Source organism: Equus caballus, chromosome 12, assembly GCF_041296265.1.
Source record: "Equus caballus isolate H_3958 breed thoroughbred chromosome 12, TB-T2T, whole genome shotgun sequence".
Lineage (NCBI taxonomy): Eukaryota > Metazoa > Chordata > Mammalia > Perissodactyla > Equidae > Equus > Equus caballus.
This window is the reverse complement of record NC_091695.1, coordinates 26,490,703-26,562,791: the sequence shown is the minus strand read 5'-3', so window position 1 is coordinate 26,562,791 and position 72,089 is coordinate 26,490,703. Positions and strand designations below refer to the sequence as shown.

Here is a 72,089-nt window from a genome sequence, read left to right as displayed (position 1 = left end):
AGATTTCAGCAAATGTTAGTTGAGTGCCGTTTTTTTAATAAATGGTGCTGGGAAAACTGAATATCCACATGCAAAATAAAGAAGTTAGACCTTACCTTATACCATATGCAAAAATTAACTCAACATGGACCAAAAAACTAAACATAAGAACTAAGACTACAAAACTCTTAAAAGGAAATTTAGGGAGAGAGTTTCATGACATTGGATTTGGAAATGATTTCTTGGATATGACACCAAGAGCAGACGCACAAAAGAAGAAAATAGATAACCTGGACTTCATCAAAATTAAAAAATTTTGTGCATCAAAGAACACTATCAACAGAATGAAAAGGCAACCCACAGAATGGGCAAAAATATTTGCAAATCATATATCTGATAAGGAATTAGTATCCAGAATATATAAAGAACTCACACAACACAACAACAACAACAAATTTTTAAATGAGCAAAAGACTTGAACAGGCATTTCTCCAAAGAAGATATACAAATGACCAATATGCACATGAAAAGATGTTCAACGTCACTAATCATTAGAGTAATACAAATCAAAACCACAATGAGAGACCACTTCACACCCATTAGGTTGGTGAGGACGTGGACAAATTGGAACCCTTGTGCATTACTGGTGGGAATGTAAAACAGTGTGGCCATTGTGCAAAACAGTAAGTGGTTCCTCAAAACGTTAAACATAGATTTACCATATGATTCAGCAATTCCATTTCTAAGTATATACCCAAAAGAATTGAAAACAGAGACTGGAACAGGTATTGGTATACCAATATTCATAACAGCATTATTCACACTAGCCAAGATATGGAAACAACATAAATGTCCATCAACAGATGAATGGATAAAGAAAATGTGGTCTATTCATACAATAGAATAATATTCAGCCTTAAAAAAAAAAAAAAGAAGGAAATCCTACCCTGCATGACAATATGCATGAACCTGAGGGACATTATGCTAAGTGAAATAAGCCAGTCACAGAAGGACAAATTCTGCACGATTCCACTTACCTGAGGTATCTAAAATAGCCAAACTCATGGCAGCAGAGAAGACAATAGTGGTTTCTGAAGGCTAGGGGGGTAGAGGAAATGCAAAGTTGTTGTTCAGTGGGTATGTTTGACATTATATTCACATTGAAAAGGAAATAATTACCTCCCAACTCTTCATTCAGTATCTCTGACATAGGGAATTATTCACTTATGTTATAAAATTCATGTCTCCAGTTTTTTCCATAACACTGAACACATTTTAACATACTATATTACTTACCAATTATTTACTTACTCATTATATTCAATATCTTTTGTCTATCTCCTCCTTTTGGATATAAGTTCCACAAAGGCAGAGATTTTTTGCCTATTTTCTTTACTTATAGAGCTCCCAAACTGCGAGAATAGTGCCCAGCATATAGTAGCACCTTAATAAATAATCTATTGGATTAATGAATAAAATATTTCAAACTATGTCTAGAGTGAAAATACAAAGCAACATGTGTAGACAAGCTATTTTTTACAATACGTTTTTTGGGCCTTTTAAAACCCAAAGAAGCAAATTTACTAAGTGTAGGATTAGAGAGGGTTCAAATATTCATTCCATCACAAGAGAAACAGCACTTTTGCTATTGCTGTTGCTGTCATTTTTGTATGTGTGTGTGTGTTGGCACTATTATGCTTTAAATAAGAATAAAGATATATTGAGAAAAAGAAAATGACACAATGTTCTTTTCAACAATTTTCAGAACAGTTCATGGTTTTTAAAGAAGAGATAAGTGGAAATAGCTGAGAACTTCTTTCCCAATAGGATTAAAAGGATGAATTGTATAATGTCCATGAAGCATCTCGGTCCACGAACAACCTGGCAGATGCACCACAGGGAAGCAGGCAACCTACTTTCCTTTCAACTTCTGTCAGCTTTCCCCAATTTCTCGGATGATTTATCCTCCCTACACTCTTTATCTAAGTAAGATTCAGAAGAAAATATTGTTTGAGGTTTGAATTCAGCATCAGGCAAAATGAGATTCAGAACCTAGAGCTATCTTGCCTTCTTTGAACTCCATCACCAATAAAAATCTTTTAACCAAAATGCTTCAGTCTCTTTTTGCCTTCTACCCCTGTTGCTGCCAGAAAGATATGGGGGACTGATGTGGGGTAGGAATGTTGGGGCCTGCAGCCCTGATCTTGTGGTCATTTGCACATGGCTATGATGGCCTTTTCCCTTCCCTGTAGGTTACGTAAATAGGATGTGAGCAAGGGGGCAGAAAAAGAAATCTGAGTATTTCTACCTGTCCTGTATTGATCTTCATGACAAAGAGAAAAAAAGGAATTTTTTTGTGGTGATTGTTGATCTTATCTGAAGTGTTACGACTCTCCCTGATGATATCCATACCCATACACAAAAGTAAATATATAAATATACACTAAACCAAAGGCTCACGATTATGTGTTTTGTGGGTTCCACTCCATCATTCTTCCCTATACCCATATCCTTATGTGATAATCTAGTTAATTTGGCTTTGCATCTACATTCATTCATTCAAATTAATATATGTGAAAAATGGAAGTCACAATTAAAGTATTGTGGTGTTCTTTTATTCCCCAGCTTTTTGAGGCATAAGTGACACGTAACATTGTATAAGTTTAAGGTGTACAATGTGATGATCTGATACATGTATGTATTGCAAAATGTCTACCACAAAGAATTTAGTAAACACATCCTTCACCTTACATAATTACCATTTTGTTGTTGTCGTTATGGTGAGAACGTTTACCATTTACTCTCATAGCAACTTTAAAGTATACAATACAGTATTGTTACCTATAGTCACCATGCTGTACATTAGATCCAGAAGTTATTCATCTTATAATGGAAAGTTTGTACCCTTTGACCAACATCTCCCCATTTCCCTAACTTCCAGCCTCTGGTAACCATCAACCTACTCTCTGTTTCAATGAAATTGACTTTTTAGAGTCCACATAAAAGTGAGATCACACAGTATTTGTCTTTCTCTATCTGACTTATTTCACACAGCATAATGCTGTCAAAGCTCATCCATTTTGTTGCAAAAGGCAGGATTTCCTTCTTTTTGTGACTGAATAATATTCCTCTGCGTGTGTGTGTGTGTGTGTGTGTATCACATTTTCTTTATCCATTCATCTGTCAATGGAAACAGGTTGTTTCCATGTCTTGGCTATTATGAATAATGAACATAGGAGTGCAGACATACCTTTGAGATACTAATTTCATTTCCTTTGAATTTATATATTTGTATACATAAGTGGGATTGCTGGGTTAATTCTACTTTTAATTTTTAGAGGAAACTCCATACTGTTTTCTGTGGCTGAACTAATTTACATTCCCACCAACAACACACAAGGATTCCCTTTTCTCCAATTCCTTGCCAGCATCTGTCTCTTGTCTTTTCAACGGTAGCCATTCTAACAGGTATGAGGCAATATCTCACGGTGGCTTTAATTTACATTTCCCTGTTGTTAGTGATGTTGAGCATCTTTTCACGTACCTGTTGTTCATTTGTATATTTTCTTTGAGAAAATGTCTATTCAGAGCCTCTTTCCATTTTTAATTGAATTGTTTTCCTGTTGCTATTAAGTTGTATGAGTTCCTTATATATTTTGGATAATAACCACTTATCAGATACATGGTTTGCAACTATTTTCTTTTGTTCCGTAGGTTGCCCTTTCATTTTGTGGACTATTTCTTTTGCTGAGCGAAGCTTTTTGGTTTGATATATCCCATTTGTTGATTTTTGCTTTTGTTGCCTTTGCTTTTGGTGTCAAAAGACCTTGGCTGTTGGCGTACACTCTTGTAGCTGCAGGATCTCACCTTGGGTATGTGCACAGCAATGGAGGCTGGTGATAGGAGTCAGGCTGGAGGCATGAATATGTACAGCTGGAGGGGCTAGCTACAGGTGAGCCCAGTGGTACAGGCCAGTGACAGGAGTCAGGGATAGATCCAATCCCATAAGCAGCTATGGGGCCCCTAGCTCTTGTTGGGTACTCTTGAGGCTGTAGGGTCTCGCCACACACACACATACAGCAGGGGAAGCCAGTGACAGGAGTCAGGCTGGAAGCGTGAAAGTGCACAACTAGAAGGGCCAGCCTTGAGTGCACACATGGCAGTGGGAATCAGCTGCAGAGGTCTAATCCAGAATTTTATTCTGACTCAGCTACAGAGCCCTGGGCCGGCTACTCTGCAGATTCTGGGCTCTGGCTGGAACAGGGGGTAGGGTAAGGAGGTGGGAGGGACTTAGGCGTCTGGCCTCTGCAAATATGAAAACCTGTGAGGTGACAAAACAGTGAATCTGCATGGAGTCCACAGCCACCGTACTGGATGTTGGTTTCTGCAGTGACAAAAGCTGCCGAGTCTTCCTCAGAGCAGAAAATCACTCCCAGGAAACCATGGGCACTCCCACTGTGTGGCTGACACTGGTAGCCCCTGCCCTTCTTTCTTGTTCCTAGCGATCCCTACATATCTCAGCTTTGCCAATCTCTGGGTGGGTTAAACCAAAGTGTGTCCTTTGTGCACTGCCCTGAAAGGCTGGGGACACTAGTCAATCACTCCACTCTTCCTTTCTTGGTGAGGGGAACTCTTTCTAGCTGGGGCATTCCCTCTTGCCACTGAGCAGTGCCAGCCTGTGTGAGCGGGATGATGCCGGCCACGAAGCTGTTCTTTCTTCTCCTTTTGTGTGGTTATTTTCAGGTTTATTGTTCCACTGTGTTGCTGCAGTTTCTAAAGTGGACTCCTGAGCTCTCCCAGAGCTGTTTTTGGTCATGGATAGCTATCTAATTGTTGATCTTTCTTGGGATATGCTGGGGTCTCCGACACTGCCATTTTGATGATGTCATTTTTTGGTCTTGCTCTAAATGATGAGAAGAACAAAGCACTTTGGCCTCTGGATGTGTTGAATTAAATGGGTCAACGGAAAGTCTGAAGGTCTGCTCGCTTCATCTTTCCTACATCATTTTTGGTAGAGTGAGGCCAAAGTATTACAGCTGAAAACTTATAATTCCAAAACCCAGTTCTTAAAAGGGCTACACTTAGAAGTTGAAGAGGATAAAAAGAAAACAACTCCAATATTACTCACTGGATTTTATTACCCAGGGTTCTCCAAAGATACAGAACCAATAGGATATATATATATGGAGATTTTGCTTAAACCACTTTATTGAAGTATGACTGACATACAAAAATTGTACATATTTAATGTATACAATTTGATGAGTTTGTGGATAAGTATACACTCATGAAACCATCACAACAATCTATATTGTATACTTAAAAGTTTGCTAAGAGGATGGTCTTATGTTGTGTTCTTATCACAAAATAATAATAACAAAGAATAAAGAGGGTGATGGGAAACTTTTGGAGGTGATGGATCTGTTTATGGTATAGGAGGTTTATTGTAAGGAATTGGCTCACACAATTCCTGACATGGTGGCTGAGAAGTCCCACAATCTGGGAGACCCAGGAAGCAGTTGTGTAGTTTAGACTGAAGGTTCAAGAACCAGGGATGCTCATGGTGTAAATCCCAGTCCAAGTGCAAAGGAAGACAGATGTTCTGGCTCCTTCAGTCAGGCAGAGAAGAAGGAACGAATTCTCCCTTCCTCCGCCTTTCGTTCTATTCAAGCCCTTGACGGATTGGATGATGTCCACCTACGTTGAGGAGGGCAACCTGCTTTACTGAGTCCACCAATTCAAATGCTAATCTCTTCTGGAAATGTCTTCATAGACACACTCAGAAATAATGTTTAGCCAAATATCTGGGTACCCTATAACCCAGTCAAATTTTCACATAAAATCAACCATCACAGGATTCTATTTTCTAGAAAGGTGTGTGTTGAGTCTATTTTAAGAATGAGACGTGACAATGAGATGAGTAAAAACTTTTGGCACAGAGCCTGACCCATTTGGTAATTTATGAATGTTTTCGTTCGTTTGTTAATACATATAATTCGAAATTCAACATAAATGCCATTCTAGTGCCTTCTCACGTTAATCAGAATGTAGTCCCCTAAAACATGCTAAAATTTCATTTTATTTTTATCCACTTTGTGCATCCCTGAAGCAATTACATATACATCAAATACTGTACATTTATCAAAGGTCATTCACTTATAAGCAGAGTTGGTTGCCACTTACCAGGTAGAAGGTGGGAGGAGTGAGATGCAGCTCCCACCACTACTAAAATAGCACACTTGCTGTCTAGCATTTTACCCACCTATTTGTTGTTTAAGTTGAAATGTTTTCCTTCCTTTAAGCATGCAAGAAGCCCTGCAAGTGGTGATTTCTTCAGCCTATTAACACAGCCTGACATAGAGTAGAAGTTAATGAAAATGTGTTGGCCTCTTAACAGAGAGTAGCTGATGACCGTTTTGATGAAGGACACATGGTGTATACCTGAGGAAGGTTACAATTAAGGAAAGAAAGAGTGTACCAATGAAAAAGGGGATGCCTCCAAAAGTATATTTCCCCAATTTTACCATCTGGCCAAGAATCAGTCCTAGACCAATATCATGGTCATGCACCTGCTAGTTTCCTCTGGCCTAACATGTATTCTAGAATGAAACACACTGTATGGTGTGCAAACCAAGCACCATGCCCTGAAATATACCATTTGTTGTTGCTTAGATGAAATGGGTGTGTTTCCCTCCATCTCCACCACCACATGCACCTGCTTCTACCTATGACGCTGCAGCCAAAGTGCTGTTTTTAGGATTCAGATAGGATCATTTCATGCCTTGCTTTTGAGTAAAGCCCACACATCCCTGAGTGAGACTGCAAGGCTCTCTGTGACCTAGTTTCTTCTGAATTCACGAGCTGCATCTCACACTAAGCCCCCTCATTTGTTCTGCTGCAGCCACTCTGCTTCTCTCAGCTCCTCAAGGCATCCTGTTTCACAGGCCCTTGCATTTGCAGCTCTTTCTATCTGGAGTAGTCTCCCCAGTCCATGACAATGATATGCTTATTCTTTAAGCCTCAGTTGAAATGCTAGCTCCTCAGGAGCCCTTTTCTGACCACACCAAACTAGGTTAGAACCCAATGTAACATCTTGTTCTTCTTCTGTTCCACTTTCCAAAATGGTATAAAAAAATTAACTGTGTAATGGTTTAATATCTGTCTATGTCCCAGGTTCTAATCTCCATGAAGGAGGAATCATGTCTATCTTATTTATTACTATATTCCAGAACCCTAGTATGTATATGCAATACATAGTAGATAGTCAGTAAATATTTGTTGAGTTGATGAATAAGATTGTGGAATCTCCATAGAGATGTTTCCCAAGTAATACTTCTAGCAGATGTAGAGACCATTAAAAGATAGCAGTCAGATTTGTAGTTATCTGTCTTCTGAGAATAAAGCAAATGTCCTACAGGAAATGGAAGTAGAGAGCGGTTTTCATTACTGGAGAATAGAGAATAGCTTGAGTTAATTGAGGCTGATGGTCCATGAACAATGCTTCAGAAATAAAACAGAGCTTCTGATCTTTGGTGGTCAAGAAATATTTCAAAAATTATATATGGGACTCAGTTCAGCTCAATGTCAAGATCAAATTGTTACCAATAATTAATGCAAACCATTATATCTTTCATTCTACGGTGTCTTGATCCTCTACGTTACCTTAGGAAGTAGGCTAACTAGTTGAACATTTACCATTTCAAATCTCCTTTCCCCTCTATTTTTCCATGACAAATGCATAAACTAGATATGATTGAATGTTGAGAAGTTTTCTTTGGCCAAGGCTGATTTCCACCCCACTACTCACAACCAAAGAATGTGACTGCCCTTAGTATGTAAATAATATGCTATTGTTTTGTAATTATTCAAGGTGCGAAAATTAGCTTAGTAGAAAAAAAAATTCAAGTGAGACAACACCCAACAATATTCAGGACAGGTAAGAAAAATAAATTTACATCTTACAGCATGTTACCATTGATAAAGCCCTTTGGCCTTCCATCTCTCTTAATCTTAGCAAGACAGAAATTTTTACTAATGTGAAAACTGAGGAAGAGAATTTCTGGCTCATGGTGATAGGGTTAATAAAGAAATTGCTGGAACCCCAATATAAATTTTTTTGCCTCAATATGTTTTTGTAATTATGAGATCTGGTCTTGTGTTAAGGGAACAAGCCAAAAACCCAAAGGATGATTTGCAGGAACTTCTGAATTGATGGAACTCCAGTCTTACTCTACTTGGGAAACCCTCATCCTGTTGAGAACTTTCTTCAGAGCCTCTTTCACTTCCTTGTTTCTCAGGCTGTAGATCATTGGGTTCAGCATAGGGATGACCACAGTGTAAAATACTGACACAATCTTGTCCTCCATGAGTGATTTGCCCATATTACCTTTCAAGTATATGAATATAAGTGTTCCAAAGAAAAGAGCCACTGCAGTCATGTGGGAAGCACAGGTGGAGAAAGTCTTGGCTTTGCTACCTGCCGAATGAATCTTCAGAATTGCCTGGATGATGAACAGGTAGGATATTAGAATCACTGAAATGCTGGTTGTAATGACCAAGAAAGCTAAGAGGTAGATTACTCGTTCCCATGGCCTGGTCTCACTACAGGCAAGCTTCAGCAGAGGTGGGAGGTCACAAAAGAAGAAGTCCAAGTGATTGGACTTACAGAAGGAAATCGAGAAGGTACACCCAGTGCGGATCACAGAATTGACCATGGCACCAACATATGCCCCAGACACTAAGCCCAGGCGAGTCTGTGGTGTCATGGTAGTGGCATACAGGAGAGGGTTACACACGGCCACATAGCGGTCATAGGCCATCACAGCCAAAAGGAAACACTCGGTACTAGCACAGAATGTGAAAAAGAAAAACTGGGTGGCACAGCGCTCATAGGAGATGACCATCTTATCAGTACCCAAACTCTCAAGCAACTGAGGGACAATAACAGAGGAGTAACAAATGTCCAGGAGGGAAAGGTGGCTGAGGAAGAAATACATGGGGGTCTGGAGGTGAAGGTCACACTGAATCAGCACTATCATGCCCAGGTTGCCCACCATGGTGATGAGATAAACGATCAGAAACACAAAGAAGAGACCCATCTGCAGCTCTGCTCGCAGCTGGAACCCCATCAGAATGAAATCTGTCGTCACAGTGCCATTCTCTGCCATGAATCCTAGGCTGCCCACTGAAATAAAAAAAAATAAAGTCTCATTGAAGATGAATGAAGGTGAGCATGGTTTCATTTGCCATTTTCAGTAATGATAATAGTCTTTTAGATTTGTAAAGCACTTTACATTTTTTTTATAAACTTTATTTCATTTGATCTTTCAGACATCCTTGGAAGGGCATATTGTTCATCCCATTTTTGAGAGAAGAATATGAGGGTCAAAGAAGTGAAGCGATTAGCTCAAGATTTCATAAGGTGATCAAAAAAATTTCTAGTTATACGGTAAATAAGTTCTAGGGATGTAATGCACAACATGATGACTATAGTTAACACTGCTGTGTGGTATATATGAAAGTTGTTAAGAGAACAGATCCCAAGAGTTCTCATCACAAAGAAAAAAGTATTTTTTCCTTTTCTTTTTTTGTTTCTATATGAGATGATGGATGTTAACTAAACTTATTGTGGTAGTCATTTTATAATATATGTAAGTCAAATCATTATGCTGTACCCTAAACCTATAGAGTGCTGTATGGCAGTTACATCTCAATAAAACTGGGGAAAAAAAGATTTCATAGTTAGTAAAAAGGCAAAGCCAGAGCTAGAACTCAGTTCCTTAGGCATTTCCAAACTTCTGCAGGTTGGTTCCAATTTGGAAACTTTCGTCAGCTTCCCCACAGAACCAGAAAAATACCACTTTGTTTGGAGAAAGCCTAGTGGTATAGTGTTAATGACATGGGCTTTGAAATCAGAGCTGGGTTCAAATCCCTTGAGACCTTGGGCAAGTTAATTCCTCTTTCTGAACATCAGACTCCTTGCTGGTTTAATGGGGATTGCAATATCAAAGTCACAATATTATTGTGAAGGACATAACTTACATGCTGTGCCTAGCACATGGTCTGACTCACACACTTAGAATCTCTACAACCTGTTGCCTACCAAGCTGCTGCTTCTTCTCTGTTCCTGCCAAGCAGCATAGCCTGGTTTCCAAGTTTTCATCTTATTCCAAAGGACCTGTCTCATTTTTTTTAAATGTCAGATCATTATCAATCAGTGAGATACATGAATCAAGCCATTCCAGAATCAGACTGCAAAGCTCATTAAGGGACAAAGACATCACATTGAGTTTAGAATTCTAATATGGATGGAGTTCTTGCCAGGTATTGGAACCATCTTGTCTCTGTATGTTTGGATGCTGATAATTGGGGGCAATGCAAACACTGAATGTGCACTTCAAAGGTGATTCTTCTCAACCTCCTTCCATCCTTGAAATAAAATCTGAATTTGAGAAAGATCTCATAGGATATCAGATAAATAAGAAAATGAAACCTTGATCAACATTTGGCAAAAGCTGATCTACTGGTGAAATAAAGATCAGCATCTGGTGCCCCCCCCCCCCCCACATTGAATTCCTGATAAGTATTTAGGAGGTTTTTTCTTCCCTTAGAGCCCACTCCAATACTGACCTTTGACCAAAATAATGACTTGCTGTGTTCTAAAAAGAATTTACACAAATCATTCTGAGCAAAGAGGAAAAAGAGAGAAAAATAGACTATATTCATTTCTCTATTGAATAAGAATTTACAAAGTGCCAGGTGCTCTTCTGGCTCAGAACAAAACAGACAAAGATCTCTGCCCTTGTGGAGCAGTCATTCTAGCAGAAGAGCCAGGCATATTCAATGTATGGGATTTTTAAGTATATTTTCTATCGTGATAGAAAATGGTAAGTGCTATTAAAAAAATTTTTTTAAACCCACAGCAGGGTGTGGGGAATTGGGAAAGCCAAAGCAAGAAGAGGGATATTAACAAGGAAGTGAGATTTTAGCAGAAATGCTAGGGATCAGGTGACTATTCACGTTTATTTGCACGCATCATTTATCCACAAATAATAGAAAATGAAGAGAAAAATCACCACCAATAGACCACCCTGCTCCCATTATAAAATATATGGAGTTCTTCAAGTCCCTGTGAGACACTTTCAAGGCTGTTTTGTTCAGACGTGTCAACCTCCTAACACAGAGAGAAGCCCTGAGGGATTAAAGCCTTGATGATCAGCCTACAATCGCTCAGTGTAAACGTAAGGATGGAGTCCAAAGAATATAGCATAGTGGCCCTAAAGGCAAACAGAGCTTGGTCCAAACTTGGACTCAGTCATTTCTATTTGTGTGACCTTGGGCAAGTTACTTGACCTCTAGAGTCTCAGTCTCAAAATCTATGCAGTAAAATATCAGCACTGCTGTGCTGTGAGAGGTAAAATAAATAATTTATGGAAACACACACCTTATTGCCTAGCACAGAGTAAACACCCAATATCTATAATGGTTACAAAAATGGTTTTTCAATCACTAGGTTGCTCTGCCATTCAGAAATTTAACTTATCGCCATTTTATTGCTAAGTAAAATAAGCTCAAAGTGGTTAAATCAACTTTCCCAAGAACACGTAGTTAGTAAATGGCACCAGGACTTCTGGCTCCAAATTCATTGTGCTTTACACTAATCTACACCATGGTCATCACTCTGGCCCAGGAAGTGGGATGCTTTAGCCCAGCCTTGGGCAACCCCAGCTGGGGAGGCACAAGCGAGGAGACCCACTTTATTCCACCACCCCCTGAAAGACACTTTTAGATCTTCCCCAGGGGAAGAGAACTAGTTTCCTTTGGGTGGGGGAGGAGCAGTTGATTATGATGAGTCAGAGAGAGAGTATGTTGTAGGAAGACTGGAAAAGGCACTCAGAGGCCTAATTCAAGTCCACTTTCTGCCACAGAGGTACTGTGTAACTGAAGCAACTATCTTCCTCTCTCTGGGACTATGCCCTCGCACGAGAAGGCTGCACTAAAGGACTTCAAATGCTGCATCCTGTTCTACAACATGGTGGTCTCTCTTGTCCTCTTAAAAGTCCAATGAGAAAGTCAAAGAGCCTTTCTATTAATAATATTAGTAATTATATTAATATTGATAACAATATAGTATAGTATTAATAATAACAACAAAGAACGGTATTTAGATAGTACTCACTCTGTGTTAGATACTGTTCTGGATGTTTTACATAAAGTGGCTCATTTACGTCTCACAGCACCCCAACACAGGACGTATTGCTATTATCCTTGTTTATAGACTGGGAAACGGGCTTGCAGAAATTAAGTAACTTGGTTTAGGTAAACCACTAAGCTGAGATCTGATCTCCGGTCTGTTCGACTCCAGGGCCACCCTCTTAAGTGCTATCCCATTGCTCATGAGTATAGTAATGATAAGTTACCATGTAGAGAGCACATTTTTTATGCCCAGAAACTTCTAGTAGCTTTGTATAATTATCCTCTACATTTGGGCAAGGAGGAGAATAACATAAGCTAAATAAAGATTTTGGAAACTGACTTCAATTCTGAGTTGGAAACACTACACATGTTTTCCATTTTGTAATATCATCTTTATTTGTCATGTCTTGTCTACAAGGATGGGAGACTAGAAGAGATGCTCAGGGTTACCATCAGAATCCAACTCTAAAGAGGAGTGTACAGCCCTCAAGGAACCGTCACACCCAGCACAGATTGAAGTGGCAAGCCAAAAGTCATGTGAACCAACCTTGCTCCTGGCTCCACATTATCATCTGCCTACCCATACTTTCCCTTTGCCCAAATCTCAGTCCTCATTTTTAATTTATTTTATCTTGCTGCATGTCATGCATTTTCATAAGCCACTATAAATCTCTTTTGGAAATAGGCAATGATGAATAAATAAGTACAAAATAAAATTGCCTGTTTGTCAGATGCCAGGATAATCAGAATGATCAGCCCCATCAGCATCGGACCAGTAAGAGTGCCGCCAGAAGACTTTGCCAAATGGGTTCTGGAAAGACAGTGCACAAACAGTGGTTCAATGTAAATCAAACTCATCTATGGATGACAAAGAAAGGCAGATGCTCAAGGGAGAAAATGCAAAAGCTTGGGGAAGTCTCCAGGTCTGTGCTACTGCAGTCATCTCCTGAAATGTTCATGAGTCCAAACCCCAAGGTGGTGGCCCGGGCCTCCATTCTGAGACAGTGAGCAGCATGGAGGATCTCCTAACTCATAACGCACCTTATTGTGATCCTTCTGAGCATTAAGTCGTCCATTTTGCAAGGGGCAGAGGAAATTTTAAAGAAAATCCAGGTTGCCCATTGTTTGCTGATCTTCAGAGGAGCTGGGATGTTTGGTTCTCTCTAAAAACAGTTCCACTTTGTCTTGTGGTGCTTTGTCTAAATTCCTGAACTCATCCAAAATGATTGATAATTCTAGATAGAGAATCCAATCAGCTTCCTAATGATTAAGATTAGAGAAAACAACCAGCAGCTCCAAAAATTCTCCAGGCAGGGAGAAGAACTACGGATCAGTGTGGCCTCAGAGAAAATATTTGGTCTCAGGCAATTTAGATAAACTAAGTTGCTAAGATTTATAAATAGAACACTGAAACAGCAGTTTCCTGTTTTTGAAGCCCACAAAATAGTTGAAATTGCTGGCTTTTAAGGATGTGTAAAAGAAAAGGAATCTTTAATGCCATTATGAACCCACTATGCTCCATGGTATTGAGCAACATCACCATTTAACATTCTCAGTGAACTATTACCTAATTGTTGATCAGGCACAGAAATATTTTGCTTCCTGACAGATCTCTTCTAGATTATCTGTCCCCCACATTATTCATGTCTGCTCAAGACACACAGTGTCATTTTTATGTCAGCCAATGGTAAACACACCTAGGACATGTAATTCTCCCACATTCCAAAGCTAAAGGAAAAAGACCTTGAGGTCATCTGCTCTTTGAGGCAATCAAGGCACCCCAAAACCTCCACTTAACCTCAGAAAACTAACAGCGGCTTCAAAAGAGAGAAAGCCCAGTAGGCTTCAGTGTTTAATAGACTCCACTTGTCATCTTACAGTAGAGACAACACTGGACTAGGAGCCAAGAGGCCACTATGGATCAAATAAGAAAATGTATGGGAAGACGATTCCAAAAGTAAAAAGTTTGCATTTGGAAGGAATGGTTATAAGTGCCCAGGCACCAGCTTTATAATAGTTTTATAAGACTTCTGGAAAATATGTAGCCACGGATCTGAAGACTATTTATACAGCTCAGCAAAACTAATCTGCTTAGATCCTCCAAGTCAGGTTTAAAGGTATTTTAAAATGGTGAGGTATAAAGGTTGTATGATGTGCCTGAAGTTATATGCCATTCCTCTCAGCCAGCAGTATGCAAAAAAGATTTATAAAGGATCTGCCTTTACACCCTGTGCCAGGCACTATTGGACGCTGGGGATGTAATGATGACTATATAGAACTAAACAGACATAGATGATAGTGATTCTCCCTCTGCCACTATGATGAAACTGACATCATCTGCTGGTGATGACTTGAAGAGAAAAAGGGATAAAGGAATGAGGTACAAGATGCTTTGACTGCCACTCAAAGTGTCAGGGTGGACTTGGGACCTCAGAATGTTTAAATAGTGAGAAAACAGCCGCTCCTTCCACCCACACTCCGTGTTCAGGAAAAGAAGCAGCTCAACCTAGAAATGAAAATAGAGTCTCTATTTAAAAGCTCCCTTTTTCCTCAGAAACTTGTTTGGGAAAAACTGTAGTTGGTCATTTTCTAGTTGAATTTAAACTCATAAAGACAGGAAAATATTCTCCAGCAAAACTCATGAAAACAGCAGAAAGGCAGAACTAGTATGGTGTCATAGAACCAGAATGTTGTGAAGTTCTGTCGCAGTGGGGTCAAATCCCAGCCAGTTGCTTAAATTCTGACTTCAGCTCTTTCTGTCTAACATGGGCATGAATACTACCTAACTCACAGGAGTGTTGTGAGGATGAAATGAGATGACATATTGTGTGTTCAACAAAGTTTGGTTCTGTTGCATACAATGGAAGGTGTGAATTCCCCTCCCCAAAATTACAAATTACTTTCAGGATCCCTCATTTAGCACATAGTACATCCATAATCTCATGTGATCTCCACACAACCCATTTTCAGATGAGGAAAGTGGGACTCAGAGAGATCAACTGACCTGTCCAAAGGTCACATAGCTAGGAAGAAAAGCAGCCAGAACAGGGACCCAAAACCTTTTCCTCCACAGCACCCAATCCCTCAGCATGGTGGTCATAGTGATACAGATTCCCTGCCTGAAGAAGAGAGGTGTGGAGGAAAAGACCTGAAAAGTTGAACTCCTGAGGGTCTCCTTCACTTTGTGATCCTACAATAAACTTCCAGAATGGCATTTAAATTCTGTCCAAATGCTGACCTCAAATCCCTTACACGTCTCCTTCACCAATGCCTGATCGCTCTGACCCACCTGTTCCCTGGCCTCAGTGTGCAGTAGCATCTTAGAACTTAAAGGGGTCTCTAAAGGTCATGGTTCTGCCCTTATGTCTTCAAACAGATGAAGTATAGATGAGGAAAGAGAGGCCCCGAGATGAGGTGGGTCTTACCCAGAAGCAAACAGACAGCGGAAAAGGTTGAGAGTGTCTAGAGCCCAGATCTGCAGCCTGAAAAGACATTCTTCCTACTTCCTGGGCTGTTCCTCCTTTTCAGAATCTTAGCACTGCTTTTCTGATGCCCAGAACTACTTAAGCTCTCTGCTTCTCAGAGAGTGTGAGAACAGATGAACTGCCTTCCTTTAAAGAGAGATTGAAAAGGGAAAGGAATCATGGCGACGGGGATACCTAGACAGAGCCAGCCTTACAGAGCATGAGCATCAGGTCTCTTTAGCTCTGGATGGGGCTCTTTCACCCCCCAACCTCCTAAGAACTTCTCCCAAAGTCAGTGCCTAGCTGACCAGTTCTAAATGAGAGACCTCAATTCTCTACACCTTAGCAGTGGCTCAGACAAGCACCCAAAGAAAGTAGCTTCACAGACTCTGAACTGCAGGGGTCTAGATTTACCTCCCACCCACAGCAAAAATCCCCTCTAAGGCATCACTGATGGCTGGTCTTTGAGCTAATGATGACCCTTCTTGACCAATGACATTTGTGAAGCCTGAACAATTTCAATGATGGGGAAATTACTCCCCCATGAAGGAGCTCATTCTGTTTTAGAGCATTCCTATAACTTCCAGCTCTCTCTCTAATTTCAGTACCATCACATTCCAAATACCCGCCACAGTTTTACAAGTTTCCTAGAGATTCAACAAGAGTTGCTGCTTGCTTTTTTCATTTTCTCAATAGAAACTCTCACATTTAAACAGCTTCCCTAGTTTTCCACGTGGTCTCACCTACCTTGTCTCTTTTGATTCTGAAAACAATCACCTGAAGCAGGTAGGAGAGGCATTATCAGTCCCACGCTATAAATGAGGAAACGAAGACGCTAAATGTCTTAAATCACTGCAAGGGGGAAGCAAAACTAACAACTCCCAGCACATTGTGCTCCCCAGCAAACCACACTAGCTTTGACCCTATTCTCTAAAGAAAAAAACCTCTCAAACCCATTTTAGATGAGAAGAAACAAGATTCAAGTACATTTTGAATCTGGACTGTGGTTCATTTTCTCTCTGATCTACTATAGCTATTCTTACTTTCACCGGGACCAAGAGGTCCTTCCACAATCTAGAAGACTGGGCTGAGTGGGAGCAGAATATAGTGTCTAATTGGGACTTTTGGGGACCAGAGAAATAAACATCTTCAGCACCTGCAGCTCACCAGCCCCAGCATCCAGAGGAACACCCATTAACAGGTGCCTGGATCTCTGCCCTGTCCTGGGAGCTCCAGGAGGGCAATTAGAAGACCAGGGCAGGGGGATTCGTCATTGGCTGGGATTCTCTAATCAGGCCCTAAGCTTCTAATTAGGCTTCTCTGATTCCCGGAGGGGAGGGAGCCCTTCAGAAAAGGGCCCCTGCAAAGTTAGCTTTCTCAGTTCCTCCCCACTCAACCCTTGCCCTGTCTAGCAGTCCCTACCATAATTTAATCTCATTTTGGGGATGGAGGGAGACACTGCTCTCTGAGCAGTTGTCACCCATCCAAGGTGACCCTTTCTGACCAATCTTATTTGTGGGGCACAAGTGAAATAAGTGAAGTCCCAGCAGCCTGCTTACTCATTTACTCAACTAATAATAATTATCTGCATATAAAGTACTTGGAGCAGTCCCTAGCTCACCATATTAGCTTTACTATGTTTAACCCACTGACTCCTCACAACATTCCTACAAGGTAGATACCATTATTCTCCTACTCTATCAGTGATGAGGCTGAGACTCGGAGAGGTGAAAAAACCACCCACGGTCACAAAGGTAGAAAGGGGGAAAGCTGAGATTAGAACCAGAAAATGCTGGCTCCAGGCACCTTGCTCTTCACCACTATCCTGGACTTCCTGATGTCAGTTAGCTGATTATAAATACAACTATTTAGGATAGAAAATTTGGACAATGTCAAAAAAGTATAAATGAAGACATTTAAACAACAATGATCACACCACTCCAATAAGCGCTGTTAGCGGTTGGAGGGAAAGGTACTAGAACGTAGTTATTTAGCACATAAGATCTGGCAGTAGGCTGCTTGGGTTCAAATGGGTCCTCCTTTACCTTGGAAATTTAAGTAAGTTATGTCATTTCTCTAATCCCACCTCCTTAGATAGACATGGAGGTTAAAGATGATACATGTAAAACACACAGAACAGTCTGGTCCTATTAATATCCTTCCAGAATTTTTTACTATAGACATTTTTTTAGCAATCTGGATCAAAGTTTATACACTATTTTTATTTTTTTATTGAGGTCACATTGGTTTATAACATTGTGTAAATTTCAGGTGTACATTATTATATTTCAGTTTCTGTAGAGACGGCATCGTCTTCACCACCAAAAGTCTAGTTTCCATCTGTCACCATACATATGTGCCCCTTACCCCGTTCACCCTCCCTCCACCCACTTCCCCTCTGGTAGCCACCAATGTGCTATGCTTATCTATGTGTTTGCTTGTTTTCCACATATGAGTGAAATCACATAGTATTTGTCTTTCTCTGTCTGACTTATTTCGCTCAGCATAATACCCTCAAGTTCCATCCATGTTGTCACAAATGGCACAATTTCATCTTTTTTATGTCTGAATAGTATTCCTTTGTATATATATGCCTCAAAAATAGTGTTATACAATTGGGAGAAGGTATTTGCAAACCATATATCAGATAAGGGGTTAATATCCAGAATATACAAAGAACTCATACAGCTCAACAACAACAAAAAAAACACCAACAACCCAGTTAAAAAATGGGCAAAGGGTCTGAACAGAGATTTCTCCAAAGAAGATATATGGATGGCCAACAGGCATACGAAAAGATGCTCAACATCATTAGCTATCAGGGAAATGCAAATCAAAACTCAATGAGGTATCACCTCACTCTGGTCAGAATGGCTATAATTAACAAGACGGGAAACAACAAATGTTGGAGAGGGTGTAGAGAGAAGGGAACCCTTGTTCACTGCTGGTGGGAGTGCAAACTGGTGCAGCCACTATGGAAAACAGTATGGAGTATACTCAGAAAACTAAGAATAGATCTACCATATGATCCAGCTATCCCACTGCTGGGTATTTATCCAAAGAACTTGAAAACGCAAAAGCATAAAGATACTTGCACCCCTATGTTCATTGCAGCATTATTCACAATAGTTAAGACTTGGAAGCAACATAGGTACCCAATCAAGGGACGAATGGATAAAGAATATGTGGTATTTGTACATGATGGAATGCTACTCAGCCATAAGAAATGATGAAATCCGGCCATTTATGACAACATGGATGGACCTTGAGGGTACTAGGCTAAGTGAAATAAGTCAGAGGGAGAAAGTCAAAACCGTATGATCTCACTCATAAGTAGAAGATAAAAACAACAACAAACAAACATAAAGCATTGGAGATTGGATTGGTGGTTACCATAGGGGAAGGGGGAGCGGGGAGGGCAAAAGGGATGATTAAGCTCATATGTGAGGGGATGGACTATAATTAGTTTTTGGGTGGTGAACATGATATAATCTACACAGAATTCGAAATATATTATGATGTACATCCAAAAGCTATATAATGTTGTAATCCAATGTTACTGCAATTTAAATAAATAATTAATTTAATTAAAATAGTGTTATAAAGAAACAGAGCCAGAAGATGTGATAGGAACTGTGTTGGGTATTGGCAGAGAAAGGTGACTCCTGGAGTCAGAAAAGGTCTCCCTGATGTGGCATTTACACTGGGACGCGCATGAAAAGAATTGGCAAGAGCATCTTCTTGGGCATAGAGCATTTCAGACAGGGGGAACAGCAGGTGCAAAGGCCCTGAGGAAGGAATAAGCTGGGCTCTCAAGGAACATACACAAGGGCAGTAGCAGATGGGAGAAGATAGGAGATGGCAGAAAGGAGGTAGGCAGGGGTCAGATCACATAAGATCTCAGGCAGGAGAAAGAAGTTAAGATTTTTCCTAAGTGTGACAGGAAGCCAATGGAGAGTTTTTAAAAGGTCGGTTAAAGAATCTGATGTAGGTTATAAACAATTTCTCCAGATTCTATAAGGAATATGGATTAAAGGGAGTCAAAAAAATGTAGTATTTATATACATGTAATTGAATATTATTCAGCCATAAGAAAGAAGGAAATCTTGCCATTTGTGACAACATGGATAGAACTTGAGGGCATGATGCCAAGTGAGATGTCAGGCAGAGAAAGACAAATACTGAATGATATCACTTTTATGTGGATTCTAAAACAACTTTACTCTCTATTCTGTCCCATTGGTTTATGACACTATTTTTATACCAGTATCACATTCTTTTGATTACTATTGCTTTGTAACATGGTTTTAAATCAGGAAGGATGATGCCTCCAGCTTTGTTCTTTCTCAGGATTACTTTGGCTATTCACGGTCTCTGGTGGTTCCATACAAATTTTAGGATTGTTTATATTGTTTCTGTGAAAAATGCCATTGAAATTTTGATAGGGATTGCATTGAAGCCAGTCTTTCTTGGTTGACTTCTTAACACCCCTCTGAGCTGTGTCTACTCCACGTAGTAGCATCAGAAGCCCCAGATATAAACACTCAAAAATCTATAAGGAAGAAAGAGCATCATTTAGTATCTCAGTTACCAGATCAATACAGCCACCTGCAGCTGCTGTAAGTGTTGTCTTCTAATGGCTCAGAGCTACAGCCTTCTCCAGAGTATTGCTCTCAACCAAGGGATTCACTTCACCCAGAAATGCCTAGGGAGTCACACCTGTCCTCTTGGGGGCAGACCATAGTCAGTGGATAATCAAAATAGATTTCAAAAGGCCAAATCTCTTGCGTAGAGGCAAAAGTGAGTGTGTGGTATAATTGACATTCCAGAGTTCCCCTAAGGATTGGGCCAAAGCTAGATTCCAACAGAAATTACCTCTTTGCTTACCTGTTTCCTGCTTCCTTCACTCCCTTACAGGGTTCTTCTGTGATCACTCCCTCAGTGAAACACTAATCCAAAAATCCCTGTCTTGCGTTGGTTTTTAAGGAACCCAACCTAACACATATCTCCTCCCACAAGTCCAAACAAAAGCTCTAAGCTTAATATTAACAACAACAATAATCATTGTGTGGCATATCAAAGCACTCCAGATCCCCCTAATCTGTCAGAAGGAGAAGAAGCTAATGAATAATTTACAAACACCTACTTCCATAAGTTTCCCAGGGAATGTTTAATGGAATACTATCATTACTGGCATATTCTCCGTCTTTTTTCTCTACCTTGTCCCAATTACCACCCATCTTCTATCCTACTCTAGAACACATTTGCAATACACTACACATACCCTTACCACATAGTTATTTCAGTAGGTATTTAATTACAGGAAACGATAATATTGTCCCAAAATGCATCAGAATATAGAAATCCTTGTGCTGCAAGAAATCCTGGTCTCTGGCTGCCTCCTTTCTTTGTAATGCATTCTTGCATCACCTGGCATCTGCAACTGCAAAAACCATACTAGCTGGACTGAAGTCTTCCTAATTATCAAAGGGTTTTCTTTCAGTCTTGTTACTTTGGAGTGAATGGGGCACGTGCCTCTCTGAGACGCCTCCTGCTGAAGAGTTCTGACCCTACACTAACCAGTGGATGAAAGCATACAAGGCAGAGGAACAACACGACCAAAGCGGAACACAAGTTATTAAGAGGAAATAAGGTCGGTTCTCCAGAAACCCAAGATCTAGCAGGGGAGATGAGACTAACCACTTAGAACAACCGTGGAAAAATTTAAGACAAGTGGAATTAAGTGACTAATTGTGTGGTTCTAACAAAGGGAATGTGGGTTTCAGAGACCAAGAAAGAGATAGCAGCTAGAATAACCAGAGAAACCTGCCTATAAACACACTGGGAATGAATCTTTAAAGAGGGTGAACTAACTCAGGGTAAAGATTCAGATGAAGCGTGTTTAGACCACCCTAGCCTCATTCCCTCCTGAACCAATAGTCATCCTTCCTGATGAGATTCTGAGCAGACAATGCAGCTCGGTTTCAGCCCCTGAGATGAGACTTGACATCATGTTTAAGATGGATGCAGTATAAAGAGAACTTCGCCAGGAGTCCTCGGATCTGAGTTTCAGTTCTTGCACCACCACTTACTAACTGGGACAGCAGGACAGTGAGGGCCTCCGGCAAAGAGGAACCAAGTGTATTCCCTATAGAAATGGCAAATGAGCTTTGAGACTAAAGAGACTTGGGAGTTGCCATGAAATCCCACAAGAGTTGTTTTTATCCTCTCAGATGTGTACAGAAGATGAGATAATGAGGCCCTGCTAGATCGTGTTCTCCCTGACAAGATGGATTTTCCTGGGGTATCTGGGGACTGTCCCAGGAGCTGATTCATGATTCAGGGAGAACCTTTGTGTTCACTGCATCCCTCCCACGGAAACATCACCAAATCGTTTTAAATATCCCATTGGTTTGCCTACTAAGAAGAAAGCTCAAATCTGTCAGCTACATTCATCTATTTGAGCAATCTTAGCTGCCTTCTGCAAAATGCCTCGATGACCTTAGATTAGTTTGATTCCAAATCTAAGACGAATCCAACCGGATTATTGCACAGGTAATTAAGATGTAATTGTGATCTTGGTCATGTTGAAAGGATACTCGCGCTGAAGTAATGTTCACATGATCTAGGGTAGGTGAAATTGGCAGAGAATCATGCCATTGTCATTGAAACTTGTCATTCAATGGACCATGTCCAGAATGGGATTTGAGCTCTTGTATGAAATACACAAGTAAGACTGGGTCATTTGGGTGAGGGGAGGGGGATATACAGCTGTAATCTCCTCTGGTTTATGTGTTACTAGGTAAATTTTCTAAAATGCAAACAGTTTCATGGGGCAGGAGTGAGGACTAGACTGCAGAGCTTAGACCAAAAACTTCACTGTAAATTACTGTACTTCTGGTAATGATGCTGGAGGTGAGATTAATCACACATACTAGAGCCTTGGCTTTGGAATAAGACAGAGCTGAATACGAATTTGGACTTTTTCATTGACTAGTTATGTGACCTTGGCCAACTTACTTAACTATTCATAGCCCAATTTCCTCCAGGACAAAATAATACTTCATTATAGAGTCATTGTGAGTATTATTTGAGATAATGCATGTAGAATGCTTAACATCCTGATTGACACAGAGCATATGCTCAATAAATGGCTACGAGTATCAGGAAAAGCAGCACAACATAGTGGCTCGACACCCCAATTCTGGGGTAAAGGAGACCAAGGCTAAGATCTAAATATCTTCTCAGTCTAGCTATGAAACCTTAGGCAGAATATGTAATGTTGCAAAGCCTTGGTTTCCTCTACTGTAAAATAAAGATAAATATTCCTCTCTTGTAATGTTGTCGTCATGTTGAAATGAAATAAAGGCTTTGCAGTGCTTAGCATGTTGCCTGACTCAGGCCAAGAGTCAGTAAATGTTGAGAATAATATTTTGAAACAGCAATCCCAATAAGGTGAGGAGAGTTAACTGTGTTGAGCTCCTTCATTCTCCCCAGTAGACTCAAACTTCGGAAGCAAGAGATTGAAGTTTGAGAGAAGGTACCAAGTTAAAGTAAGCACAAGATTTAGGGGTCATTTCTTCTCTGAAGGATGCCCCCTGGTAAGATTGTTTCTCTTTCTCTACTCCCTCCAGAAATCTCATATTTTTCTACATTACGTGTTACAGTCAAAACATATTACAAGTATTAATATCAACCCATGAGTGTCCCTAGACCCTCTTAAAATGTCTAGTGCCCATAAACCTTTGCTTTCCCTCTTGTAAACTGTTCTGGGGTTCAGGGAGTCCATTGCTGCCCTCTACTCTGGGCCCAAAACAAGCTACTGGATCTGAAAATCCTTATTAAATAAGATCATATAAAACTGATTGTCACCAGCCTGCTTTTGATTTTTCCCTCTGGGAAATATTCTGGAAATTGCTTTCATGGAATATAAGGCACTCTATCACATTAGACAAAGATTTATTCAGGGTTTCCAAAAATCTTTATTATGTTCCCATTTTGTTATTGAGAAAATCAAGATTCTCATTCACTAAGCAATTTTCCCAAGAGTATACCAAAAGAGGGATATGGCCCAACTAAGTGTGTCTTAACCCAAAAAGTAGGAAGAAGAAGAACAGACATGGATGACCAAAAAACTCTAAAATCAGACTTAATCCTCTTCTCCCATGGAAATTGAGTATTTGCCTAAGAGTCTAAGAAGGCTGTGATTTTAAAAGTTGAGCCTTGGATCTACAGAAAGGGTAATTCTCTTCCCCTGTGAAGGACAGCATGATGTGTTGAGAAGAGAACAAAATTTGGAGTTAGAAAGTTCCCGATTCAAATATTGATTCTGATTCTTCCCAGGTATGTGGCAAGTTGGGCAACTTGCTTAATCTCTGTGAACCTCACTTTGCTCACCCATAAAATAATCATGGCTGTACCCAACGTGCATGGCTGATGGAAGGATTAGAGCTAATGTATGAGGTGAGCCAGGCATGCATGTGGCACAAATCCAGTGTGGCTGCATCTGTACCGTTATGACCTGCCACCTAATTGCTGGTTATGTGCATTAAACAATTTTGTCCACAAATCAGAGGGAACCCCAGGACCTTACTATGAGTCACACAGAAAAGGACTAAGACAATTTCAGAACTAGATGTTGAGAAAGATATTGAAATTAGCCAAGTGTTCTCATGACTTGAAAGTAGAAAGGACCTGATTATCCAAAGAACTGCAGGGAGATTTCTTTGATTCCATCAATCATAAAGATGCTTTAGAATGTAGGGTGGCAGCAAAACAAATTCATAACAAAGAACACAGGATTTGCCATCCGATCATTAGCGTTTGAAACCTCAATCTCCACTTCCTAAACTGGGTGACCCTAGACAAACTCATCTTCCAGACATCCAAATTCCTCACTGGTAAAAAATAAGAATACTTACTTGCAGGGCTGTTTTCAGGATTAAATAAGATAATATATCCAAAGCCTCAAAGTCTTTAGTGGAATGGATAAGTACAATATGCTGTGAATGTTCCAAACAAGACTGTAACGAAATCAGAAATAACAAAGTAGATTTACCTACATAACATGGACAAATCATAAAAACATAGGATGTGTGGAAAAAGAGAGAAACAAAATGGGATTTACAGCACAAGATAATGTATGTAAATTTTACAATACCAAAATCACTATATTTTTCAAAGATATACATTTCTAAATAAATATAAAAGGAATAAACATGGAAGGATATATACTTCGCACGTGCTAGAGTGGACACCTATGAGGAGCTGGGCGAGGAGCTGGGCAAGGTGTGGGGATGGAGAGAGAAGGAGGGAAAGTAATGAAACAAAATGGAAAAGGGCCTTGAACTGATCCATAAGGGTACTTTATCAAGAACTGAGGAGTATGGTTAACTCAATTTTGGACTCAAGGTCCCCTAATATTATGTTTAAGTACTATAATCACTTGAAATAGTGCCTGCATGTTTTATATGCTCAGTAATGAGTAACTAAAGAGTATGCATGTTTCTAATCACACAGATACTAGGAAAATCCTTTCAAAACCCATTTACTTAGACATACAAATCACAGATTGTGAGAGGCAAAAGAACTTTAATGGTCATATAATGTAGCCCCACCATTTTCCAGAACAGAAAGTAAAGCCCAAGGAGGAGAAGTGAACTTTTGAAGGTTAATCAGCTAGTTAGTATCTGTCCCAGAGATGGTAACCATGGAGCTGACCATATCATGAGGGCCTTCCAAAGAAGCTAACTCATCCCCACTGTGCTGCTGGAGTGGGGTGGAGGGAACAGTGCTAAGAGGCCACGTTTTATATATGTCACTGTCTCCCTCCCACTAGTGACCCCACATTAGAGCTGGAGGAGACCTCTGACCCAAGAGTAAAGTGGTAAAGATTAAAGTGAAGAGAAAGACTTTTGGATATCTCTTTTTTAATTACTGAGATATAATTGACATATAAAATTGTGTAAGTTTAAGATGTACAACTTGATGTTTTGATGCATTTCTGTACTACAAAATGATTACCACAATAGCATTAGTCAGCACCTCATTCATGGCCCATAATATCATGTCTTTTTGTGGTGAGAACAAGTAAGAACTAGTCTTTTAGCAAATTTGAAGTTTATGCTACAGTATTATTGACTGTAATTACTATATTGTGCCGTAGAAATCAAGAACTTGTATCTACTAGTTACAAGTTTGTACCCATAAACAACCTCTTTTAATACCATCTTACTAGGTAATTGTTTGACCACACGTTGGATAATTAGAATTATATATAATTGCAATTATATAATTATACAATAAGAAAAAATATATTAATGGGTAATATAAGAGAATAGTCAACATAAAGAACAGCTTCATCATCTTCCACTTCTGAAAGGTTTTCATGAGAAGAGGGGATTAAAATGCTTGTGTCTGGAAGAGGTAAAACTAAAGCCAATGAGGGAAAATAAAGAGAGAGAATCCAGATGCAAAAAGAGAATTAACAGGTAGAACTGTGCACCGATGGAGGCTCACACAGCTGGATACCATGGAGAGTATGCAGTTGAGGAGACTTCAGCATCCGATGGGGATTAAAACAGATGCTGACTAGATGCTTTCCAAATCTGAGAGTCTGTGTGTCTCTTATCATCACAGAAATTTCCAAATATAAACCAGAATTAATTTGAATTAGGAACACCAGCTCATGGCTCAGCTCCACAAAATGCAAGATAAGACCATAGATGCCCAAGGAGAATCAGCCAGGTACAGGATTTCTCAAAAACAAGCTCTATAAATTGACCCAGAAAAATAAACCCAACTTCTACCATAGCGAGAAAGAATCTATCCTTCAATTCCAGAAATTTTTTATTTTACTCTCATCCTCGGCTCAATAATCAACACTGAATCCATGGCCAAGAATAATCTCACCACAGTAACTGAGTTCATTCTCATGGGCTTTACTGATTACTCCAAGTTGGAGATTCCCCTGTTCGTGATGTTTCTGAGTTTCTATGTGGTCACCCTTCTGGGAAATGTGGGGATGATCATTCTGATTCAAGTGGATGTCCAACTCCACACCCCAATGTACTTCTTCCTGGGCCACCTCTCCCTCCTAGATGCCTGCTACACCTCGGTCATCACCCCTCAGATCCTGGCCACACTGCCCACAGGCAAGATTGTCATCTCTTATAGTCAGTGTGCTGCCCAGTTCTTTTTCTTCACCATTTGTGCAGGTACTGAGTGTTTCCTTCTGGCAGTGATGGCCTATGACCGCTATGTCGCTATTAGCAACCCACTGCTCTACACTGTGGTCATGAACCCCAGAATCTGCTGGAGTTTGGTGCTGGGAGCCTATGTCTGTGGGATGTTGGGGGCCATCTTGCGTACCACATGCACCTTCACCCTCCCCTTCTGTGACAACAATAAGATCAACTTCTTTTTCTGCGACCTCCCACCTCTGTTGAAACTCGCCTGCAGTGACACAACAAACAGTGAGATTGTCATTGTCTTCTTTGGAAACTTTGTGATTTTGGCCAATGCCTTGGTCATCCTGATTTCCTACATGCCCATCATCAAGGCCATTTTGAGAGTGAAGTCTTCAAGTGGCAGGGCCAAGACTTTCTCCACATGTGCCTCTCACCTCACTGCTGTGGCCATTTTCTTTGGGACTCTCATCTTCATGTATCTGTGGAGTGGTTCAGGCAAATCCCTGGAGGAAGACAAGGTTGTGTCTGTCTTCTACACTGTGGTCATCCCCATGCTGAACCCTCTGATCTACAGCCTGAGAAACAAGGATGTGAAGGCAGCATTCAAAAAGGTCACTGGTAGATTCCAGGGGTCCCAGAGCATGTAGATCTGAGTGAGAGGAATTCTCCTCTTGGTCCATTTTCTTTCCATATCAATATATCTAGTAGGCACCAGTACTATATGCAACTTGTACCTACAAACAGAGAAAAGGTAGACACGTGCCACTGTGGCACACAAGAAAAACTGCAAATGTGGTAAAATTTGTCTCCAGCAATCCAATAGTACTTTCTTTTTCAATTCCTCTCCCACCTCCAGTCCATTCCTTAGCTCCCAAAAGTCTTATGCTGCACTCTGACATCGTTACCTGTAGAATCTTCAAGACACTTAACAATGCCTGATACATAGGTTTGGTGTTTTTCCCCTGCCCCCATTAGAATGTAAGTTTCATGAAGCAAAAACTGTCTGCTATTTTTAGCATATCTCATGACTCACAGTAGATGCTCAATAAATATCTGTTGAAAAACAGAAAGAAGATATAAATGAATAGGATTTCCGTTTCCAGAAATACAATGGACTTGGATTTTCTAATCAACCTTGCCCCTGAAAAACAGGTGAAATATAAATAAAAAGGTAAAGAGATACTAAGAAATCCAAGGCTAAAACCCAAGGGAAAATCTGAACCTTAAGAAGTAAGCAGTGTCTTGAAGCTGTTGGCCATCAAGAATATCTCCCTGTGAGGACATTTTTGTTGGTGATGGTGTCAATGAGTCAATTCCAACTCCCAGCCATCTTGTGTACAGCAGACCGTAACCCAGCCATTCTGGTTGTTTTGCGCCATCCTCTTACCTTCTCGTGGTGTATCAGGCAATGCTCCGCTGTTATTCATAGAGTTTTCATAGCCAATTTTTTCTGAAGTGGGTGGCCAGGTCCTTCTTCCTAGCCTGTCATAGTCTGGAAGCTCCACTGAAACCTGTTCACCATTGGTTACTCTGCTGGTATTTGAAATACCGGTGGCATAGCTTTCAGCTTCATGGCAAAATGCAGCCACCACAGTCTGACCACCAACAGGCAGGTGATGTGGATCCCTGCCTGGGAAATGAACCCAGGCCATGGCAGTGAGAGCATGGAATCAGAACCACTAGACCACCAGGCCTGGCTTGAGGGTATATTAGTTGTCTATTGCTGTTAACTTGGTAGCTTAAAGCAAACATTTACTATCACACAGTTTCTGTGGGTCAGGAATCCAGGCACGGGTTAGTTAGATGGCTCTGACTCAGGGTCGCTCACAAAGCTGTAATTAAGATGTTGGCCAGGGATACAGTCATCTTGAGGTCAACTGAGGGGAGATCCACTCCCAAGATCGCTCACATGACTGCTGGCATGCATCGAGTCCTTTCCAGCTGTTGACCAAATATGTCAGTTCCTTGCTACATGGTCCTCTCCTTAGGGCAACTCACATTATGATGGCTGATCTTCATGAACGAATCCCGAAGACGGACACAACAGTCTTTTCGGAACCTAATCTCAGATGCAATATCCCACCACATTTTATTTACTAAAGGTAAGTCACCAAATCTAGGCCATACTCAAAGGTAACCATAACATGAAGGCAGAAGGTGGCCCCAAAGTTTCTGGAATATGAAACACTCAAAACTCTTGGGTAGAGGAGAGACCCTATAGGATGGAAAAAAAAATAAAATATATATATATATGAGATTTAATATCCTTCTAAGCTTGACATAAAATGAACTGATACAGATTTATGTAATTTAGAAAACGTTAACAAGGATGTGTGGTATTTCTTGTTCCTGTACACAGTACACACATACCTATGACTCCAAGCCTATACCCATCCACGAGACATGAGACCTCTCTTCCATTCACTCAGTCCCTTTGTTAGTCCTTTAGTTTTCCCTTTCCTTGCTTTTTTTTAAATTAATGCTCATGTAGAAGGTTATTGGTAATTATTTATATAGGTCTTTTTACTGGGAAACTTTGCTAAACTCCAATAGTTGTCAGTTCATTTTTTTGGAATTTCATTATAAATAAAATTTTCTCTGCATATTTTCTTTAGAAGTTATGTGGAAGTTCTTATCCTCACATGTGATTGAAAAAATTTGTATCCCAAACACTGCTGTCCACTTAGCATTATATCCTGGGCGTTTTCCACCCTAGTGATCATATGAGGTCCACCCCACTCAATATGTCCCAGAACCACTGCCCATTCCACAGAGATGCCCTACTGTTGAGTCACTATTTTGCAACTGCAGCCTGCTCCACAGTAAATGAGGCAGTGCCACAGTAAATTAGCTTTGCCCCAAAGTGCTAAACTCTCAAATCACACTCACCTTCCACCATCATCCACCAATACCCCTGAATGGAAACGATCTCCCTCATCTGCTACTTTGTACATCTGGCGCTATCACCCACCACCAATGATGTGGCCCTGCCCACCAGAAAGATTCTTCATTCACTTATCATGGCTTCCACACAGACTCATCCCCAACCTGGGAGAATGGAGACGAGTTTATGCCCCTGAACCTCTGTGGCGGTCCAAGTTTGAATCCCTTAACTCAGGGGAAATTCGTCAGCTTGCTGTGTGGCTCAGGGCCCTTCCCAACACCACCCATGCAACATCGAAGAACTAAAGCAAATGTATGCACTGTGAGATGCTTACATTTGAACCCCAGCTACCCACATCCAAAATATCCTATTACACTTAAATGATTTTGGTCACTTTGGTATTTTCAGTTTATTTATTATGCAATGACAGTACAATGGCCATAGATCTTAGTAGATATTGATGATTATTTGCTTGAGATAACTTCCTAGAAGAACCATGGGGAGAAGGGCGTTTTTCACTTTAAGGAGCCTCATACAAATTAATAAAACTGATTTCAAGGTGCTCCCAGGCACTCCACAGTGTGTGAAAGAGCATGTTTCCCCACACTTCTGTCCATGTAGCTATTATGATCTTCTTCTAAATATTTGGTGATTATGAAAGAAAAAGGTAGCTCAGGGCTACATAAAATGTGTTTTTTAAATTTCTTGTGATGTTAAACATTTTTCATATGTTTATTTAGCCACTGTTATGTCTTCTGTTATCAATTTGGCATTCAAATTGTCCACTTTTCTAGTGAGATATTTGACTTTTCTGATGGAACTATATATAGAAACATTAAGAAACTCTCCTTTCATTTGTTTGACAAAGATTTATTGAGTGTCTAGTATATGCCAGGAACTGTTCTAGGCACTAGAGGTGCAGCAGTGAACAAAATGGATGAACTTCCCACCCTCAAAAATAGTGTTGTACAGAAATAGAGGTGGGTGACATGATAGGAACTGTGTGGGATAGTGGAGAGAAAGGGGACTCCTGGAGTCAGAAAAGCTCTCTCTGATGTGGCATTTATACTGGGAAGTGCATGAAAAGAAGACAAAAGAACATCTTTGCGTATGGAGAGCATTTCAGACAGAGAGGACAGCAAGTTAAAAGACGCTGAGAGAAATAAAATAGTTCAGTGGCTACCAGGAGAAGGGGGGTGGAGGGTGGGCACAGGGGGTGAAAGGGAGCACTTATGCGGTGACAGACAAGAAATAATGTACAACTGAAATTTCACAATGATGTAAACTATTATGAATCTCAATTTAAAAAATAAATAAAAATAAAAGACTCTGAGTTAGGAACAAGCTGGGCTTTCAAGGAAGAGACACAAGGGAGTAGGGATGAAGAAGAGAAATAGGCAGAGAGCAGATCTCACAAGCCAGAGTAAGAAATTAGGGTTTTTTTAAAAGTGCAATAGGAAACCAATGGAGAGTTTTTAAAAAGGAAGTTATAGGGGGTTTTTTTGGAGGAAGATTAGCTTTAAGCTAACATCTACTACCAATCCTCCTCTTTTTGCCAAGGAAGACTGGTCCTGAGATAACATCTGTACTCATCTTCCTCTACTTTATATGTGGGATGCCCGCCACAGCATGGCTTGACAAGTGGTGCCTAGGTCCACACCCGGGATCCAAACTGGTGAACCCCAGGCCGCTGAAGCAGAACATGCAAACTTAACTGCTGCACCACCAGGCCAGCCCAAGGAAGTTTTAGAATTTGATGTAGGTTTAAAACAATTTCTCCAGATTCTATGAGGAATTTGGATTATAGGGAGGTAAGAAAAGGTGGTGTATATATGTGTATATATAGAGAGAGAGAGAATGAAATATTATCCAGCCGTTAGAAGGAAGGAAATCCTGCCATTTGTGACAACATGAATGGAACTTGAGGGCATTATGCTAAGTGAGGTAAGTCTGACAGCAAAAGACATATACTGTATGATCTCACTTATATATGGGATCTAAAAAGCGTTACTCTCTATTCTGTCCCATTGGTCTACATGACTATGTTTATTCCAGTCACATTCTGTTTTGATTACTATTGCTTTTCAATGTAGTTCGAAATCAGGAAATGTGATGTCTCCAGCTTTGTTCTTCTTTCTTAGGATTACTTTGGCTATTCAGGGTCTCTGTTTGTTCCATACAAATTTTAGGATTGTTTACGCTATTTCTTTGAAAAACACCATCGGAATTTTTATAAGAATTGCATTGAAGCCAGTCTTTCTTGGTCTACTTAACACCTCTCTGGGTTGTATCTACTCCACATAGTAGCATCAGAAGCCCCAGATATAAATACTCAAAAGTCTATGAGGAAAAAAGAGCATCCTTAAGTATCCCAGTTACCAAATCAGTACAACCACCTGTAGCTGCTGTGAGTGTTGGCTGCTAAAGATTCACATTAGCAACCTTCACTGGAGTACTGTCCTCAGCCAAGGGATCTACTTCACCCAGAAATGCCTAGGGAGTCATGCCCCACCTCTCGGGAACAGCTCACAGTCAATGGATAATCAAAATGGTCTTCACAGGACAAAACCCCTTGCCTAGAGGCAGAACCAAGCTCAAGGTATAACTCACACTCCAGAGTCCCCTTAAGGATTAGGTCAAATCTAGATTCCAACAGAAATCACATCTTCACTTATCTGCTTCCTGCTTCCTTCACTCCCTCACAGGGTTCTTCTGTGAAACACTGACCCAAAAACCCCAGTATTGGGTCTTTTTTAAGGAACCCAAACTAACACATATCTCTTCCCAAAAGTCCAAACAAAGGTTCTAGGCTTGGGGCCTGCCCGGCAACGCAGTGGTTAAGTGTACACGTTCTGCTTTGGCAACCCAGGGTTCACCAGTTCTGATCCTGGGTGCAGACATGGCACTGCTTGACATGCCATGCTGTGGTAGGCATCCCACATATAAAGTAGAGGAAGATCGGCATGGATGTTAGCTCAGGGCCAATCTTCCTCAGCAAAAAGAGGAAGATTGGCAGCAGTTAGCTCAGGGCTAATCTTCCTCAAAAAGAAGAAGTTCTAGGCTTAATATTAACAAGAAAAACAACAACAACAATAATCATTGTGTGATACATCAAAGCACTCCAGATCCCCTCAATCTGTCACAAGGAGAAGAAGATAATGAATAGCATACAATCACCCCCTTCCATAAGTTCCCCAGGGAATGTTTAATGGACTATTATCATTACTGACATAATATCCCTCTTTTTTCTCTACCTTGTCCCAATTACCACCCTACTCTCTATACCACACCAGAAAACATTTGCAATATAGTACACACACATTTACCACACAGTTATTTCAATAGGTGTTTAATCACAGGAAGTGATAATAAATATTGTCCAAAACTTCACTGGAAAACAGAATTCCCTGTGCTGCCAGAAGTCCTGGTCTCTGGCTTCCTCCTTTCTTTGTAATACATTCATGCATCATCTGACATCTGCAATTGTAAAAACCACCCTGGCTGGATTGAAAGCTTCCTAATGATCAAAGGATTTTATTCCAGCTGTGTTACTTTACAGCGAATGGGGCACATGCTTGTCTGAGAACCCTCCTGCTGAAAGAGTTCTGATCCTATATTAATGAGTAGATGAAAGCACACAAGGCAGAGGGGTGACTCTAATGAAGCAGAGCACAGGTTATTAGAAGAAAGCAAGATGGGTTCTCCAGAAACCCACAATATAGCTGGAGAGATGAGAATAACCACTTAGAACAGCCATGGACAGTGTAACAAGTGGAATTAAATGCCTAATTGTGTGGTTCTAACAAAGGGTGTGTGGATTTCAGAGACCAAGAAAGAGAGAACAGCTAGAATAACCACAGAGAAACCTGCCTCTAAAAACTCTGGGAATGGATCTCTAAGGAAGGAAAACTAACAAATTACTGGGGGTATAGATTCAAATGAAACATATTTAGACCAATAGCCTCATTCCTTCCTGAACCAATAGTCATCCTTTCTGATGAGATTCTGAGCAGACAATGCAGCTCGGTTTCAGCCCCTGAGATGAGATTTGACACCATGTCTAAGGATGGATGCAGTGTAAAGAGAACTTTCACCAGCTGTCCTCAGATCTGAGTTCCAGTCCTGGCACCACTGTTGACTAACTGAGACAGCAGGACATTGAGGTCCCCTGGAGAAGAGGAACAAAGTGCATTCCCTACAGAAATGACAAATGAGCTTTGAACCAAGGAGAGTTAGGAGTTGCCATGAAATCCCACAAGAGTTGTTTTTATCCTCTCAGATGTGTGCAGATGAGATAATGAGCCCCTACTGCAGTGTGTTCTCCCTGACAAGATGGCTTTTCCTGGGAGCCCTGGGGGCTGTCCCAGGAGCTGGTTCATGATTCAGGGAGAACTTTTGTATTCACTGCATCCCTCCCACAGAAACATCCCCAAATCATTTTAAATACTCCACTGGCTTGCCTGCTAGGAAGAAACCTAAAATCTGTCAGCTACATTCATCTGTTTGAGCAATCTTAGCTGCCTTCTACAAAATGCCTCGATGACCCTAGATTAGTTTGATTCCAAACCTAAAATGAATCCAACCGGATTATTGCACAGGTAATTAAGATGTGATTGTGATCTTGGTCATGTTGAAAGGGTACTGGCTCTGAAGTAATGTTCATACGACCTAGGGTAGATGAAATTGGCAGAGAATCATGCCATTGTCATTAGAACTTGTCATTTAATGGGCCACATCCAGACTGGGATTTGAGCACTTGTATGAAATACACAAGTAAAACTGGGTCATTTTTTTAGCGGGAGGGGGATCTACAGCAGTATTCTCTTTGGGCTTGTGTGTCACTAGGTAAATTTTAGAAAATTTGAACCGTTTCATGGTGTAGTGGTGAGGACTATATTGCAGAGGTTATACTTCAATAATGGTCCTTTATCAGGGACTGAGGAGTATGATTAACTCAATTTTGGACTCCCAGATCACCTAATATTATCTTTAAGTAACTATAAATCACTTGAAACAGTGCTTGAATGTTTTATATACTCAGCAATGAATAGCTAAAGAGTGTGCATGTTTCTAACCATACAGATGTTAGGAAAATCCTTTCAAGAGCCTCCTTTAGCCCATATATCTAGACATGCAAATCATTGCTTGTGAGAGACAAAATAACTTTACTTGTCTTATAATGTAGCCCCAGCATTTTTCAGAACAGAAAATGAAGCCCAAGGAGTGGAAATGAACCTTTGAAGTTTACTCAGCTAGTTAGTGTCTGTCTTAGAGCTGGTAATCATGGAGTTGACCATAACAAGAGGGCCTTCCAAAGAAGCTAACTCATCCCCAGACTGTGCTGCTGGAGTAGGGTGGAGGGAAATGATTACCAGCTCTAAGACACAGTGCTAAGAGGCCACTTTTTATGTATGCCAGTGCCTCCCTCCCACAGTTGACCCCTGATTAGAGACTGAGGAGACTCCTTACCCAAGATTAAAATGTTAAAGACTAAAGTAGAAAGAAAGACTTTTAGTTTTCTTTTTTTTATTATTACTGAGATATAACTGACATACAACATTCTGTAAATTTAAGGTGTACGTCCTGTTGGTTTGATACATTTCTATATTGCAATGTGATTACCACCATAGTGTTAGCCAACACCTCTATCATGTCCCATAATTATCCTGTCTTCCTTATGGTGAGAACAATTAAGAACTAGTGTCTTAGCAACTTTGAAGTTTATAATACAGTGTTGTTCATTGTAATCACTATGCTGTGCAGTAGATCTACCTAACTTATATCTAATATTTACAAGTAAGTGCCCTTAAACAGCCTCTTCTAATACAATCTGTCTAGGCAATTTTTTTACCACATGCCAATTAATTATATAATAAGAAAAAATACATCAATGGGCAATGTGAGGGAAAAGTCAACATATAGAGCAGATTCATCATCATTCAACTTCTGAAAGGCTTTCACAAGAAGAGATTAAAATTGTTCTGAGATCTGGAAGAGGTAAATCTAAAGCCAAAGTAGGGAAAATTAAGAGAGAGAATCCATATACAAAAGGAGAATTAACAGGAAGATATGTCCACTGACGGAGGCTCATACAGCTGGATACACATGGAGGGTATGCAATTAAGGAGACTCCAGCATCCAAAGGGGGTTAGAACAGATACAGACTAGATTCTCTCCAAATCTGAGAGTCTCTATGTCTCTTATTTTCATAGAATTTCCAAATATAAATGAGAATTAATCTGAATTAGAAACACCAACCCACAGCTCAGTTGCAAAAAATGCAGGATAAGACCATAGATGCCCAAGGAAAATCAGCCAGGTACAGGATTTCTCAAAAACAAGCTCTATATATTGGCTCAGAAATAAACACCTAACTTCTATCATAGAGAGAGAATCTTTCCTTCAATTCTGGGAATTTTTTTATTTGATTCTCATCCTCAGATCAATAATCCACATTGAATCCATGGCCAAGAATAATCTCACCACAGTAACTGAATTCATTCTCATGGGCTTTACTGACTACCCCGAGTTGGAGATTCCCCTGTTCGTGATGTTTCTGAGTTTCTACGTGGTCACCCTTCTGGGAAATGTGGGGATGATCATTCTGATTCAAGTGGATGTCCAACTCCACACCCCAATGTACTTCTTCCTGGGCCACCTCTCCCTCCTAGATGCCTGCTACACCTCAGTCATCACCCCTCAGATCCTGGCCACACTGCCCACAGGCAAGATGGTCATCTCCTATAGCCAGTGTGCGGCCCAATTCTTTTTCTTCACCATTTGTGCAAGTACTGAGTGTTTCCTTCTGGCAGTGATGGCCTATGACCGCTATGTCGCTATTAGCAACCCACTGCTCTACACTGTGGTCATGAACCCCAGAATCTGCTGGAGTTTGGTGCTGGGAGCCTATGTCTGTGGGATGTCGGGGACCATCCTGCGTACCACATGCATCTTCACCCTCCACTTCTGTGACAACAATAAGATCAACTTCTTTTTCTGCGACGACCCACCTCTGTTGAAACTCGCCTGCAGTGACACAACAAACAGTGAGATTGTCATTGTCTTGATGGGAAACTTAGTGATTTTGGCCAATGCCTTGGTCATCCTGATTTCCTACATGCTCATTATCAAGGCCATTTTGAGGGTGAAGTCTTCAGGTGGCAGGGCCAAGACTTTCTCCACATGTGCCTCTCACCTCACTGCTGTGGCCATTTTCTTTGGGACTCTCATCTTCATGTATCTGAGGAGTGGCTCAGGCAAATCCCTAGAGGAAGACAAAGTCGTGTCTGTCTTCTATGCTGTGGTAATCCCAATGCTGAACCCTCTGATCTACAGCCTGAGAAACAAGGATGTGAAGGCAGCATTCAAAACGGTCACTGGCAGATTCCAGGGTCCCAGAGCATGTAGATCTGAGTGAGAGGTCCTCCCTTCTTGGTCCATTTTCTTTCCATATCAACATATCTAGCAGGCACCAGCACTGTAGGTAACTTGTACCCACAAACTGAGGGAAGTTAGACAGGTGCCACCAAGTACACAAGAAAAACTGCAAATGTGGTAAAATTTGTCTCCAGCAATCCAATAGCACTTTCCACCTTTCCTCTCTCCCACCTCCAGTCCATTCCTTAGCTCCCAAAAGTCTCATGCTACACTCTGACACCATTCCCTATAGAATCTTCAAGACACTTAACAGTATCTAATACATATGTTTGTTTTCATTCCCTGTCCACAATAGAATGTAGGTTCCATGGAAGCAAAGACTGATATTTTTAGTGCATCTCAACTCACAGTAGACATTCACTAAATATCCGTTGAAAAACTGAAAGATGATATAAACGAATCCCATTTCCATTTCTGGAAGTACAGTGGACTAGTATTTTCTAATTGACCTTGCCCCTGAAAAACAAGTGAAAAATAAATAAAAAGGTGAAGAGATACTAAGAAATCCAAGGCTAAAATCCAGGGGGAAATCAGAATCCTCAGAAGAAAGTAGAGTATTGAACCTGTTGGACATCGAGAATATTCCCCTATGAGGATATTTTTGGTGGTGGTGGTGCTGTCAATTCCAACTCCCAGCCACCTTGTGTACAGCAGACTGGAACCTTGACTGTTGTTTTGCGCCATCCTCTTACCTTCTCGTGGTGTATCAGACAATGCTCTGCTGCTATTCATAGGGTTTTCGTAGCCAATTTTTTCAGAAATGGGTGGCTAGCTCCTTCTTCCTAGCCAGTCTTAGTAGGGAAGCTCTGCTGAAAGCTGTCCACCATCAGTGACCCTCCTAGTATTTGAAATACCAGTGGCATAGCTTTCAGCATCATGGCAAAATGCAGCCACCACAGTCTGACAACCGGCAGGCAGGTGATGTGGATCCCTGACTGGGAAATGAACCCAGGCCATGGCAGTGAGAGCATGGAATCAGAACCACTAGACCACCAGGCCTGGCATGAGGATGTATTAGTTGTCTACTGCTGTTAACTTGGTAGCTTAAAGCAAACATTTACTATCACACAGTTTCTGTGGGTCAGGAATCCAGGCACGGGTTAGTTAGATGGCTCTGACTCAGGGTCACTCACAAAGCTGTAATTAAGATATTGGCCAGGGATACAGTCATCTTGAGGTCAACTGAGGGGAGATCCACTCCCAAGATCGCTCACATGACTGCTGGCATGCATCGAGTCCTTTCCAGCTGTTGACCAAATATGTCAGTTCCTTGCTACATGGTCCTCTCCTTAGGGCAACTCACATCATGATGGCTGACTTTCATCAGAGCAGATCCCCAAGACAAACACCACAGCCTTTTTGAAACCTAGTCTCAGAAGTAATATCCCATCACATTTTATTTACTAATGGTGAGTTTACAAAATCTTGACTATACTCAAGGATAATTATGACTACCTAAAGGCAGAAGATGTCCTTAAAGTTTCTGGAATGTGGAAATCCTCAAAACTCTTGAGAAGAGAGAACCTACGAGGAAGGAGTGGGGAAATATGTGTGTGTATATATATATATACACATACATACATATGAATATATATATGTATATATATCTGAGACATAATATATATGTATATTTATTAATGTATATTGCATGTATATATAATATGTATATATGTTACATGAATACATATGTTACATATATTATACATATTGTATATACATATATTATGCATATTATATATAATGTACATATTTACATATACATGTATGTATACGTGTATATATGTATATTATACATATAATATGTATATATATATATATATCTGAGATTTAATATCCTTATAATCTTGACAGAAAAGGAGGTGGTACAGATTTATGTAAGTCAGAAAAATTAATAAAGATAGATGGTATTCCTCTTTGCTATACGCAGGACAGACATGCCTATATACCAATCCATGAGAGATGAGACCTCATTTCCATTCATTCAGTTCCTTCACTATGCCACTGGTTTTTCCTTTCATTATCTTACTGATTACTGCTCACGTAGTGGAGAGCTATTGATAATTTTTTTATGTAGGTTCTTTTACCTGGAACCTTGCTGAACTCTAAAAGTTATCAGTTCATTATTTTGGAATTTAATTATAAATAAAACTTTACGTGCATTTTTTTAAAGTTATGTGGTATTTCTTATCCTTACATGTGATGGAAAAAATGTATATCCCAAACACTGCTGTCCGCTTAACATTATATCCTGAGCATTTTCCACCCTAGTGGTCATATGACGTCACATTTGCAATCACACTCCATGCCATCTTAATATTCTCCAGAACCACTGCCCATTCCACAAAGATGTCCTAGTGTTGACTCATCATTTTGCACAACCAGCCTGCTCCACAGTACATAAGCCAGCACCACAGTAAATTAGCTTTGCCCCAAAGTGCTGTACTCTTAAATCACTCCCACCTTCCACTGTCAACTACCAATACAGCTGCATGGAAATGATCTCCTCATCTGCTAATTTTTACATCTAACACCATCACCTGCCACCAGTGATGTGGCCCTGCCCACCTGGAAGCCCCTCGTTCCCTTATACTGGGTTCAGAACAGACCCATGCCCAACCCAGGCCAGCCACGGATATTTTACGTCTCTCTGAACCTCTTTGGGGGTCTGAGTTTGAATCCCATATCTCAGGGGAAATTCTTCAGCTTCCTGTGTAGATCAAGAGCCCTTCTCAATTCTATCCATACAAAATCCAAGAATTAAAATCAAATGTATGCACTGGGAGATGCCTACAATTGAACCCTGGCTCCTCAAATCCAAAATATCCTATTTTACCTAAATAATTATGGTCATATTGATATTTTCAGTTTATTTGTTATGAAATAACAGTACCATGACCATAGATCTTTGTACTTATTAATGAGTATTTCCTTGAAATAAATTCCTAGAAACAGAACTATGGGGAGAAGGTCATTTTCATTTTTATGGATCTTCATACACATTAATAAAACTGACTTCAAGGTGGGCCCTAAAACTCTACAGTATATGAGGGAGCCTATTTCCCAGCACCTGGGTCAACGTAGATATTATTATCTTCCTTTAAATATTTTGTGATTATAAAAGCAAAAAGGTAGCTCAGGGCTACATAAATGGTAATTTTTTATTTCTTTTGGTATTAAACATTTTTCATGTTTATTTGGCCACTTTTATTTCTTCATTTGTCCATGCAGCATTCAAAATCTTTGCCCATTTTTCTAATGAAGTGTTTGACTTTTCTGATTGAACTATAGAAACATTAAGAATCCCTCCTTTCATTTGTTTGACAAAGGTTTATTGAGTGCCTAGCATACTCCAGGAAGTGTTCTAGTCACTGGAGATACAGCAATAAGCAAAACAAATTAAATTCCTGCCCTAAAAAAATAGTGTTATAAAGGGACTGGCCCAGTGGCATGGTGGTTAAGTTCACACTCTCCACTTTGGCAGCCCAAGGTTCACAGGTTGAGATCCTGGGCGCGGACCTGCACACAACTCATCAAGGCATGCTGTGGTGGTGTCCCACATACAACGTAGAGGAAGATTGGCATGGATGTTAGCTCAGGTCCAATCTTCACACAAAAATATAGTGTTATAAAGAAATAGAGCTGGATGATATCATGGGAACTATGTGAGGTAGTGGCGGAGAAAGTGGACTCCTGGAAGTCACAAAAGATCTCTATGATGTGACGTTTACACTGGGACATGCATGAAAAGAATTCACAAGAGCATCTTCATGTGTGGAGAGCTTTGCAGACAGATGTAACAGCAAGTTAAAAGACCCTGAGTCAGGAAGAATCTGGGCTCTCAATGAACAGACACAAGGGCAGTAGGAATGAAGAAGGGAGCAGGCAGAGGGAAGATCACATATGACCTCATACACCAGAGTAAGAAATTAGGTTTTTTCTTAAGTGCAATGGGAAGCCAATGGAGGGTTTTTAATGAGGAAGTTATAGAAGCTGATGTAGGTTTTAAACAATCTCTCTGGATTCTATGAGGAATATGAATTATAAAGAGGCAAGAAAATGTGGTATAGATACATATATATATATATGCACACACATATATATACACACACACAAATATATATATATATATATATATAATGTGATATTATTCAGCCATAAGAGCAAAGGAAATTCTGCTATTTGAAACAATACAGATGGACCTTAAGGGCATTATGCTAAGTGAAGTAAGTCAGAGAAAGACAAATATTGTATGAGCTCACTTACATGTGGAATGTAAAAGAACCTGACTCTCTATTCTGTTCCATTGGTCTATGTGACTATTTTTATGCCAATATCATATGTTTTGATTAGTATCATTTTGTACTTTAGTTTGAAATCAGGAAGTGTGATGCCTCCAAGCTTTGTTCTTTTCTCATGATTGTGGTTCCATACAAATTTTAGTATTGTTTACTCTATTCCTGTGAAATATGTCATTGGAATTTTGATAGGGATTACATTGAAGCAAGTCTTCTTGGTCCAATTCTTAATGCCACTCTGGTCTATCTTTACTCCACACAGTAGCATCAGAAGCCCCAGATATAAAAACTCAAAAGTCTATCTGGGAGTGACATCAGCAACGTGGCAGGATGAGCTGTTCCCTCTATCTCTCCCCCTTTGAACTACAACTAAATGGACATTCAGTGATCAATGGAGGATACCCACACAACACAACAGGACACCTGAAAGACTCATAAAGCTGTACATCTGAAGGTGGATAAGTACCCCCAGGGAGATGGTGGAGATAGGTAAGCACTCTCCAGCCCCCTGGCATCCCTATGCACACGCTCAACCATTCTTCTGGCTGGCAGGAGTACCCAGAGTATCACTGTGGCCCCAAGGGTGGGAGTACACATTGGCATGACTGTGGGAACAAGTGAATGCAGCCCTGAGCCCCCATGTGATCACTTTCCAGTCAGGTGGGAGACTCCACCAGGCCACCATGGTCCCAGCCAGTGGCCTAGGCTCCAACCTCATGAGAAGGCCTCACTTACCAAGCACAATAGCCAGTGCAAACTTAGAAAGAAGTGGCAGTGGATCTGTGCACCCAAGTGAACAATTTCCCAGTTGAAATGAACGCCCATAGTACCAATATGGCCCTAAAGGTAGGAGCGTGTCTTTGTATGACTGTGGGAGCAGGTACCAGCAGCCCTGAGCCCCCACATGATTGCTTTCTGGTCCTGTGGGAAAGCCCATAGTGCTGCTGCAGTCCCAAGGAGTAGCCCAGGCTCAGACCCCACAAGAAAGCCCTGCCTACCAAGTACAGCAACCAGTGACACTGTAAAAAGAGGCAGCAGTGGATCTACATGCCCAAGCAAATGTTTCCCATTGCCACAAACACCCATAGCACTGCTACAGCCCTGAAGCTGGGAGCACACCTCAGCACAAATGTGGGAGCAGTAGGCAGCAGCCCTAAGCCCTGCATTGATTGCTTTCTCACCAGGTGGGAGAGCCCACAGTACCACTGCAATCTCAAGGATTGACCCAGGCTTGGACCCCATGAGGAAGTCCTGCCCACCAAGCAAAGCAGCTGGTGTGACCATAAGAAGAGGCAACAGCAGATCCACACACCCAGGTGAACACTCCTGGCTGCCACAAGCACCCATTACACCCCACAACTTCCAGCAGACAGGGTGGGATCAGAAACACAGGTCCTGCTTCCCCCTAGCAGTAGCAGGTGGAATCTGCAACCTGATACTGCCACAAATGCCCCAGGCAAAAGATTAGTTTTTAAACACCATGAGAAACTACAGCAAATATTCATAGCAAAGGGAGAATGACAAATATCTAGAAAATACTGAAGTCACAGAAATGTACTATCTAAATGACAGATAATTCAAAGTAGCTGTCATAAATAAATTCAATGAGTTACAAGAAAATTCAGAAAGACAGTTGAATGAGCTCAGGAATAAAATTAATGAGAAGAAGGGATACTTTACCAAAGAGATTGAAACTATAAAAAAAGAAGCAGAAATTCTGGATATGATGAACACAATTAATTAAATAAAAAATAATCTAGAATCCTTAAAAAATAGAGCTGATGTTATGGAGGAAAGAATTAGTGATTTAGCGGACAAAACATAGAATTGCTTAAGTCGAGGAGGAGAGAGAACTAAAATTTATTTTAAATGAGGAAATTATTCAAGACATATCAGACTGAATTAGGAAAAGCAACATACGGATTACAGATATTCCAGAGAGAAGGGGAGGGTGAAAGGAGCAGAGAGCTTGCTCAAAGAAATAATAGCTGAGAATTTCCCAAACGTGGGAAAGTAACTGAACTTACAAATACACAAAGCCAACAGATCTCCTAATTACACCAATGCTAAAATGCCTTCTCCAAGGCATATAATAGTAAAACTGGCAAAAGTCAACAACAGTGGAAAAATATTAAGGGCACCAACACAGAAGAAAATAACCTACAAAGGAACCAGTATCAGGCTTTCAGTGGATTCCTCAGAAGAAATCTTACAGGCCACAAGAGAATGGAATAACATATTCAGTAGACAGAAAGACAAAAACTTTCAGCCAAGAATACTCCATCCGGTGAAACTATCCTTCAGATACAATGGAGAAGTAAAAACTTTCACAGATAAACAAAAGTTGAGGGAGTTCAACACCACTAGACCTCCCCTACAAGAAATGATCAAGGATGCCCTCATAACTGACACAGAAAAGCAAAGGTTTACACAGCTTTGAGCAAAAAGAGAGACAACAAAAGCAGAAAACTGTAGTTCTCTTTCAGAACAGAGAAGTAAGTACTTAATTATAACTTAAAAGATAAAAGAAAGGAAACAATCAAAGGTAACTATAAACACTTCAACTTAGTAAAAGATTCACAACAGAAAACAGAATAATTTGTGACAACAATAACTCAGAAGGGGAAGAGGAAAGGGTTAGAACTTATTTAGGCTATTGGAGATAAGAGGCCATCAGAAAATGGACTATTTATCTATGAAATCTTTTATACACACTTTATACAAAGGAAAATAAAAATACAGCATACCAACTCTTATGGGATGTGGGAAAAGCAGTCATAAGAGGGAAATTCATAGTAAGACAGGCCCATCGCAACAAACAAGAAAAATCTCAAACAAGTAATCTTAAACTACACCTAACAGAACTAAAAAAAAAGAACAAACAAAGATCAAAGTCAATACATCAAGGTAAATAATAAGAATTAGAATAGAAATAAATGAAATAGAGATTTAAAAGCAGTAGAATGGATCAATGAAACCAAGAGCTGGTTCTTTGAGAAGATAAACAATATTGATAAACCCTTACCAGACTCGCCAAGAAAAAAAAGAGAAGGATCAAATAAATAAAATTAGAAATAACAGAGGAGAAATTACAATGGATACCACAGAAATACAAAGCATTATAAGAGAATACTATGAAAAAATACATGCCCACAAACTGGACAATCTAGAAGAAATGGATAAATTCTTAGACTCAATCAACCTCCCTAAATTGAATCAAGATGAAATAGAGAATCTGAATAGACCAATCACAAGTAAAGAGATTGAAACAGTAATCAAAAACCTCCCAAAAAACAAAAGTCCAGGATCAGAGAGCTTCTCTGGAGAATTCTACCACACGCTCAAAAAGATTTAATACCTATCCTCCTCAAACTATTCCAAAAATTGAAGAAGACAGAGCACTTCTGAACTCATCCTATGAGGTCACTGTTACCCTGAAACCAAAACCAGACAAGGACAATACAAAGAAGGAAAATTACAGGTTAATATTGCTGATGAACATAGTTGCAAAAATCCTCAACAAAATATTGGAAAATCTAATAAAGCAATATGTTAAAAGTATCACACACCATGATCAAGTGGGATTTATACCAGGGATGCAGGGATGGTTAAACATCTGCAAATCAATCAGTGTGATACACCACATTAACAAAATGAGGAAGAAAAATCACAAGATCATCTCAGTGGATCCAGAGAAAGCATAAAAACTCTCAGTAAAATGAGGATAGAAGGAAAATAACTCAGCATCATAAAGGCTATGTATGACAAAGCCACAGCCAATATCATGCTTAACAGTGAAAAACTGAAAGCCATCCCTCTGAGAACAGGAATAAGACCTGGGTGCCCACTATCACCATGCCTATTCGACATAGTACTGGAGGTTTGGGCCAGAGCAATTAGGCAAGAAAAAGAAATAAAAAGAATTCAAATTGGAAAGGAAGAAACAAAAATATTGTTGTTTGCAGATGACATGATCCTATATATAGAAAACCCTAAGGAATCTCTCAGAAAACTATTAGAAATAATAAACAACTACAGAAAAGTTGCAGGATAAAAAATCAACTTACAAAAATCAGTTGCATTTCTATACACTAATAACAAACTAGCAGAAAGAGAAGTCAAGAATAAAATCTCATTTACAATTGCAAAAAAAAGAATGAAATACCTAGGAATAAATTTAACCAAAGAGGAGAAAGAACTATACACTGAAATCTATAAGATAGTATTGAAAGAAACCAAAGATGACATAAAGAAATGGAAAAATAGTCCATGCTCAAGGATTGGAGGAATAAACATAGTTAAGAAGTCCATATTACCTGAAGCAATCTACAGATTCAATGCAATTCCAATCAGAATCCCCATGACATTCTTCATGGAAATATAACAAAGAGTCTTAAAATTTATATGGAACAACAAAAGAACTCAAATAGCCAAATAAATCCTGAGGGAAAAAAACAAAGCTGGAGGTATCACAATACCTGACTTCAAAATATACTAAAAAGCTATAGTAATCAAAGCAGCATGGTACTAGTACAAAAACAGACAGACAGATCAATGAAACAGAATAAAGCCCAGAAATAAAACTACACATCTATGGACAGTTAATCTTCAACAAAGGAGCCCAGAACATAAAATGGAGAAAGGAAAGTCTCTTCAATAAATGATGCTGGGAAAACTGGACAGCCACATGCAAAAGAATGAAAGTAGACCCTCATCTTGAAACACACACTAAAATTAACTCAAAATGGATTAAAGACTTTAATGTAAGACCTGAAACCGTAAAACTCCTAGAAGAAAATATAGGCAGTTCACTCTTTGAAATCATTCATAGCAGCATCTTTTTGAATACTATGTCTACTCAGGAACGGGAAGGAAAAGAAAAAATTTTTAAATGGGACTATATCAGGCTAAAAAACTTCTGCAAGGTAAAGGAAACCATGAACAAAATGAGAAGAGTACCCACCAGCTGAGAAAAAACATTTGCAAAGCGTGTATCTGACACGGGGTTAATTTCCAAAAATATATGAAGGACTCATACAACTCACCAACAAGAAAACAAACAACCCAGTCAAAAAATGGGCAGAGGACATGAACAGACATTTTTCAAAAGAAGATATATAGATGGCCAACAGACAGATGAAAAGATATTCAACACCACTAATTATTAGGGAAATGCAAATCAAAACCACAATGAGATATCACCTTACACCTGTCAGAATGACTATAATTAACAAGACAAAAAATAACACATGTTGGAGAGGATGGAGAGAAAAAGGAATTCTCATATCCTGCTGGTGTGAAAGCAAACTAGTACAGCCAATGTGGAAAACAGTATGGAAAGTTCTCAAAAAATTAAAAATAGAGATACCATATGATCCAGCTGTCCCACTACTGGATATTTATCCAAAAAACATGAAATTAGCAATTCCAAGAGATTTATGCACCCTTATGTTAATTGCAGCAGCATTACTCACAATAGCCAAGACATGGAAGCAACCCCAGTGCCCATCAACTGATGAATGGGTAAAGAAGACACACACACACACACACACACACACACATATATATATATATATATACACACAATGGAATACTACACCACCACAAAAAAGACAAAATCATGCCATTTGCAACAGCATGGATGGAGCCTGAAGTTATTATGTTAAACGAAATAAGCCAGACCAGGAAAGACAAACACCACATGATCTCTCTCAAATATGGAAGAGAAACACATAGACAAAGAGAACAGATTGGCAGTTACCAGAAAGGAAGGGGGTGGGGCGGGACAAAAATGTTAAAGGGGCATATATATACCGGAGAGATAAATGAGGCTTTGGTGGTGAACACAATGCAGTCTATATAGAAACAGATAATAAGGTACACTTGAAATTTCAAATGTTATAAACCACTCTGATCTCAATAAAATAAAATAAAAAATTCTATCTGGAAGAAATAGCATCTTTACATACACCAGGTACCAGATCCGCACAGCCACCTGCAGCTGCTGTGAATGTTGGCTGCTAAAGACTCACAGCCACAGCCTTCTCTGGAGCACTGCCCTCAGCCAAGCGATCCTCCTCTCCTAGAAATGCCTACAGCATCAAACCGCACCTCTTGGAGGCAGCCCACCATCAACTGATAGTCAAAATAGACTTCACAAGGCAAAACCCCTTGCCTAGAGCCAGAACCGAGTGTGTGGTATAATTCACACTCCAGAGTTTCCCTAAAAATCGAGCCAAAGCTAGATTCCAACAAAACCATGTCTTTGCTTATCTGTTTCCTGCTTCTTTCACTCCCTTTCAGGGTTTTTCTGTTATCACTCCCTCAGTGAAACACCGGCCCAAAAACCCCTTTTCAGGTCTTTTTTTAACTAACCCAACCTAAGACACATCTTTTCCCATAAGTCCAAACAAAAGTTCTAAGCTTAATTTAAATAACATCAACAACAATAAAGCACTCCAGATCCCCCCAATCTGTCACAAGGAGAAGAAGATAATAAATAGTATACGATCAGCCTCTTTCATAAGTTTCCCAAGGAATGTTTAATGGACTATTCTCCCTCCTTTTTCACTACCTTGTCCTAGTTACCACCCTACCCTCTATACCACTCCAGAAGACATTTTCAACACATTACACATACCTTTACCACACAGTTATTTCAATAGGTGTTTAATCCCAGAAAATGATAATCGCAGGAAATGATAAAAAATATTGTCCAAAAATGTATTGGAAGATAGAATTCCCTGTGCTGCCAGAAGTTGTGGTCTGTGGCTGCCTCATTTCTTTGTAATATATTTGTGCATCATCTGGCATCTACAATTGCAAAAATCACCCTGGCTAGGTTGTTACTTGCTAATTATCAAAGTTTTATTTCCAGCTTTGTTACTTTGCAGTGGATGGGGCACATGCTTCTCTTGAGACCCCTCCTGCTGAAAGAGTTGTGATCCTACAATAATGAGTAGATGAAACCCTACAGGACAGAGAAGTGATTCTCCTGAACCAGAACACAAGTTATTAGAAGGAAGCAAAGATAAGTTCTCCAGAAACCTACAATCTAGCTGGGGAAATGAGACTAATCACTTAGGAAAAGCCACAAACAATGAAAGACAAGCGGAATTAAGCATCACATTGTGTGGTGCTAACAAGTGGGATATGGGCTTCAGAGAACAAGAAGAAATGGCAGCTAGAATAACTAGAGAAAGTTGCCTACAAAAAGTCTGGGAATGGGTCTTTAATGAAAGTAAAGCAACAGGCTACTCCGGCTGTACATTCAAATGAAGCTTGTTTAGATCGCTCTAGCCTCATTCCCTCCTGAACCAATAATCATCCTTCCTGATGAGATTCTGAGCAGACAATGCTGCTCGGTTTCAGCCCCTGAGATGAGACTTGCCATCACATCTAAGGATGGACACAGTGTAAATAGAACTTCGCTAGGAGTCCTCAGAGTTGAATTCCAGTCCTGGCACCACCACTGACTAACTGGGACGGCAGGACACTGAGGGCTCCTGGCAAAGAGGAACCAAGTGCATTCCCTACAGAAACCGCAAGTGAGCTTTGAGACTAACAAGACTTAAGGAGTTGCTATGAAATCCCACAAGAGTTGTTTTTATCCTCTCAGATGTGTGCAGATGAGATAATGAGCCCCTGCTACAGTGTGTTCTCCCTGACAAGATGGCTTTTCCTAGGAGCTCTGGGGACTGTCCCAGGAGATGATTCATGATTCAGGGAGAACCTTTGTGCTCACTGCATCCCTCCCATAGAGCCATCCCCAAATTGTTTTAAATATCCCATTGGCTTGCCTACTAAGAAGAAACCTCAAATCTGTCAGCTACATTCATCTATTTGAGCAATCTTCGCTGCCTTCTACAAAATGCCTCGATGACCTTAGATTAGTTTAATTCCAAACCTAAGATGAATCCAACTGTATTATTCCACCAGGTGATTAAGATGTAATTGTGCCTTGGTCATGTTGAGAGGATGCTGACTCTGAAGTGATGTTCACACAAACTAGGGTAGGTGAAACTGGCAGAGAATTGGGCCATTGTCATCAGAACTTGTCGTTTAATGGACCACGTCCAGACTGAGATTTGAGCTCTTGTGTGAAATATGCAATTAAGACTGGGTCTTTTTTTTTTCATTTTTTTCCTTCTTCTGCCCAACAGCCCCCAGTACATAGTTGTATATTCTAGTTGTAGGTCCTTCTACTTGTGGCATGTGGGATGCTGCCTCAGCATGGCTTGATGAGCGGTGCTAGTTCCGCACCCAGGATGTGAACCGGCAAAACCCTGGGCCATCGAAGTGGAGCACACAAACTTAACCACCCAGCCAGGGGGCCAGCCCCAAGACTGGGTCATTTTTTTAGGAGAAGGGGAGGGTGGATCTACAAATGTAATCTCTTTGGGCTTATGTGTCACTAGGTAAATTTTAGAAAATGTAAACAGTTTCACAGGGCAGGAGCAAGGACTAGACTGTGGAGCTTAGATCAGAGACTTCATTGTAAGTTACTGTACTTCCTATAATCAAGCTGGAGGTGGGATTAATCACATGTACTAGAGCCTCAGCTTTGGAATAAGGCAAACGTCAACTAGATTCTGGACTTTTTCACTGACTAGTCATGTGACCTTGGGCAAGTTACTTAACTATTCAGAGTCTTAGTTTCTTCCAGGGCAAAATAATACCTCATCATAGGGTCATTGTGAGAATTATATGAGATAATATATGTAGAATATTTAACATCTGATCGGCACAGAGAAGATGCTCAATGAATGACTACCAGTATTAGGAAAAGCAGCACAACATAGTGGCTCAGCACCCAATTCTGGGGTTGGGGAGACCAGAGTTATGTTCTGAACAACTTCTCTTTCTTCATATGAAACCTCAGGCAAAATACTCAATGTCTCTAAGCTTCGGTTTCCTTAACTGTAAAATGAAGATAAATATTCCTTTCTCGTAATGTTATTGTCAGGTTGACATGAAATGAAAGCTTCACAGTGCTTAGCCTGCTACCTAACTCAGGGAAAGAGCTTAGTAAATGTTGAAAATATTATTTTGAAACAGCAATCCCAATAAGGTGAGCAGAGTTAACTGTGTTGAGCACATTCATTCTCCCCAGTGGACTCAACTTTCAGAAGCAAAAGAGAGAAGAGTTTGGGAGAAGGTACCAGTGTTAAAGTAAGCACAAGATTCAGGATCTTCTACACCCTGAAGGGTGTCCCCTGGTAAGACTGTCTCTTTCTCCACTCCCTCCAGAAACCTCGCATTTTTCTACATTACATATTATAATCAAAGCATACTACAAGTAATAACGTCAACCCATAAGTGCCCCTAGGCCTTTTAAAATCTCTACTGGCCTTAAACCTTTGCTTTCTCTCTTGTTAACTATTCTGGGATCAGGGAGTCTGTTGCTGCCCTCTACACTGGGCCCAAAACAATCTGCTGGATCCCCAAACCCCTTCTTAAATAAGATCATACAAAACTGGGTGTCACCAACCTGGTCCTGAAATTTTTCCCTCTGGGAAATCTGGAAACTGCCTGTCTAGAAAATAAGCACACTCTACCATATTAGACAAAGATCCATTCTGAGTTTTCCAATCTCCTTATTAAGTTCCCATTTTATTATTGAGAAAATTGAGTTTCTAATCAGTTAAGCAATTTTCCCAAGAGCATACCAAAGGAGAGGTGTGGCCCAACTAAATGTGTCTTAAACCAAAATGTATGAAGAAGAAAAGACATCAACGACTGCAAAACTCCAAAACCAAACTTAATCCTCTTATCTCATGGAAGTTGAATATTTGCCTAACAGTCTTAGTGGTGCTAGGATTTTACATGTTGAGACTTGGGTCTGCTGAAAGGGTAATTCTCTTCCCCTAAAGAGGAGAGCATAATGTGGTGAAAAGAGAACAGAATTCGGAGTTAGAAAGTCCCAGATTCAAATGTTGATTCCTTTTCTTCCTGGGTGTGTGGCAAGCTGGGCAACTTCCTTAATCTCTCTGAACCTCTCTTGGACCATCCATAAAGTAGTCATGGCTATACCCTACTTGTGGGGCTGCTGGAAGGATTTGAGCAAATGTATGAGGTGGGCCTGGCATGCATGTGGCACAAACCCAGTGTGGCTGCATCTCTATCACAATGAACAGTCACTTAATTTCTAGTTGTGTTCATTGAACAATTTTGTCCCTAAATCAGAGAGAACTCCGGGACTTATGTGATAGACAGAAAATGGACTAAGTAAATTTCAGGATTAGATGTTGAGAAAGATGTTGAAATTACCCAAGTGTTCTCATGATTTAGAAGTACGAAGAATCTGATTATCCAAAGAACTGCAGGGAGATTTCTTTGATTCCATAAATCATAAAGATGCAGAAAAAGGCAGGTAGGCTGCAAAGCAAATTCATAACAAAGAGCACAGAACGTCCCATCAAATCATTACTGTTTAGAGTCCATATCTCTACTTACTAAACTGGGTGATCCTAGACAAATTCATCTCCCAGATGTTCAAATTTCTCATTGGTAAAAAATAAGATAGGAATACTTGCTGGAAGGGCCATTTCCAGGATTAAATAAGATATAATATATGCAAAGCTTCAAAGTGTTTAGGGGAAGGGATAAGTAAAATGTGCTCCGACCATTCCAAGGAAGACCGTAACAAAATAAGAAATAACAAACTAGGTTTACCTGCGTAACAAGGACAAATCATAAAAATGTAATGTGTGTGGAAAAAGAGAGAAACAAAATGGGATATATAGCACAGATCACGTATGTAAATTTTACAACACCAAAATCACTATATTATTTAAAGATACACACATTTATAAATAGATATAAAAGGGATAAACATGGAAGAATGTATACTTCACATATGTTAGAGTGAACACCTATGAGAAGCAGGGGAAGGAGTGAGGATGGAGAAAGCAGGAGGGAAAGTAATGAAATAAAATGAAGAAGGGCTTTGCCCTAATCAATAACAATGTTTTATCAGGAACTAAGGAGCATGATTAACTCAATTTTGGATTCAAGATCCCATATATTATATTAAAGTAATAAATCACTTGAAATAGAGCCTACATATTTTATATATTCTGTAATGAGTAGCTAAAGCTTATGCACATTTCTAGTAATATAGACATTAGAAAAATCCTTTCAAGAGCCTCCTTGTCCCATATACCCAGACATACAAATCATGGATTGTGAGAGATGAAAGAATTTTAATGGTCTTATAATGTAGCCCCACCATTTTTCAGAACAGAAAGTAAAACCCAAGGAGGGGGTGTGAACTTTTGAAGGTTACTCAGCTAGTTAGTATCCTGTCCTAGAGATGGTAACCATGGAGCTGACCATACCTACAGGGCCTTCCAAAGAAGCTAACTCATCCCCTCTGTGCTCCTGGAGCGGGGTGGAGGGAATAGTGCTAAGAGGCTGTGTTTTGTATGTCACTGTCTCCCTCCCACTAGTGACCCCTACTTAAAGCTGGAGGAGGCTTCCAACCCAAATTAAAGTGGTAAAGATTAAAGTGGAGACAAAGACTTGAATTATCTTTTTTTCATTACTGAGATATAACTGACATATAAAATTGTGTAAGTTTGATGTGTACAATGTGTTGGTTTGATGTATTTCTATACTGCAGTGTGACTACCACCATAGCTTTAGTTAACACCTCCATCAGGTCTGATAATTATCATGTCTTCTTTGTGGTGAAAATAATTAAGAACTAGTCTGTTAGTAAATTTGAAGTTTGTAATCACTATGCTGTGCACCATATCTCCAAAACTTATATCTACTAGTTCCAACTTTGTACCCTTAAACAGCATATTTGAATACCATACGACTAGGCAATTTTTGGACCACATGCTAAATAATCATAATTATATATAACTATATAATTATAACCATATAACAAGAAAAAATATATCAGTGGGTAATATGAGGGAATAAACATAAAGAGCAGATTCATCATCTTCCACTTCTGAAAGGTTTTCATGAGAAGAAGGGATTAAAATGCTTGTGTCTGGAAGAGGTAAAACTAAAGCCAATGAGGGAAAATAAAGAGAGAGAATCTAGATCAAAAAAGAGAATTAGCAGGTAGATATGTCCACCCATGGAGGCTCATACAGCTGGACATACATGGTGGGTACGCAATTGAGGAGACTCCTGCATCCAATGGGGATTAGAACAGATGCTGACTACATGCTTTCCTAATCTGAGAGGCTGTGTGTCCCTTATCTTCATGGAAAGTTCCAAATATAAACCAGAATTAATTGCATCAGAAACACCATCTCATGGTTCAGCTCCAAAAAATGCAGGAGAAGAACATAGGTGCCTAAGAAGAATCAGCAAGTTACAGGATTTCTCAAAAACAAGCGCTATATAATGTCGCCCAGAAATATAAACCCAACTTATACCACAGAGAGAAAGAATCTATCCTTCAATTCTGGGATTTTTTTTATTTCATTCTCATCCTCAGATCAATAGGCCACATTGAATCCATGGCCAAGAATAATCTCACCACAATAACTGAGTTCATTCTCATGGGCTTAACTGACTAAGTTGGAGATTCCCCTCTTTGTGATGTTTCTAAGTTTCTATCTGGTCACCCTTCTGGGGAACGTGGTGATGATCTTTCTGATCCAAGTGCATGTCCAACTCCACACCCCAATGTTCTTCTTCCTGAGCCACCTCTCCCTCCTAGATGCCTGCTACACCTCAGTCATCACCCCTCAGATCCTTGTCACACTGGTTGAAGGCAAGATGGTCATCTCATATGGCCAAGGTGCTGCCCAGTTCTTTTTCTTCACCATTTGTGTAGCTACTGAGTGTTTCCTGCTGGCAGTGATGGCCTATGACCTCCATGTTGCTATTAGAAACTCACTGCTGTACACTGTGGCCATGAACCCCAGAATATGCTGGAGTTTGGTGCTGGGAGCCTATGTCTGCAGGATGTCAGGAGCCATCTTGTGTACCACATGCACCTTCACCCTCCCGTCCTGTGACAATAATCAACTTATTTTTCTGTGATGTCCTACCTCTGCTGAGGCTCATCTGCAATGATACAAGAAACACTGAGATTGTCATTGTCTTGATTGGAAACTTCGTGATTTTGGCCAATGCCTTGGTCATCCTGATTTCCTACCTGCTCATCATCAAGACCATTTTGAAGGTGAAGTTTTCAGGTGGCAAGGTCAAAACTTTCTCCCCTTGTACCTCTCACCTCACTGCTGTGGCCATTTTCCTTGGGACCCTCATATTCGTGTATCTGTGGAGCAGCTCAGACAAATCCCTGGAGGAAGACAAGGTTGTGTCTGTCTTCTACCCTGTCATCCCCATGCTCAACCCTCTGATCTAAAGCCTGAGAAACAAGGATGTGAAGGCAACCTTCAAAAAGTTCACTGGCAGATTCCAGGGGTCCCAGAGCATGTAGATCTGAGTGAGAGGACCTCCCTTCTTGGTCCATTTTCTTTCCATATCAATATATCTAGTAGGTACCAGCACTTTATGCAACTTGTACCCACAGAGAGAAGGTAGACAGGTGCCACCAGACACACAATAAAAACTGCAAATGTGGTAAAATTTGTCTCCAGCAATCCAATAGTACTTTCTTTTTCAATTCCTCTCCCACCTCCAGTCCATTCCTTAGCACCCAAAAGTCTCATGCTACACTCTGACATCATAATTTATAGAATCTTCAAGACACTTAACAATACCTGAAATCTATGTTTGGTTTTTATCCCCACCCCCAGTAGCATGTACATTCCATGGAAGCAAAGAACTGTCTGCCCATTTTTAGTGCTCAATAAATATCTGTTGAAAAACGGAAAGAAGATATAAATGAAGAAGACTTTCTTTTCTGAAAATATGGTGGACTAGGATTTTCTAATTAACTTTGCCCCTGAAAAAAGTAAAAAAATAAATTAAAAAGTCAAGAGATACTAATAAATCCAAGGCTAAAATCCAAGGGAAAATCAGAATCCTAGAAACTAAGCAGTGTATTGAAGCTGTTCGTCATTGAGAGCATCTCTCTATGAGGATATTTTTATTGGTCATCGTGCCATCTAGTCAATTCCAACTCCCAGCAACTCTTTGTAGAGCCAAGCAGAACCCTGCCTGGTTTTTCGTACCATCCTCTCACCTTCTGGTGGTGTATCAGACAAAGCTCCTTTGCTAGTCATATGGTTTTCATAGCCAATTTTTCCAGATGTGGGTGGCCAGGTCCTTCTTCCTAGTCTGTCTTAGTCTGGAAGCTCTGTTAAACCTGTCAACCATGGGTGACTCTGTTGGTATTTAAAATATTGGTAGCATAATTTTCAGCATCACAGCAACATGCAGCCACCACAGTATGACAGCCAACAGGCAGGTGGTGTGGTTCTCTGATCAGGAAATGAACACAGGCTGTGGCAGTGACAGTATCAGATCTTAACCACTAGGCCACCAGGGCTGGCATGAAGATATATTAGTTGTCTATTGCTGTTAACTTTACTGCTTAAAGCAGCAAACATTTATGATCACACAGGTTCTGTGGGTCAGAATCCAAACACGGGAAAGTTAGATATCTCTGACTCAGGGACTCTCAAAATCTGTAATTAAGATGTTATCCAGGGATACAGTCATCTTGAGGTTGACTGAGGAGAGATCCACTCCCAAGACAACTCACATGGCTGGTTGTTGGCAAGCTGCGGGTCTTTTCCAGTTGTTGGTCAAATATGTCATTCCTTGCTACATGGTTCTCTCCATAGGACAATTCACAACATAATGGCTGACTTTCATCAGAGCCGGTCCCCAATACAGATACTACTGTCTTTTTCAAACCTAATCTCAGAAGTAATATCCCATTACATTTTATTTACTAAAGGTGAGTCACTAAATCCAGGCTATACTGAAGAGAGAATTACTGAAGTTTGTGATATCAGAAATCAGGAATCATTAGGGGCCGTCTTGGGTGTTGCCTACCACAGTCCGCTCTCTGGCCCCAAATGATTCACGTTATTCAGCTATGGCTAGTTATACAGCTACACTGCTTTTCCCAGACTCCTTTGCAGCTAAGTATGGACAGATGCCTGAGATTTTATCCAGTAGAATGTTTGAATAAGTGGTGTAGACCACTTCCAAGCCATGCTCCTTCCCATTCTGCTGGCTTGAGGCAATAGAACACAGTGACTTTGGAAACCACAAATTGAAAGTCACAGTGGCACAATATGAATTACTACTTGGAGAACTGGTCATGGATCCCCTCAGCTACTAGCTGTAGGATACTGGGTCATCCCATCTTGGTCTTTTAAAATCCTGCCCGCATCTTCTTATTTATGCTTTATCACTTCTTTTATTTTTTTATTGTGGTAACATTAGTTTACAACATTATATAAATTTCAGATTTGCATTGTTATATTTCAATTTCTGTGTAGATTGCATCATGTTCACCACCCAAACACTAATTACAATCCATCACCATACATATGTGCCTAATCACTTCTTCACCCTCGTCCCTCCCCCCTTCACCTCTGGTAATCACCAAACTAATGTCTGTCTCTAAGTGTTGTCGTTTTTATCTTCTATTTGTGAGCGACAGCATACAGTATTTGACTTTCTCCCTCTGACTTATTTCTCTTAGCATAATACCCTCAAGTTCCATCCATGTTGTCAGAAATGGACAGATTTCATCATTTTTTATGGCTGAGTAGTATTCCATTGTGTATATATACCACATCTGCTTTATCCGTCTGTCCCTTGATGGGCACCTAGGTTGCTTCCAATCTTGGTTACGTAAATAATGCTGCAATGGACATAGGGGTGCATAGATCTTTACGCATTCTTGTTTTCATGATTTTTGGATAAATACTCAGCAGGGGAATAGCTAGTTCATATGATAGTTCTAGGTTTAATTTTTTGAGCAATCTCCATATTGTTTTCCATGGTACCACTTTGTATTTCCACCAGCAGTGTATGAGAGCTCTCTTTTCTCCACATCCTCTCCAACTCTTGTTACTTCCTACCTTGTTAATTATAGCCATTCTGACAGGCGTGAGATATCTCATTGTAGTTTTGATTTGCATATCCCTGATAATTAATGATGCTGAACGTCATTTCCTTTGCCTGTTGATCATCTGTATATCTTCCTTGGAGAAATGCCTGCTCAGATCTTTTGCCCATTTTTAAAGTAGATTGTTGGGTTTTTTATGTTGAGATGTATGAGTTCCTTATATATTTGAGATATTAACCACTTATCAGATATATGATTTGCAAATATCTTCTCCCAATTATTAGATTTTGTTTTGTTGATGGTTTCCTTTGATATGCAGAAGATTTTAGTTTGATATAGTGCCATTTGTTTAATTTTTCTATTGTTTCCCTTGCCCAGTCAGACATGGTACTTGAAAATATGCTGCTAAGACCAATGTCAAAGAGAGTACTGCCCATGTTTTCTTCTAGATGATTCATGGTTTAAGGTCTTACATTCAAGTCTTTAAGCCATTTTGAGTTAATTTTTGTGCATAGTGTAAGATAATGGTCTCCTTTCATTCTTTTGCATGTGGTTTTCCAGTTTTCCAAACACCATATATTGAGGAGATCTTCCTTTCTGCATTGTATGTTCTTGGCTCCCTTATCAAATATTAGTTGTGCAGGGTTACTTCTGGGCTCTCACTTCTGTTCCATTGATCTGTGTTTCTGTGTCTGTGCCAGTATCATTCTGTTTTAATTCATAAGGCTTTGTAGTATATTTTGAAATCAGAGAGCATGATATCTCCAGCTTTGTTCTTTTTCTCAGAATTCTTTTGTCTATTTGGGGTCTTTTGTCATTCCATATAAATTTCTGGATTCTTTATTATTTTTCTCGGATAAATGTCTTTGGAACTTTGATAGGGATTGCACTGAATTGGTAGATTGCTTTAGGAAGTATGGACATTTTAACTATGTTGATTCTTCCAATCCGAGACCACAGAATATCTTTTCATTTTCTTTGTGTCTTCTTTAATTTCTTTCAACAATGTTGTATAGCTTTCAGTATGCAAGTATTTCACCTCTTTGGTTAAGTTTATTCATAGGTATTTTATACTGTTTGTTGTATTTGTAAATAGGATTGTATTCTTAATTTCTCTTTCTTCTACTTTGTTGTTAATGTAAAGAAATAAAACTGATTTTTATATGTCGATTTTGTATCCTGCAACTTTACCATATTCATTTATTATTTCTAAAAGTGTTTTGTTGGATTCTTTAGGGATTTCTGTATATAAAATCATGTCATCTGCAAATAGTGACAGTTTCACTTCTTCCTTTCCAATTTGGATCCCTTTTATTTATTTTTCTTGCCTGATTGCTCTGGCTAGGACTTCCAATGCTATGTTAAATAAGAGTGGTGAGAGTGGCCATCTTTGTCTGGTGCCTATTCTTAGAGGGATAACTTTCAGTTTTTCTCCATTGAGAATGGTATTAGCTGTGGGTTTGTCACATATGGCCTTTATTACGTTAAGGTGCTTTCCTTCTATACCTATTTTATTCAGAGTTTTTATCATAAATGGATGCTGGATCTTGTCAAATGCTTTCTCTGCATCTATTGAGATGACCATGTCATTTTTGTTCTTCATTTTGTTAATGTGGCATATCATGTTGATAGATTTGCAGATGTTGAACCATCCCTGCATCTCTGGAATAAATCCCGTTAGATCATGATGTATGATCTTTTTAATGTATTGTTGTATTCGATTTCCTGGTATTTTGTTGAGGTTTTAGTTTCAATATTCATCAGCGATATTGGGCTGTACTTTTCTTTTTTTGTGTTGTCCTTGTCTGGTTTTGGTATCAGAGTAATGTTGGCCTCATAGAAGGAGTTAGGAAGCTTCCCTTCCTCTTCAATTTTTTGGAACAGTTTGAGAAGGATATGTATTAACTCTTCTTTGAATGTTTGGTAGAATTCCCCAGGGAAGCCATCTGGTCCTGGACTTTTATTTTGGAGGAGGTTTTTGATTGCTGTTTCGATCTCCTTACTGGTGATTGGTCTATTCAAATTCTCCATTTCTTCTGGATTCAGTTTTGGAAGGTTGTATGATTCTAACAATTTATCCATTTCTTCTAGATTATCCAATTTGTTTGCTACAGCTTTTTGTAGTATTCTCTTATAATCTTTTGTATTTCTCAGGTGTCCATTGTAATTTCTCCTCTTTAATTTCTGTTTTTATTTATCTGAGCCTTCTCTATTTTGTTCTTGGTGATTCTAGCTAAAGGTTTGTCCATTTTGTTTATTTTTTCAAAGAACCAGCTATTGGTTTCATTAGTTTTTTCCTTTTTTTTTTTTTTTTTTTTAGTCTCTGTTTCATTCATTTCTGCTCTAATTTTTATTGTTTCCTTCATTCTGCTGACTTTGGGTTTTGTGTGTTCTTCTCTTTCCAGTTAATTTAAGTGTAATGTTAGATTGTTTATTTGAGATTTTTATTGTTTGTTGAGGTAGGCCTGTATTCTTATAAAATTCCCTCTTAGAACTGCTTTTGCTGTATCCCATAAATTTTGGTGTGTCATATTTTCATTTTCATTTGTATCCAAGTTTTTTTAATTTCTCCTTTGATTTCTTCATTGACCCAATTGCTGTTCAATAGCATTTTGTTTAATCTCCACATATTTGTGGCTTGTCCAAATTTCTTCCTTTAGTTGATTTCTTTTTTCATACAGTAACAGTCAGAAAAGATGCTTGGTATTATTTCAATCTTCTTAAATCTATTGAGACTGGTTTTGTGACCAAATCTGTGATCTATCCTGGAGAATGTTCCACGTGCATTTGAAAAGGATGTGTACTCTGCAGTTTTCAGTTAGAATGTTCTATATATACCTACTAAGTCCACCTGGTCTAATGTGCCATTTAAGGCCAATGTTTCCTTATTGATCTTCTATTTGGATGATCTATCTGTTGATGTAAGTGGTGTGTTAAAGTCCCCCATATTATTACATTACTGTCTATTTCTCCTTTTATGTCTGTTAATAATTGCTTTATATGTTTAAGTGCTCCTATGTTGGGATATTTACATAGATATTTACAAGTGTTATATCTTCTTGTCGGATTGTTCCATTTATCAATATGTAGTGCTCTTCCTTGTCTCTTGCTACGGTTTTTGTTTTAAAGTCTATTTTGTCTTATTTAAGTATTGCTACCCCAGCTTTCTTTTCATTGCCATTTGCATGGAGTATCTTTTTCCATCCCTTCACTTTCAGTTTGTGAGTGCCTTTAGGTCTGAAGTGTGCCTCTTGTATGCTGCATATATATGGATTTTGGTTTTTATCCAGTCGTCCACTCTATGCCTTTTGATTAGTGTTTAGTCAACTGACATTTAAAATAGCTAATGATAAGAATGTACCTATAGCCATTTTCTTCCTTTTTTCCTGAGTATTTTAATAGTTCTTCTCTCTTCCTTTCTTCTCCTCTTGCTGTCTTCCCTTGTGGTTGATAGCTTTCTTTAGTATTATATTTGGGTTTCTTTCTCTTAATTTTTTGTGTATTTATTACAATTTCTGGTTTGTGATTACCATGAGGTTCATATATAATATTCTACATATATAACAATCTATATTAAGTTGATGGTTTCTTTAGTTTGACGTCTTGCTTAAAGCTCTACTCTTTTACTTCTCTCCTTCCACATTTTATGTTTTTGATATCATATCTAATCTTTCATGTTTTGTGCATGTGTTCCCATTACCCTCTGATCATGGAAACAAATAATTTTGGTATTTTTGTCTTTTGACCTTCATATTAGCTTCATAGGTGATTGATCTGCTACCTTTACTGTATTTTTGCCTTTACCACTGATTTTATTGCTTTTTAAAATAATTTTCTTATTCTAATTTGTAATCCTCTCTTTTCCTCTTAAATAAGTCCCTTTAGCATTTCTTGTAAGGCTTGTTTCTTGGTGATAAACAGCTTTAGTTTTTGCTTGTCTGGGGAACTTTTTATCTCTCCTTCCATTCTGAATGATAACTTTGCCAGATGGAGCATTCTTGGCTGTAGGTTTTTTCCTGCACTTTAAATATATCATGCTACTCCCGTCTAGCCAGTAAAGTTTCTGCTGAGAAGTCACCTGATAGCCTTATAGGGTTTCCTTTGTATGTAACTTGCTGCCTTTCTCTTGTGGCTTTTAGAATTCTCTCTTTATCTTTAATTTTGGACATTTTAATTATAATGTGCTTTGGTTTGGCCCTTTTGGTTTTATCTCATTTGGTGCTCTTTCTGCTTCCTGTACTTGGATGTCTGTGTCCTTCCTTAGGTTAGGAAAGCTTTCAGCTATTATTTCTTCAAACAGACTCTCTGCCCCTTTGTCTCTCTCTTCTCCTGGGATACCTGTAATACAAATGTTAGTGTGCTTGATGTTGTCCCAGAGTTCCCTTAGACTGTCCTTGTTCTTCTTAATTCTTTCGTCGGGCTAGCTGATCCATTCTTCTGTATTATCTACTCTGTTTATGAGTCCTTCTAGTGAATTTTTCATTTCCTTACAGAATTCTTCATTTCTGATTGGTTCTTCTTTATATTTTCCAATTCTTTGTTGAAATTCTGAGTTCATCCATTCTTTTCCTAAGATCAGTGAGCATCCTTATGACTCTTAGTTTTACTTTTTGTCAGATAGACTGTTTATCTCTGTTTCATTTAGTTCTTTTTCTCAGGTTTTATCCTGTTCTCTTACTTAAAATGTATTCATTTGTCCCCTCATTTTGCCTCTTTCTCTGTGCTTATATCTATGTATCAGGTAAGTCAGCTATGTCACCCGATCTTAGAGAAGTGGCCTTATGAAAGAGATGCTTTATGAGGCCCAGCAGTGTGCTTCCCTCTCATCACCAGCTCCAAATGTTCCAGGAGTGTCCCTGTGTAGGCTACATGTGTCCTTCTGTAGTGGCAAGGTTGTTCTTGCTGTAGGTGTCTAGAGAGGCTAGGCTGGCCCCATTGTAATGCTTAGCTGCATATGGCTGATATAGACCCTTTGGTCACTTTTTTGGGTGTTGGTAGCCCCAGCACAGTTGGCTACAAGGTCTAATAGCACATTCCTGTTGCAGTTGTTCTGTTAAGTGAGTAGGCACCCAGCATGGCTGGTTGCTAGGCTCAGGGGCTTACAATTGCTGTAGGCCTCAGACCTGCAAGGCTTTTGTCAACTCTCTCAAGGTTATAACTGAGTGCCACCAGCCTTAGGCATGGGAGCACCTAATTGTTTCAGGCTTTGGAAGATGGGGCTGGTCTCCTATGTGGCTTTTGATATTCACAAGTCTGCTGCAGCTGATAAGCCTCACAACTCATAGGGCTACATAGCCCATCAACACAGTCCTTCCCCATGCATATGCCCCAACCTACTGAAGCAGACCCAGTCACCCCACTGCTGAGGCCCCACACACTCCACCAATGAGGCCTGTCCCTCACACACTCTTTGCCCTACAGAAGCAGATCATCTTGCCCTCCTGCAGTTTCCATGCACCCACCCACATGGGCCCACAAGTTGCCTTAGGGATTGCTGTTGGGTAGGACCAGTTCCTAGGGTGGGCTGCTTGCTCTGAGTAAGCTGGATTAAATCTGTACTCCAGTGCATGGGACAGACCCCTGGGCCAACTAGCCAGGAAGAATTCCAATGACATCTGCCAGCATCTGTGTCAGCATGCCTGTACTAGGTCACAATAATGGCTATCACCAATGTCTCAGTCCCCAAAGAGGTCTCACTTCTCACCAAGATGCACCCAGAGCCTATCAAGAGAGGCTCTTTTCACCAAAGGACTGTGCATCTTTCTTTATGGTGATTTTAGGCTGCTTTCTGAATTGGGTGAATTTGTGTGGGGGCCCTTTAAGAGCTGGCTTCTTTTCCTTATGTCTGATAGCTTTTCTGGGGTTATTCTCCATTGTAGTTAATAACCACCAAAGCCAGATATTATGACACTTGTCTCAGTTGTGCTGAGTCCAAAAGCTGCTTATTGTGGTAACACTCCTGCACTCAGATTGCCCAGTCCTCCAGGGAAGGCTTCATACCTTAGGACAGCTCCTGGCCAGCTGTGAGGTGCCACAGCTTGAAGGTGGCTTTTTATTCTCTCCAGAAAGGAATTTTTGCCTCTTCTACCTCAGTCAGCACAGTCCCTTGCTGTGGGGGTTCTTTTTGTCCAGTTTTCAGTTCTCTCTCAGGGATAATTATTCCCAGAGTACTTGCAAATTTGTTGTGTCCACGGAAGGAGGTGAGTTCAGAGCCCATCTATGCCACCATCTTGACACTGTCTCCACACCTTTTTAAAGTGATTTTACTAAACTCTCCCCAAATTACCCAATTTGAATACACCATCTGTTGCCTATAGGGACCCTACCTGATACAGCCCTCTATCTCTCATCACACATAAAAATAAATTCAAAGTACAGTAAAGAATGAAATGTGAAAGGAAAGTAATAAAATCTTTATAAAATAATAAAGAATATTCTCATAATCTCTTTATATGGAAAAATTTCTTAAATGCAAAGCAAAAGTATTAATCACAAATTTTAATATCCCTAAGTGTGACATTCATAAAAGAGGTTCTGTTCATCAAAACTCATGATTAAGAAGATAAAAAGTCAAAACACAGAATGGAAGAAAGTATTTTTAAGACATACAATCAACAAGAATTTCTATCTTGTGTACGTGTTTGTGTGTGAACTTAAAAACCATTAAGAAAAGACAACACAGAGATTGAAACAGGTAATTCACAAAAAGAGTATCCAAATAGTCAATAAGCCTATGAAGAGATGCTTGCTCTCCTTAGTAATCTGAAAATGCAAATTAAAACCACAATATGCTCACTAGATAAGCAAAACTTAAAAAGTATGATACCACTGTGTTGTCAGGATATGAAAAATGAGTAGTAAAAATTAGTTTTCTAAAACAGTTTAGCATTATCCTTTAAAAATCAAAGATACACATAACCATCCAGCTATTCCAGTGACCTAGGTATACACAATGGAGAAATTCTTACCCATGCACAGCAGGATATGGGGGCAAGGATGTTCATAAAACATTGTTGTAATAACATAAAACTCAAAACACTTGCTTTTAGTTTTTTATTCTTCTTGTCTGGAGTGTTGATGTGATGGCTGGAGCCCTGGCAGCCATTGTGGGCCGTAAGTTGACCTTTAAGATGAAAGCCATGCACAGAAAGCAGCAGAGTAGAAAGAAAGAGAAGCCTAAGCCCCTGACGACATTTTTAATACACCATACCAGCCCTGGGTTGCCTATCTCCAGGCTTCTTTTATGAGGAAAAGAAATAAATGTTTATCTTATTAGAGAAAACAACTAGAAACAACTATACATATACAGTTTTATACATATATTTTCAAAAATAGGTTAAACTAAGCTATCCTGTTTAGGAATATAAAGACATATGACAAAACTTTAAATTAAACAAGTGATTAAAGCTATAGTCATTGGGGCCTGCCCACTGGCGCAGCGGTTAAGAGTGCACATTCCGCTTAGGCGGTCCAGGGTTCACCGATTAGGATTCCGGTGTGGACATGGCACTGCTTGGCAAGCCATGCTATGGTAGACATCACACATACAAAGTAGAGGAAGATGGGCATGGATGTTAGCTCAGGGCCAGGCTTCCTCAGCAAAAAGAGGAGGATTAGCAGCAGTTAGCTCAGGGCTAATCTTCCTCAAAAACAAAAACTACAGTCATGATAAAGGAGCAAAGGAGGGTTGTGATGAGGAAGGCCTCCACAGGAACTTCTGGAGAGAGGTAGTATTCCATTTATCTTGGTTATAGTGATTACCTGGGTGTTCGTTTTATAATTTTTTATTAAAATGTATCCATTTTTATGAACAGGTCTGTTTGTATATTATATTTCACAATAAAAATACACTAATATCTGAATCCCCACCCAACCCTAAGCTCACACGGAGGCTGGAGTCATGGCTTCTGTGCCCATATAAGACAGTGGGACCCCTCTCCTCTTTCCTTGACAACAACATAGTAGAATTTGAGGGGCTCTAGAGGTCTCTCCTCAGTAATGACTTTTCCCTGCTCTGTTGTTCTTGCTGGTTTTCCACCATTAAGCCGTCTTCCTTTATTTCAAAGTTGAACACTGTAGGACTGAATACCTCTCCCACAGAATATTCTAGGAGATGATTAAAGACTCTGCCACAATATAGAATAGAAAGGTAAGTGGTGTACGGCTCACTGAGGACAGAAGAACTTCTTCTGTGGGGTTCAGTCAGGCTCCCCAGAGTGGTGAGACTTGAAATGGGTCTAGAAGGAAGCAGAATCCTTGAGCAAAATAGGCTAATAGGTGAAACCAGCCTGATCAAACACACCATAGTGTGATATAGTCCCTCCTGATCTCCTGACCTCCTCCTCCTGACCATGGCCACCCTCCATCATCACTTCTTCTTTTTTTAATTGAGGTAACATTGGTTTATAACATTATATAAATTTCAGATGTACATGATTATATGTTGATTTCTGTGTAGATTACATCATGTTCACCCTCCAAAGACTAATTACCATCCCTCACTGTACACATGTGCCCAGTCACCCCTTTTGCCTTCCTTCCTCCTCCCTTCCCCTCTGGTAACCACCAATCTAATCTCTGTATCTGTGTGTTTATTTGTTGTTTCTATCTTCTACTTATGACTGATACTATACAGTATTGGATTTTCTCTGTCAGACTTATTTCACTCAGCATAACAGCCTTGCGATCCATCCATCTTGTCACAAATGGCAAGATTTCATCTCTTTTTATAGCTGAGTAGTACTCCATTGTATATGTATACCACATCTTTACCCATTTGTCCCTTTATGGACACTTAGGTTGTTCCAGTCTTGGCTATTGGGAATAATGCTACAATGAACATAGGGATGCATATATCTTTATGTGTTCCTGTCTTTGTGTTATTGACATAAACACCCAAGAATGGAATAGCTGGGTCATATGATGGTTCTATTCTTAATTTTTTGAGGAATCTCTATACTGTTTTCCATAGTGGCTGCACCAATCTACATTCCCACCAGCAGTGTATGAAACCTGAAACCATAAAACTTCTTGGGGAAAACACAGGCAGTACACTCTTTGACATCAGTCTTAGCAGCATATTTTCAAAAACCATGTCTCACCAGGCAAGGGGAAAAAAAGAAAAAAGAAACAAATAAGACTACATCAAACTAAGAAGCTTCTAGACAGCAAAGGAAACCATCAACAAAACAAAAAGATAACCTCACAATTGAGAGAAGATATTTGCAAACTATATATGTAATAAGGGGTTAATATCCAAAATATATAAAGAACTGATGTATCAGAACAATGAAGAAACAAACAACCAATTAAAAAATGGGCAAAAGACCTTAACAGACATTTCTCCAAAGAAGATATACACATGGCCAACAGGCACATGAAAAGATGCTCAACATCACTAATTATTAGGGAAATGCAAATAAAAACTACAATGAGATATCATCTCATGGTTATAATTAATAAGACAAGAAAAGACAAGTGTTGGAGAGCATGTGGAGAAAAGGGAACTCTCCACCAACACTTCTGATCATCCCACAAACTTCAGCTGAGAAGCTACGTGATCTGATCTCGGGTGAGACACACGGCCCCTCTGGGACTGTTTCCTCATCTGTAATGTGTCAAAGTAGATCTGGATTCTCTCTAAGTTTCTTTCCAGCCATGGAGTAAGTGGCAGCAAGGTGACAATGTTAATTCCCTGAAAAGCACACAGAGGAACATGGGAAATGATATCATTCAGGGTCTGCCACTTGCCCTCCTGAGCCTTTTAATCCCCAGATCCACTGCTCTCTTAGCTAGATGGAGAGAGAGGAGCATATAATACCCCTGCAGTCAGCTCTAACTGAAGGGAGCTGGCTTCTGCCACAGATTTGAAACCTGGCTTCCTCATTTTGTGATTTTCAAGCAAGTCTGGGCTCACACAGTCCCCGCTGAAGGCAAGTAAATCATCACAGTGAATCGTAGAGAAAAAGAAAGAGTCTGTCTTTCATTTATCGTTATCATCTTCATACACAAGCATCATCTTAGTTGATATCTATGAGATGTTAAAACCAGCAAAGGATTCAATTGGATTAGAAAACTCAATGATTCAGAAACAAGATGATCTTAATTGAGTTGTCTGAGCAAGCAGGCAAAAGACTTCACCACCTGGAGGACTTGTAGGTTGCAAGCTCTGAATTTCACCAGCAACACTAGATAAAACAGGGCACACAGTCTGGCCCTGCTACCTGCTGGGAGTGTATTCAAAGGTGCCTCCAGCATATGCATGAAATCAGCTCAAGGAAGATGAGGTAATTCCATTTTCTATGGTTTTCCAATCACCAAAGCAGTAATTTTCTCGGCCTACTCAGAAAACAAAAAATATCAACAGTGCTTCAAGAGCACAAGGACCAGCTCTTTTCCTATGAGCTAATGTAAATCCTGTAACTATGTTGGCAGATCGGATATATTCCAGAGACTATTAAATATGCTTTCCAAATTTTTTAACGCAATTTAAATTTTATCTGTGTGACCTTCAGGACAAGTTATCTTCTCAAAGCTGCAATTCTATCTTATATGACACAGACATATGACTATATAGCTCACTGATAATTAAAGCAATTAATAACAAATATGTTGAGGGCAGGGAACAATAGTTGGCATTCAGATATTATTACTCCTCTGACACTCACACTGTTGAGTAACCAAGTATTTAGAGCATGGACCAAGAATGGGGAAAGTCTCTCTGAGGAGGGTGTCTCAGTTGTTGATGTTAGAGAGACAGTGGACTGAGAAGCTTTCGAGCAGATAATGTGAAAACCAATGTTACAGGCAGGGAAGTGCATTGAGGTAGGTGACAAGTCAGGAACTGCTGTGGCCTGGCCTCTGAGTGTCCCGGCTATGTGGTACAAATCCTCCCGTCCATGTGGCTCCATCCTGGACTTGTTAGTACTGGTTTGTTCTTTCATGACTCCGTGGCCTTTCCTGAGGCACCAAATAGGATGCTAGTGCTGAGGCCCCACTGAGATAGATAAATTCAGAAGTGTTTTCTGGCACACTGGGTTAAAGTTACATATTCTCTGGGCTTCAGTTTTCTTTTCTGCCAAATAAAGTGAATGTAGTAGAGCAGGTGCATTCAAATCTCTTTTTTACTTTGGAACTCCCTTTCTAAACAAAATGAAATGAAGCACCTGGTTGTTTACAAGAGTTGAAAGAATTGCTGCTTTGTTTGAAGCTGGGGCTGAGTTGGCAGCTCCCCACCGGCTCAGCCCCTCCTTTTCTTCCCACTGCTGTGACCCTTGAGGCATCTCCAAGGAGGCTGGGGGCTCTGAGGAGCAGAGCTGGAAAATCGCAGAACCACATCACAAGGTCCCTTCCACCTCCAGGGTTCTGTGTGTCTATAAAGTCAGGAGTCTCTGGTGAGGGTTGTGGGTAACTTTACCAAGTGTCAAGAGGAGCTTGTGAGCCACCGTTTTCAGGCTCTCAGATCTCACTGAGCCCATCCTGAGGACCAGGTACACAGTGACTCTGCAAATAGCAGAGAGAGAGAAACCAGCCACCCAGGTGCTCACCTGACATAATGCTACATTCAAATGACAGGCATCACAGAGATGTGGACACACAAACTAACAGATAATAGTTCAGAGTTTCAAGGATGTTCTTATTGTGAAGTTCTCCCTTTGAGACAATCAATATCTTGAACAGATGCAAGTTGTATCTGCCGCCATCCAGGAGAGAGCTGCCAGGTGAATGCATCTTTCTAGGATGATAACAAAGGCTAATTAGGGCATGACGGTGTTTGTTCTCAGGCTGTGAACTGTTATGCAAGTGTCATGAGACATGTCTAATGGCTGGACTGAAAGACCATGACCACTCTGGAAAAAAAGCTACAGTGATTGGCCAATCATGACAGCACAGTTCCTACTAAGCACAATCCTACTAAGATATTGCTAGAAGTTTACAGAGCATATGACTATTCAGAAATCTGAGTATACTGGTTATTTCATTCAAATATTGAGACATTCAGAGTAGTCTTTTAAGAGCCTCAAAGAAACTTAAATTTATAATCTTATGATTCAGGAGTAGATATAGCCTAAAAAGGGTCCTTGGAGAACATCTGGTTAATCCTGTTCTGAAGCATGGACTCCATATCTCTAAACTTCCATTTCTGTGGAAAGAAGAAAAAAAGTCTCTGTGGCTAAGTAAGGATGAAAATTCTGCCTTGAAAGAAGGCGTTATCAAGTCATAGAACAGAATAATAGATTTGAGTGCAAATTCAGGATGTCTGTACTAGAAATTTCCAATCCAAGTTATGAAAACAGTAAGAACAGATTTAGAAGAGATGTCACAATGCCAACTCCATCCACGGCCCAGCTAAAGGCGTGAAAGTTATGTTTTGTATCACATCCCTGTCCTTTTGGACACAGCAAATAGTTAATGTGTAGCCTGGCTACATATCTTCAATTTTTTATCTTTTCCTAGCCTCCAAAAAAAGGCAGCTGGGTAAATCAACCTCTCTTTTTGAAAAGAATTCTCTCTGCCATATGCCATTGTACACCTGGGCTACATAACAAGTTATTGCCGATACCCTACAAGAAAGGGACTCCAGCTTGACGTCTTCCAGTCTTGATAGTTTAAGGTTCTCTGGTCTTGAAGAAAGCCCCAGATAATAAGCAAGTGATCCTTTTCATGCCCCAATTCCACCAACCTCATTTTCTCCAAAGCTACTAGTAGAATTTTATTAGGGTTAGATACAAATATGCCAAGATAGGTCAACTACAAATTCAAACAGAGAAAGAATTCTTACACATGAAATAATTAAAAAGCTCTATAAATTTATAACAATAAATGCCTTAGGGATCTAAATGAAAGAGCAAAGAACTTAGCTTTAAACTGAGCTAAATTTATTGGTAAGGGCCCTCATACCAAGACCTTTTATGAATCAACAGGAAATAATTGTGGCCATTTTTGCAATCTACCTTACAGAATATATACAATATCTTATCCACAAACTCCAACACACAACAAAAAAATTACTAGATATGAAAAAGCAAGGAATTTGACCCAAAACCAAAAGAAAAATTGAAACAGATGCACAATGATCCAGAAGTAGAGATGAGAACTTTTCAATAACTGCTGTAAATGTTATTTTTTTAATTTTTTTATTGCAGTTGCATTGATTAATAAGATTATATAAATTTAAGGTGTGCATCATAATATTTTAATTCCTGTGTAGATTACATCACATTCACCACCCAAAGACTAATTACAATCCATCACCACACATGTGCCTAATCACCACTTTCGCTCTCTCCCTCCTCCCCTTCCCCCCTGCTAACCACCAACCTAATCACTGTCTCTATGTAACTGTTTGTTGTTGTTTTTAATCTTCTGCTCATGAGTAAAATCACACAGTATTTAACTTTCTCCCTTTAACTTATTTCACTTAGCGTAATACCCTCAAGGTCCATCCATGTTGTAACAAATGGCTGGATTTTATCATTTCTTAGGGCTGAGTGGTATTCGGTTGTGTATATACCACATCTGCTTTATCCATTCGTCTGTTGATGCACAGTTAGGTTGCTTCCAAGTCTTGGCTTTGTGAATAATGCTGCAATGAACATAGGGGTGCAAGTATCTTTATGCTTTTGCGTTTTCAAGTTCTTTGGATAAATACCCAGCAGTGGGATAGCTGGATCATATGGTAGATCTATTCTTAGTTTTCTGAGTATACTCCATACTGTTTTCCATAGTGGCTGCACCAGTTTGCACTCCCACCAGCAGTGAACAAGGGTTCCCTTCTCTCCACACCCTCTCCAACACTTATTCTTTCCTGTCTTGTTAATTATAGCCATTCTGATGGGCATGAGATGATGTCTCATTGTAGTTTTGACTTGCATTTCCCTGATAGTTAATGATGTTAAACATCCTCTCAGTGCCTGTTGGCCTTCTGTATATCTTCTTTGGAGAAATGTCTGTTCAGATCTATTGCCCATTTTTTAAATGGATTGTTAGTTGATTTGTTGTTGAGATGTATGAATTCCTTATATATTTTGGATATTAACCCCTTTTCAGATATATAGTTGGCAAATATCTTCTCCCAATTGTTTGGCCATCTTTTCATTTTGTTAATGGTTTCCCTCGTTGTGCAGAAGCTTTTTAGTTTGATGTAGTCCCATTTGCTTATTCTTTCTATTGTTTCCCTTCCCAGTCAGACATGGTACTTGAAAATATGCTGCTAAGACTGATGTTGAAGAGTGTACTGCCTATGTTTTCTTCTAGAAGTTTCATCATTTCAGGTCTTTAAGCCATTATGAGTTAATTTTTGTGCTTGGCATAAGATAATGATCTCCTTTCATTCTTTTACATGTGGTTGTCCAGTTTTCCCAACACCATTTGTTGAAGAGACTTTCCTTTCCTCGTTGTATGTTCTTGGCTCTTTTGTTGGAAATTGGCTGTCCCACAGATGTGCGAGTTTACTACTGGGCTCTCAATTCTATTCCATTGATCTGTGTGTCTATTTCTGTGCCAGTACCTTGCTGTTTTGGTTACCATAACTTTGTAGTATATTTTTAAATCAGGGAGTGTGATACCTCTAGCTGTGTTCTTTTTTCTAAGGATTCCTTTGGCTATTCGAAGTCTTTTGTTGTTCCATGTAAATTTTTTTTTTTTAAAGATTGGCACCTGGGCTAACAGCTGTTGCCA

General features: G+C 39.8%; 3 protein-coding genes and 1 pseudogene across 3 annotated transcripts; 3 read left to right on the top strand and 1 right to left on the bottom strand.

Moving 5' to 3' along the window:
• Positions 1 to 8,204: 8,204 nt before the first annotated feature.
• On the bottom strand, positions 8,205 to 13,696 carry OR9I2 (olfactory receptor family 9 subfamily I member 2). Its single transcript, XM_070229111.1, has 2 exons — positions 13,687 to 13,696; positions 8,205 to 9,139 (listed from the first exon to the last, which is right to left on the bottom strand). Exons 1-2 carry the CDS (start codon positions 13,694 to 13,696, stop codon positions 8,205 to 8,207), a joined length of 945 nt encoding a protein of 314 aa, XP_070085212.1.
• Positions 13,697 to 26,529: 12,833 nt separating this feature from the next.
• OR9I1 (olfactory receptor family 9 subfamily I member 1) lies at positions 26,530 to 27,474 on the top strand. The gene is given in 1 exon segment (NM_001391297.1): positions 26,530 to 27,474. A coding segment is annotated over 1 exon segment (945 nt).
• An 8,700-nt stretch (positions 27,475 to 36,174) lies between these two features.
• Positions 36,175 to 37,128, top strand: OR9I1C (olfactory receptor family 9 subfamily I member 1C). The gene is given in 1 exon segment (NM_001391295.1): positions 36,175 to 37,128. A coding segment is annotated over 1 exon segment (954 nt).
• Positions 53,926 to 54,857, top strand: OR9I21P (olfactory receptor family 9 subfamily I member 21, pseudogene; annotated as a pseudogene).